Source organism: Pleurodeles waltl, chromosome 4_2, assembly GCF_031143425.1.
Source record: "Pleurodeles waltl isolate 20211129_DDA chromosome 4_2, aPleWal1.hap1.20221129, whole genome shotgun sequence".
NCBI lineage: Eukaryota > Metazoa > Chordata > Amphibia > Caudata > Salamandridae > Pleurodeles > Pleurodeles waltl.
Window position 1 is genome coordinate 766,238,115 of NC_090443.1, and position 72,089 is coordinate 766,310,203.

At 44.4% G+C, this 72,089-nt stretch overlaps 1 protein-coding gene across 1 annotated transcript; it reads right to left on the minus strand.

The window, feature by feature from the left end:
• Window positions 1-12,837: 12,837 nt before the first annotated feature.
• Window positions 12,838-41,114, minus strand: LOC138293277 (pancreatic alpha-amylase-like). Its single transcript, XM_069232414.1, has 10 exons — window positions 40,917-41,114; window positions 36,948-37,094; window positions 32,696-32,893; window positions 28,821-29,051; window positions 26,478-26,611; window positions 26,262-26,384; window positions 26,062-26,161; window positions 16,969-17,090; window positions 16,758-16,883; window positions 12,838-13,107 (listed from the first exon to the last, which is right to left on the minus strand). Exons 1-10 carry the CDS (start codon window positions 41,082-41,084, stop codon window positions 12,918-12,920), a joined length of 1,539 nt encoding a protein of 512 aa, XP_069088515.1. The 5' UTR covers window positions 41,085-41,114; the 3' UTR covers window positions 12,838-12,917.
• Window positions 41,115-72,089: the final 30,975 nt, after the last annotated feature.

Here is a 72,089-nt window from a genome sequence, read left to right on the forward strand (position 1 = left end):
GCATCATTGTATGCCTGCTCTGCAGCAGTAGTCGGCTTCCCAAATGGTGTCATTAGCCACGGCTGGATGCCATACCCCTGATCAGCTGAATGAAAAACACAGAATGGGATCATGTAGATGTAGGAGGCACTCTTGTAAAGACCTTTAATGGCAGTAGTTGTCTTGTGTTGTCTGTGACTCTTTTGTGTACTAATGTGACAACCTATACTTGTAGGCTACGACTTTTGCATTGTGTTTTTTCCTTGGCTGAGCAAGTGTTTGTTAGCTAACCGTTTGTCAGCAGTATGTTTTGGGAATTGCAATAGAGTGTGTCCTCCCTAGCATTGTGACTTGTGATACAGGTGTCCGTGTGTCTTCACTGGGGGTGACATGATAGTTCCATGCAGAGTTAAAATTGAAAGTGTTGTTAACACGTTCATATGAAAGTACCCTGGACATCCCATACATTTAGACTTATGCAATGTATTAATGTACAGGTTATTGTGACACTTACAATTTGCAAGGTGACATTTAGGCAACCACACTCATTAATGTCTTCACATTAAGCTGTACAGTAAATTCCAATGTGTGACAGGTTCAATGGTGACTTAAGAAACATGGCTAGTGATGTGAGGACCTCAGTGTGTTCCTGTGTAGATGTTGCTGTTGTGGTGTATGTGTTGTGTGTCCTAGAGGGTTGTTGTGCAGTGTGTATATAATTAGGTTTCTGTACTTACCAACAAGTAGTCCATTGCCATACCGTCCATCCTGGAAGTGTTGGTTGATGGTGCTGTGACGGAAGATGAAGGAGTCATGGACACTCCCAGGATATTTAGCCACGATGTTGCTGATCAATCCCTGGTGATCGACTATGACCTGCACGTTGATGGAATGTGTGTGCTTCCTGTTGCGGTAGAGGTGTTCTGTTGCAGCAGGTGGCACAAGGCGTACATGTGTGCAGTCGATTGCACCAAGGACATGTGGGAAGCCACTGATGGCGTAGAACCCCTGTTTAGTTTCCTGCTGCTTCTGCAGTGTGTTAGGGAAGCAGATGTGGAGGGGTGTCAGACGAATGATGGCATCCAGTACTTTTGGCAGAAATGCAGAGAATGATGGTTGTGATATTCCGCCAACCAGGGCACCAGTTGTCTGAAATGAGCCACTTGCCAGCAGGTGAAGTACGGCAAGCAGCTTTGTTTCTGTTGGGATGGTGCAGGGTGTCACTAAAGTGGGGGCCAACTGCTGTTCAATATTTCTCAGCACCTGCTGAATGGCCTGCCAGTTCAACCGGTACCTCTGTATGATGTCGTGTTCCCTGAGGCCATGCAGGGTTGTTCTTGGGCGGAATATCCTCTCTTGCCTTCTGCGCTGCCTTTGGGGTCCCTGCTGTTGTTGCTGTAGCTGCTGTTGTTGCTGCAGGGCTCTGCGTCTACGTGCACGCTGGATAAAAATCACCTCCATGTCTCCCTGTTGCTGCTCTGCTGCTCTGTTGTTTGTTCTGTGTGTTCTGATTAAATACAGGTGTGTTTGCCCCATTTTAACGCCTGCCCTGACCCAGGCGTTAAATTTTGACGCACATCGGGCTTTGCGTCATTCTTTTGCTCCGCCTCCCAGCCGAGAGTCATTTTTGCCCGGAAGCATAAATACGACGCACGGCCGTGTGCGTCGTTTTTTGGACGGGAACGCCTACCCTGCATATCATTAACGCAGGGCGGGTTGCCACCTCCAGAAAATGATGCACACTGTGGATTTTTATCGTCCGCGGGCGTCAGGGTTTAAACATGGGGCAACGTTTGCGCAGATTGTGCGTCAAATTTTTTTACGCACATTCAGTGCAGACGGAGTATAAATATTCCCCTAAGAGTCCAAAACTGGGTAACCAGAAAGCGAAAAATCCAGGGGGATTAAATGTGTAGAACTCATTTCCTACAAAGTAGTGGTGGAAGAGTGCTGTGTTTTGTCAATCAATAGTAACACGCCCAGACCTTTTTATTTCTCTCACTGGAGTGGAGGACTACTGGCCCACTTGTGTAACACTCTTCTTCTACGTACCAACCCAGATCCTAATGCTAACATCCCTAGTGTATGTTGTGCATTTGTACGTGTGTAGCCTGTGCAGTACATGCATGTGAGTTAATCAGAGTCATGGCAGACTGTGGGATCTATTTTGGATGCTATTTTCACATGCAGTTGAAGTGTATTACTAACATTCCTGAAGCTGGACTGAGGAAACCTAGACATTGAAAGGAGAGGAGATAAACTTCTTTAGAAATTTGATTAGCCTTTCGCTGGGCTACGAGCTGCTGATTAGATTTGATAAATCATTGCCATGGAGATGGTGGAGATGAAGGCTGCAACTGCAGGTTTTGTTATGAAAGGTGAAAAGGACCCCTTGACTGAGCCTCAGCCTTTTGTATTTGCCTTAGTAGTCCTACAGTTTGGCTGATGGCAGCATGATGCAGAAACCTCACACCTCTTTGTGCCCCTGTTCTGGGTGCTCCAGGTTGAAGACTATCCTGCAGTGAGAAGCATCACTGTACTGAATGGCCACATCTAGAAAGCAGCCTGAAAAGGATACTTGAAAAGAGAATGTTGGAGCCTAGGTATTAGTAGATGCAAGTATACACCTACCACTACCAATAATGTCCCAAGACAATGTTAGGTACAGTCAAGGTCTCAAAAATATCAGCCACTGGCTCAACCGCTGGTAGCTTGGCAATGAGCAGGCGGGCTTAAATTAGTAGACAGGTATGTAAAGCATTTACATACAGCAATACAGTAAGGAAATAAGACAAAACACAATATACAAATCTCACATCAATTTATAAAAATTGAAAATATTTTTATCTTTAAAATGACACTAAAATGACAAAGTCCAATATAAGGAACCAGAGATTTGAATGTTGATAGATTAAATAAAAACATTTGATTTCTAGTGCTTAGAAATCAATAGTGCGAACTGGGGAAATCTGGTTGCACATGACCGGGACAAAGTCATAGTTCGAGGCCAACTGCATTGAAGCCCTGCTCTGATACACTGAGTGGGAGGCCTCAGACAAAATGTTACCTTCGCACTTAGAAACTTTTCTGGAGCTTGTCTCTGTTGACGTCATGTGGTCGTCCCCAGAAAGCTGATTTCAATGCAGTGTCGTTGGACTGCTTTTCCGTGAAGCCGCAATCAAATCATGGATGTCTGGAGCTTTCAGCTGGAATAACCTGTTATCCAGTCCGGGTCACGGTTGAAGGTAATTGGCTTGACTCATGACAATGGGTTGGTCCGCTTATGGACTTTTTTACAAAAGTTTCTCCAAACTTCTGGAACTTCTTCCTGAAGTTCCTTTTGAGGGTTCAAAGTCTTCAAAATATTATCCAAGGGTCTAGAAGCTCTGAGATGGTCCTTGGAGGTTTAGGAAATCAGGGCCAGATGTAGGTAAGTATATTTTTGCGACTTGCAATTTGCGAGTCATAGCGACTCGCAAATTGACTCGCAAAACCAAATGCAGAAAGGTGTCTCAGATACCTTCTGCGACTCGCTATGGGGTCGCAAAGACCCACCTCATAAATATTAATGAGGTGGGTCGCAGTTTGCGACCCCATAGCGAGTCCATGCACTCACAGGGATGATGGCCTGCTGGAGACAGCAGACCTCCATGTCTGTGACTGCTTTTTAATAAAGCAGGGTTTTTTTTCTTTTTTCAGCCCGTTTTCCTTAAAGGAAAACGAGCTGCAAAACGGAAAAACTTCCGAAACCATTTGGTTTCGGTTTTTTCAGAGTAGGCAGTGGTCCATAGGACCACTGCCCGCTCTGAAAAAACATTTGTTTTGGCATTCACAAAGGGGAAGGGGTCCCACGGGGACCCCTTCCCTTTTGCGAATGAGTTACCACCCACTTCAAGTGGATGGTAACTGCGAGTTGGTTTGCGACTGTATTCGCGGTCACAAAGCAACTCGGCACGGCGATGCGGTTGCAAATAGGAAGGGAACACCCCTTCCTATTTGCGAGTCGCAGCCTCAAATTGCGAGTCGGTACCGACTCGCAATTTGAGGTTGTGCATCGCGTTTGGCCTTTTGCACATCGCAAACTGCGTTTTTCGCAGTTTGCGACGTGCAAAAGGCTACCTACATCTGGCCCACAGTTCCTACAATGCACTTGGCCAAATCCTTAACGGTCCACTGGACGCACTCTAGGTTGGGGACTTTTGTGATAGTTGGTGCAAGCAAGCTCTGTTAACCTGTTGCTTTCAAGGAGTCCACTCCTGAGTTCTTTTTGAAGTAAGGCAAAGCCCTTAGGGCCGTTGTTCCAATGTGCAACAGGAGCAGTACTTCAGAGTGCAATCCTTTGGGTTGCAGACCAGTGCTTCAGCGGGGCAGTCCTTCTTCTCTTGGTGGTTTTAGGCAGCAGATCTAAGTTGCAATGCAGCCCAGCCACATTTATTCAATCGTCTTTGGGGACAAGCAGGGAGGCACCCCTGTCTAATGAGCTGTTGGGTACCACCCAAAAGCATGACAGCGTCCTCCAAATGGGGGCAGGGCCTGGCTAACCAAACATACTAGTGTGACTCATTTCCATTAACCCTCCCCCTTAAGACCATCTGCAAATCCCTTTCCTGGGATTGTTATCACTCTGTGGGGTACAGGGTGGAGAGGGCAGGCCTGGATAGCATTGGTGTCTGTCTTGCTTCCTTTGAAGCCCAGTGTGATTTACTCAGCCCCCTTATTGGAGTGACCCCTGCAGCTGCAGAATTCCCCCGATTAGATAACCTCTGCTTAGTGCAGGCACTTATCACCTCATCAAAGCAGCCTGACTAATACTGTTAAGGCTGGCCAATCACGAAAGGCCACTAGCAGACTGGATTTTGGCTTACAGAGCAGAAAGTCCTATATGTTCTTATCTGTATTAGTTATGATAAATTCAACAGTGGCAAGTTGTTGAATATATCTCATTGCCAAGCTCTTGAGTCTTTCATGACACAATTAGCTCCTTCCTAGCAATATTTATACTTATATGAAAGATTTCTATGTTAGCCTATGGTGCTAAGCTATCTACAATGAGGAGAAATGAAATAGGCCATTGTTCCCTCACCAGGGCACATAAAACACATTTATAATGTCCCTGCTTATAGCTACATGGCACCCAGCCCCTGGGGGACCTAAGGGAGTCCTTAGGGGTGACTTACATGCAAAATAAGGTTGATTGTCATGTTGGAAGTACCTTTAATTCCAAAGTCGAATTTGCACACATTTTACGTTTTAAAGACAGCTTGCAAGGGAGGGCTGCATTTACAAATGACAGCTTGCAAAACAGCAGTGCGCACTCCAGTGCAGGAAATCTACTGGGCCTCTAAACGTCTCTGCCCTATTATATACTAGGGACTTATAGGTAGTTTGAATCCACCTTGCCCTATTATCTACTAGGGTCTTACAGGAGTCTGTCATTGCCAATTGCAATTGTACCACTTTACCATACACCTTTTATTTAGAGCACTGCCCCCCCTGACCCCCTCGGGTCTGGTTAGCAGAGCCCAGGGCACAGTCAGGGTCAGCTATCACCAGTATTAGTCAGAATGAATGGGGGTGAACATGCTAAAAGGATGGCTTTCTCACAGAGAACCATTGCAAACCTGTTCTGAAAGTGAAGATAGATAGTGGACACACCTCTCAAGTGTGAGCCACTAAGCCACTCATTGTTTCAGTTGCAAGCTCCTTATGACCAAAGAAGGTAGTGCTTAGCAACCAGACGCGAATCCTGTCTGACATCCTGCCTCCCAGATGTGAAGGGAGAGCTGTTCACCTATTGTGTAGCACCTACAGGACAGTATGCCTGCTGAGAGGAGGAGTGAGGTGCAGTGTAGCACCAGCATGGTTGGTCTGTGAAGGAGAAATATTGCACTCACCAGTGTTGGTGGGCCCTAGACTCTGTACTATGATTCCTGGAGGGAATTGCAAAACTGCTGCATGATCTGAGCTGCTGTGCCTGAATCGTGAAGTTGCAGCATGACCTAAGATGCTGTATGATCTGAGACCTCAGCTTGACCTGAACTATGGTCCCCATCCAGTCAGTGAAGCATGTGTCGGGACTTAACTCCTGCTGAAGCCAAATCTGTGCATAGCTGGACTGATGTGGAATCAGCTTGAGCTTGGCTGCAAGGAGCATCCACCGGTCAATGGTGAGAGATCTCACATCTTCATCAGAAGCAACTAAAACTGATCTGTCGTGAATTAAGTGACCACTGAGGAGACAGACTAAAATTAGCAGCTCATGCTCAGGTCAGAGGAGTGAGAGCAGATGAACAGAGGATTAGTAGGGTGGCCACCGACGAGCTCGGACTGGCAGCAGACTAAGAGACTCATTGGGTGTGAAATGGTGAACTGAACAAAAGACTGCGTACAATAACAAGGGTACGGGGGTAAACTGCACCTTAGCCTAATGATGCTAGGCATTGATTCAGAGTGGGAACTGCCTCAATCATAAGAGGGGATCAATAGCCACTGGCAGGGAGAAGAGCAAAAATACTCCAGACCCAGGACACTAAACTGCATTAGGTATGTGTATTATTTACTTCTAGTGAGTGTCAAATTAATTTTCTTCTTCGGAGTCATCGATTGGACAAGCAACTAATATGTTAATGTGTCTGTGATGGATTCCGGAGTTACAACAACACCCAGTGCTTAATTTTAATTATTTTAATGTTTAATTGTAAATAGGTTTCTGAGTCTTGTCCTGTCATTTTCCCGCAGGATAGTTGGCTTGCAGTGTTTTTTCAAGCACTTGCAAATCTTGGTTAGATGTTATGTGCACCATTCCACAACATACGAAATTGGGTCCCCTCAGGAAAACAAACACAAAGCGTATTGAGAAGAATCTTCTTTTTATATCATCTAAACTTATATAATAATCCATGCAATCGATTCAGCCACCTACATCGTCAAGTGTACATACTCTTATGGCTGAGTCTGAACCCTATGATCCTCAAAACCTAGGTTTTGAGGGTCTTTGAACCATTAATCCTGAAGTACCCCCACTTTGCTATGTACTATATGTATATAGTTGATTTTATTCATGCCCACCCACTCCGTTAATAAGGGGACATCTTTGAGTGGGTAAGTCATTTTTAGTTATTTTCCTTGATTGTATACAAAGTGCTCCCTAAAATATGGTTCCAGGCTACAAGCAGCCAGGATGAACCCAATGATGAAGCATGTCACTTTTAGAGAGAGTGAGGGTTATATTAAAACAAACATGATGCTTGTCTGAGTTTCTCAACCAGCCAGGCATTAGGTTATTGGCAGACAGATACTTTTTTTGTGTTGAGTTATTGTTTTGGGAGAGGATATCCATTTTTCTGCAAGGTCTCTCATGCCTCCCTGGAGTTTTTTCCCCCATACTACCTCTAGGGGACACCCACTGTTGTGTAAGTGAGTCTGAGCCCTCACCTTCAGTTGAATCACACTGCCACCTTACATGCTTGGCTTGATAAGGTGTGCTTAAGGTCTGCTTATTTCCAGTGCCCACTGTTCCATCAATTGATTCAATTGCATGCAGACGGTTGAATTACCTGCCTGAAGCCATGGCTCTTGTTCTGGGCTGTGGAAAACCGGACCGCAGCAGCTGTCTTCTCTAGATCACAGGGCTTATGTTGGACCTGGCTCTTGTGGCAGGTTCATCCCCTGACTGTTTGCCTCCTTCCTCCTATTTTTTCTGACCTCTCGCTGTTGATTCTAGGACTCTGAGCACTTTATCACTGCTGATCAGTGCTAAAGTGCAGGTGCTCTCCCTTCTAAAGTTGGTATGATTGGCTTATACCTAATATTTAATTTACCTGTAAGTCCCTTGTACAGTGGTATCTCTATACCCAGGGCCTGTAAATTAAATGCTACTAGTGGATCTGCAGCACTGCTTGCACCACCCACTGAAGTAGCCTTTCAAACCTGTCTCAAGCCTGCTAGCACAGTGCCTATGTGTGCAGTTTTCTGCCAAAGGGACCTGTCATCTAAATTTACTTGCCAGGCCCGAAACTCCCCTTTTACTACATGTGCGCCACCCCTAAGGTAGGCCCTAGCTAGCCCTATGGGCAGGGTGCTATGTATGTAGAGGGCAGGACATGTGCCAGGTTGCGTGGCCAGTCCTGGTAGTGACAAACAGCCTAACTTGGTGCCTCAGTGCTGTGAGTGCCGCCTTCTCATAGGATTGCTTTAGAAATGCCCTGCCTTATGTGTAGGGGGTATTGTTTGATTTATGAGTGGTAGAGTAGGCATGTTTGGTGTGACTGTAAGAAATGCTGCTTACTGGTGTAAGGTGATTTTTTATTACTATTACAGAAATGCCACTTCTAGAAAATGAGCATTTCTCTGTGCTTATGACTCTTGTGTTTTGCAGCTTGGCTCCAATCCAGCAACATTTGACATAACCAAAGATAATTCTATTAACAGAGATTCCTAAAACTAAACAATCATTTTAGATGAGAGTGGCGCCAGAATATCCTTGTCAGAATATCATCAGATATAAATAGTGTGTCCTAAGTATGTTTTTACAAAACTATAGGCCACTTGAGTTAATAATTACAAAATCTACATCCAATGTAAACGAAATTTAGGATCCATTATCTCTGGCAGCCCACTGGTTGATTCACTGTTCCAACTCGTCCTGCAGTCTCCTCTCCTTTCCTTCTGTCCAGCACTTCCTGACTCAGCCGAGTTAGTCCTCACTAGATCCCTCATCTCACTCCGCTTCATCTTCTACTTTCTGGGTCTAGTTCATCATTCCCAGTGACTCTGTGCTCTTCCCCTTCCCGGCATCCAGCTTCCTCTTCTTTTTCCATCTCCTCCTCTTGTGCACCCGTTAGCCTCTCCTCCTTCAGACCACACATATCTGTGACATCTTTTTGCTCCCTGTTACAGTGTGTTCGTAGACTTCTAAGCTCAAACATCCCCACAATATCTTCTGTATTGTATTCTGTAAAGGATATTCTGAAATAAGTTTTGGGTTATTGTGACACCCTGCTTCCTATCAAGAGCCCCTGCTTCACCCTGTGGAACACAGTTGACACTAGTAGTAATGAAGCTAATAGTAACATGAATGTCATGCACTAGAAATGCTAGGCAACAAAACAACAAAAAGATAAGGCTCGTGGATCAGATCAATTTGGCAGTAAATGGACGAAGAGCACCCGAGCTATGCCGATGACAAGCTCTAATATGTTTGGCAATGGATGCATTAGTAGCCAAATGTCCTCCTAATTTAATTCTCACAGAGCCCCAAAGATTATGAGCCAGTTGAATGTAGTTCATGGTTTGCGATTACCAAATAGAGAATTTTTGCAATTCGCTATTTGGTAATCGCAATCACCGTTGTACTGTATGTTCAACACATTTTGCGATTCCTACTGGGTTGCTGTTGGAAATGGCCTTTCTGCAGGGTCACCCCAAACTTTTTGCCTTCCTCCTTCTCTTTTTCTGACCTCATTTTTGCTGGCTTTAGGACTCTGCGCACTTTACCACTGCCAATCAGTGCTAAAGTGCAAATGCTCTCTCCTTAAAACATGGCAACATTGGCTCATACCCAACTGGCTTATTTAATTTACTTGTAAGTCCCTAGTGAAGTGCACTACATGTGCCCAGGGCCTGTAAATTAAATGCTACTAGTGGGCTGCAGCATTGGTTGTGCCACCCACATAAGTAGCCCCCTAACCATGTCTCAGGCCTGCCATTGCAGGGCCTGTGTGTGCAGTTTCACTGCCACTTCGACTTGGCATTTAAAAGTACTTGCCAAGCCTTAAACTCCACTTTTTCTACATATGTCACCCTTAAGGTAGGCCCTAGGTAGCCCATAGGGCAAGGTTCTATGTAGGTAAAAGGCAGGACATGAACATGTGTGTTCTACATGTCCTGGTAGTGTAAAACTCCTAAATTCGTTTTTGACACTGCTGTGAGGCCTGCTCCTTTCATAGGATAGCATTAGGGCTACCCTCACATACTGTTTGAGTGGTAAGATCCTGATGTGAAAGGAGTAGCCAGGTCATATTTAGGATGGCAAGAATGGTGATACAAAATCCTGCTTAATGGTGAAGTTGGATTTTATATTACTATTTTAGAAATGCTACTTTTACAAAGTGAGCATTTCTCTACACTCGAATCCTTCTGTGCCTTCCAATACACGTCTGGCTAGGTTTAGTTGACAGCTCCCTTGTGCATTCACTCAGACAACCCCAAACACAGGATGCTCAGTCACACTTGCATGTATCTGCATATTGAATGGGTCTTCCTGGGCTGGAAGGGTGGAAAGCTTGACACTTACATGTCAAAGGACAGTAGCCTGCCTTCACACAAAGGACTGCCACACCCCCTACTGGGACCCTGGCAGACAGGATGGAACTGAAAGGGGGCCTTGTGCACTTCTAAGCCACTCTTTGAAGTCTCTCACACTTCAAAGGCACATTTGGGTATTTAAGCAGGGTCTCTAACTCTACCAACTCAGACGCTTCTGAGGTAGACACTCTACTTCATCAAGACACTTCCTGGAGAAGAACCTGAACCAGAACCTGCTACCTGGCAAGAAGAACTGCCTGGCTGCCCAAAGGACTCACTTGACTGCTTTCTGAGAAGGACTGCTGCCTTGCTGTTGCCCTGTTGCCTTGCTGCTCTCTGGATGTGATGAAGAAGTGCTCTCCAAGGGCCTGGATAGAGTTTGCCTCCTGTTCCCTGAAGTCTCAGGACCAAAAATGCTTCATTCCTGCAAGAAGAACTCTGAGTGCGGCAAAAATCGACGCATCCCCTGCCAGAAACAACGCACAGCCTGCATTGTGGTGAGAAAATCACCGCACGCCGAACCAGAATGACCCATGCAAGGAGAAGATCGACACAGCACCAGCGTAGCAACCGGATTTTCAACGCACGGCCAACTGGATCAATGCAAAGCCGAGCCAGAATGACGCAGCCGACTTCCAGAGAGGAATTGACAAAGCGCCTGCTGTGCTGTAGAAATTTCCATGCAACGCCCACCGGATCGACGCAGCCCCTGTGACTTCATCCTGCCAGCACCGGGTTTCAACTAATCATCCCCGGGGCATCCAAAAACCCACAACTCGAAGAGGATCCAAGACCGAGTGCCGGAAACCGAGCAAAGCCTTCCCTGCGTGAAAAATAAATGACGCATCGCTGTTTGCAGCCTGAGAAATCGACACACACCTCCCTGTTTTCCACGCATCTCCTGCTCTGTGGGTCCATGCAGAGATTTGGAACACAAACCAGGTACTTTGTGCTTGCAAGAGACATGTGTTGCTTTTAAGAGACTAAACACACTTTATATCATTTATACAGTGATATTTTAACATATACTTATTGCATCTTAATCATTTTGACCGGGATCTTACCCAATAAATATTATATATTTTTCTAAACACTGTGTGGTGTATTGTCGTGGTGTTCTACTGTGTTATTGCATGATTTATTGCACAAATACTTTACACATTGCCTTCTAAGTTAAGCCTGACTGCTCAATGCCAAGCTACCAGAGGTTGGGCACAGAATAATTTGGATTGTGTGTGACTTACCCTGACTAGAGCGAGGGTCCTTGCTTGGACAGGGGGTAACCTGACTGCCAACCAAAGACCCAATTTCTAACAGTTGCAAATAGACCTACCTCATTAGTATTCATGAGGTAGGTCTCGACTTGTGACCCATTGAGAATGGCAAAAATCACAGGTATGGTGGGCTGCTATGGTCAGCAGACCACCATGTCTTTTAAATAAAGCATTTTTTTAATGCAGCCAGTTTTCCTTGAAGGAAAACGGGATGCATTTTAAAAACAAGAATGAAACATTTTCTTTAAATTTTTTAAGAGTAGGCAGTGGTCTGTGGGACCGCCGCCTGCTCTTAAAAAATATTTTCACCAACATTCACAAAGGGGTAGGAGTCCCTAAGGGACCCCTTCCAATTTGCGAATGGTTACCACTATCTCTGAGTTGGTGGTAAAATGTGAATGTTTTGCGATGACATTTTGGTTGCAAAACATTCACACATACCACTGCGAGTTGATACTAGGCAGGGACACCCTAAACATTGCCCTTCCAAATACTGAATCGTAAACCCTATGTCTGATTCAGAGATAGGTTACCGAATCGCATATAGGGCCTTTGTACATTTGAAAATGCTTTTTTTGGGGTCTCAAACAGCCCAATGCTGCGAATCGGACCATTTGCAACCAAAAAAAAGCTTTGTACATCTGGCCCTATTTCTCCTCTATGCTCTTTCCAAGCACAGCCTGTTTTTAAGCCAAGGTTCACCAAATGAAGATCACTATCAGATGGCTACTATCCATGTGAAGGGTCAGTTGTAAAGCAGCTATGACGAGATGAGATACACAAACACTCAGATTCTGAGACTCCACGTTGTTGCCTAAACTGGAGAATAATACGTTAAGTAGCAAAACCAACAAAGTAGTAATACTTCACATTAGCACAGTGGGAACAAAGGATGGATACTTGGCTTGTGATGAGAGGGCAAAGTGATCATAATAGCTCTTCAGTCGTACTGAGACAATCAAGACATCATCCATTTAATTGACATTTCTCATACACTTCGTCCTCAAGTGTTCTTCTCACACGTTTCTCTGGGCTTCTGGGATTGGATGAAGACATCTATGCCATCCTACCTAACTTTCGGACCACTCGCCACCATCGGTTTATATATAAACTGTAGGTGGCTGTCTTTAATGTAGTTTATCCTAGACGATAATGTCGGTAAACTGCGTTTCTACAAGCATGCCACAATCCTATAATTGCTACAAAAATTTGTATATGGATTTGACGCCCTTTTGGGACTGGTCTGTGGTATACTAAACTTAAATAAATAAAGCATGCGTTACTCTACTGAAGTGATATTTATTTAAAGATAGCCTCCAACCATTAAAATGTTCGGTCACTATCATTCACGAGTGCACCTCAAAGTTTGGCATTAACATGAATGGCAACAAATGGATCCTCAGCCGTGTTGCTGATCTGAAATCTAGCTGAACTGTCACTGCCAACGCTGATTTGAATGCCAGTGCAGCGCCCATTCTCTTTTTGCCCAGAGATGACGTCACAGTACGTGCCAGCAGGGAGGCCAGTTTTCAAAGTTACATCCATATGCCTACAAGAAAGAGGAGAGCAAATATTTTACTATATTTGATTCACACAAAGTATTTCCCAACGAAAAAAAATGCAGTAATCATATGAATTTAGCCCATTCATGAAATTATATTAATTCATTGAAATGTAATGGTGTGCAGCTAAGAAACGTGGGACTTATAAACGAAGGCTGTGCAGGCGCTAGCGCACTACAACTTCATTTAACAGAGCGCACAAGTGCCTTTCAAATAGATATTACATGAACGCTGCTGTTTACCCCTGATGAGAAATAGCCAGGAGCGCTGTGCCACTGGCTAATCCAATCTTCCACCATAAATTGCAGGTGGAGGGCACCAGAAATTGATACCTGTTCGGTGTCGCCCCATAAAAAGAGGAGTTCCCTGGGAACCTCTGCACCATTTGTGCATTTTCCTGCTCACAAGTACCCTAAGGCATGGATGTCATTAAGGGTCGGCAGAAGTCGCAACTGTGATCCTTGGCTTGCACCATGCGACCCCCTAACATTTCTTTTGTGCCCCCTGGACTCAGAGGTGTCAAAGGCAATATCATGAATAGAGGGTTTTCACTGATGTGATATGCGCTGTTTACTTTCTGTAGTTCGAGCTGGGAACTGTGACAGTCAGCTCTTAACGCTGTAAATGAAATAAATATATGAGTGTAATCATTTTCCTGAATTAAAAAATAAAATAAAAAATACACATTTTTAAACAAGATATTGCAGATTTGTATTATGTGTAATGTTCCTGTGAATTATATCTTCCTTTTTAAAATGTAGATGGTATATAAAATAGACATCTAATTGTGTTAGGAACCTGTGATATTATGCATCGTGTGATGTCATTGAGACAAAGGGTTCTTATGTGATGTCACTTCCGCTACCCCTGGCATTTTGATGCATTGTCTCCTATGCCTTAAGGCTGGACGAGTCAGAGGGCAAAAGAAAGACTTCACCCTCATCCAGCCACTTTAAGAAAGCGCTTGGCGGTGGGGAGGCCAGCAGGACGACGAGATTTAAGGAGCCTGTCACATGGCCTCCAAACAGAACCCTGTGCCAAGCAGGCTGAGTGCCCAGGTGTTCCAAAGACATAGGAGGTGCATCCCACTGGACAAAAAAAGTTTGACATGGTAGTAGGCCCATCACAAATTAAAAAAAGAGAAATGTAAAAATGTACTAGCCCACAGCAGCCCCACCAATGAACAGCCCATGATGAAAGGGGCGTACCAATAGGCCTCAAATGTTTTCCCTTGTGGTGCGTCAGGAGGAGTAGGGACACATCCAAGTGTTTCGTGGTGCGCAGGGGGCTGCCTGGTGCATCGGAGGTTTCCTGGGGTATTACATTAGTGACCCAGGGAGAGGTTTAGGCAGCTTTTTAGCGCGTGCCCCGAAAATTTGATAACCCATTGGGTTTCTGGACTCTTGGAGACTGCTAAGAATCCTGAGTCAATAGAAATTGCATGGTATTTATTGAATGTTTACCCCTTTGCCTTGTTTGCTACAGAAAGTAGGCCAAAATCTACATGGATAGCTTTTTAATAGGGACACGTGAAATATTTCCAAGATTGTGGTAACTACTGAATATGTTAGTGAAAGGCTCATATTTAATTGCCGACACAGCCTGGATGCGTAGGTTTTTATAATTGCATACCACACAATTGATACAGAGCCATGTGTGCGTATTGAGGCTTCAGGGGTTCGCATCTGTTGGCGCACAAATGGTTAAAGCTACCTAATGCTTATGAAGCCTAGTCTGCAACTAGGGGTTATCTGATTTCGGTGTCTTCTTTATAGATCGCACATCATGTAACTTATGAAGCCCTTTTGGGTGTGTTCCTATTATTTTTTCCAATAGCCATCTTGTATTTTGTAGTTTCGTGCGTACTATTCAGTTTTGCACGAATAGACTTTTTTTTCCTTTTCAATGAAAAAAACACTAACTGGATATCGATTCGTTGGAAGCCATTTGTTGCATTTCTGAGTACTGAGATTCTCAAATCGTGGGCATACCTTACAGAAGTTAATGAGTTCATGTATCAAGGATGCATCATATTAAACACTATCAAACTGTGCTTCCTCTAGTGACAGAGATTACACTGGCACCCCAGATTTGTCCTCCTTGGTTGGCTCTACAAGAAAGCGGTTTACATTTGGGACTACCAGCACACCTGTTCACTTATTACAGTTCTTTCCAAGGGCTAGATGTACACAAATATGAATAACCATTACCTAATTGCAATTAGAAAAAACTATTCCTAATGTATAAAAATCTTTGAGTTTCATTATTGATTTGTAGTGGGCCGGACATAAACCTACCTCATGAATGTTAATGAGATAGGTTGCTATTTGTGACAGACTGGGATTCGCTGCCATCACAGGGATGGTGGCCTGCTTGGTTCAGCAGAATTCCATGTCTGTTAGTGCTATCAAATAAAGCAACCTTTTTTTATTAACACAGCCTGTTTTCCTTAAAGATAAACGTGTTACATTTATAAAAAGAAATTAAACATTGAAGTTTCATTTTCTAAGTGGAGGCAAAGGCACCTTGGACCATACTGCCTGCTCTCAAAAAATATTTTTCTAACCATTTTCAAAGGGGAAGAAGTCCCTAGGGGACCCCTTCGCCTTTGAGAATGGGTTACCACCAACTTTCAATTGGTTGTAAATTGCAAATGTTTTGGACTGCATTTTTGTCGCAAAACATTCGTACACTTCATTTCAATTCAGTATTACGAAGGGACACCCTCAACACGCCCCTTCTAAATACCAAATCGCAAAACCCAAGTTGTGATTTGGTAACAAGTTACCTAATTGCCATTTGGGCTTTGTACATCACAAAAAGCATTTTTGCAGTCTCAAACAGACTGATTTGCAGAATCGGGCCATTTGTGAATGCAAAAATGCTTCGTACATCCGGCCCTAAAGTTTCTTGCATGACTAGAACCACATAATGACAAACAATAGAATATCTCAGCTCTTCACTGGCTTCTAGTGTAAAACCCAAATCCTATCATGACTCAGGCACCGTTGACAACGTAGATCCTCATTTTCCAACAGAAACATTTAACACTATCTACGTAAACGCTGCATCTTAAATTCCCAAATAGATGACTGACTGCATTGCAACACTGGAGTGCTAGAACTAATTGCAAAGCATTCTTGATGGTAGCCCTGGGCTTTGGTGCTCCCTACAAATGTCTTATTACGTAGCTGAGGACTCTTTCTAAGCCTTCTGCAGGCTTATTCATTTTTGTTGCTTTCCCATGTTGCCCACTATCATGGTGCAACTGACTTGAGAATGCTGGGACACGGGACCACTGCAGCTTTTTAAGTGTTCAATTCAAGACTATATAGAATTACCACTACATGAATGTATTCCTAAATGATTATAGGATAAAGGATTACTAATTACACCGTACTGTGTACTCTATTAATTATTGAGGGGTGGAGGCAATTTGCTGATCCTAGCTTAATATGAAAATGCATTGTTAGCAAGTCTAAATTATAGTGCTGAGACACAGGTTTAGTACTAATCCTCAGCTTGATATAGTTAAATCTGACAGCTTACCTGCTTGACCGAATTTGAAAAGAAGTGTGCCACCATTTGTAGCAAATACCGCATGCAAAGAAATGGGTTCAAACTGTGCAGTACTCACCAGTCATCATTATTGAAGACGATAAAGCCCTTGTTACCACGACCGAATGCAATCTGATTGCTTGCATTATCCCACCAGTTTGAGAACGGTTGACCATCAACAACATTACGGAAAATAACCATGTTCCTGAGGAAAAATGTAAAAAAAAATTAATCGTAAGTTGATTGTCTGGTAACTGAATCGCCGAATAGACTCTGAAATTTTGACTTACTTTATTTGGCGCCATCTGTGTTCACAGACCCAGTCCCCAGCACAGGTGGTATCAGGATTTAAGGAAACAGGTTTGGTTGAACCATCAGAGTTACGTGGAGGTCCAATCCAATCATTGACATCCTAAGCATTAAAATAATCATATGTAATACTTTTCATGATTATATGACTATTGGAGAACATGCTAATAAAGTAGATATGTCACAATGATATAAACCTCTTTATATATATATATATAATTGTACATATGTGTGTGTGTCTGTGAGCGTGCATGTGTATTCTTCTCCAGATGAAGACACAGGCATGCCAGTTACTAGTATTCCTAGTGCCTGATCACTGGACAGGCACAAATATGCTCTCACTGGCAGGGGAGTAGCTTCAGGGGGTGTTAGGGGTGTGATTTACCTCAAATAAATACATTGTTGGCTTGGTTTCTAGGACTGGGCACTCGTCCGTTCCACTATATCTGTGAGGTATTTTCTTGTCATCCTAATTTCATGAAGAGGTTTTAACCTGTTCATTTTTACATGAGGATTAAAAAAAAATATTGAGTGACCAATTAGCCAAAAAAGGAGCAAATCCTCACCCACAGAAGTACTCCTTCAAATGATGCAAATTTAGCGCTTTTTAGAATTTACAAACATTGGTAGCAGTAGGCTTTGAAAGTTAAGTCAGTCTCAGGTTTCCAGGCATATTGCTGGCAATCAAACACACAAAAGGTGATGGGATAAATGCCTGCAAATAGTCTGACCTCTGGCAATCAATTGAGGTACCATTCTAAACCACTGTTGTTTGCCTCTGTGCCACTCTAGACAGAGGACCTGATTTAGGATTTAGCAGATGGAGCAAAGGAAGACAGTGTTGCAGAGGAATTTATTGTCTTTAGTCCACCAGCCAAATTTAGAGATGCCCGCAGGCCCCAGGCCACGTCTATACATCAGCAGGGACCATTGTAATGGCAGTTCCAGTTTATGTAGGAAAAGTTGGACGGATGACTCTTTCAAACATGACAGCTGGCTGTTAAACTTTTCCAAAGTTTTTTTTATTTTTCAAATACCAACTCCCAAATCCGGAGTTAAAAACAAATAATAATAAAAAAACACAAATGCCCTCCCATACCATGGGAGATACCTTCCACGGTGTGGGGGTCATTTTTTTTTACTGCCCCCCACTTCCAGGATATACCTGTCAGTGAGGGACAGTAAATAAAAAGTCACCATTGCAGTGGAGTACCTGTCCTCCAAAGTCAAAATCAGTCCCTGAGACCCAATGCATATAATTACTGTCTCTTCTCCCCATGGGACCAGTCAACCCCGAATCTTGGTCACCTCACACATTCACCCTGCGGCCCACTACTTTTTCTGTTGGGAAATTTGAGATTCACCCCCCGCCCTCCTTCGTATCTCACTGGCTAAGCTACGTTCCTACTCACTGGCCCTAGCACTTCTACCTACCTGACAGTAGGGAACATGGTTCAAAACAAAACAGCTGTATATCAGCATGGATGCCCCTTGGAACAGCATTTCAGAACTGAACCACTGTTAGTGAAAAAATAGCTTATGCACTGAGGTGGAAAAGAACATGAAAGAGGCAAAGTACTGAGGACTTGTGAGCGTTAGTGATTGTAGGAGGCTGGCCCCATTTGTAGTGGGTACCTAAGGTACTTACACCTTATACCAGGCCCAGTTATCCCTTATTATTGAAATGTAGGCAGTGTTCTACCAGCCTAGGCTGTCTAGAGGTAGCTGTAGCAGAGCAGCCTAGGCTGAACTATGAGACATGCAAAGCTCCGGTTAAAACCACTATAGTTACACAGTACTTATACACAATGAAAGACTATACTCAGTGTTACCAAAAATAAAGGTACTTTATTTTAGTGACACAAGGCCAAAAATATCTTAGAGGCAATACTCCTTCTGGAGGTAAGTATTATACACAATATATTCACTAGAGACCAAAATTTGGTAAGTAAATAGTCATAGAATAGGGCAAACAGTAGAAAATACAATAGCATGCAATAGGCCTAGGGGCAACACAAACCATATACTAAGTAAGTGGAATGCAAATCATGAATTCGCCCCTAGGCAAGTGTAGTGTGTAAATGGGTGCTGGGAGTATAAGAAAACACCAAAGGTAAGTAAAATACCCCACCCCAGAGCCCAGGAAAGTAGGAGTAAAGTATTGCAAATTTCCTCAGGACACACAAGTGGTGATAAGAGATACTGCAAGAACCAAGCAAGACAGCAATCAACAAATGGTGGACTCCTGGACCTGAAGACCTGTGAAGAGAGGAGACCAAGTCCAGAAGTTACAGAAGATTCCAGGAAGGACAGGAGCCCCTGCCAACCTAGAAGATGGTGCAAAAGAGGATTCTCCGGTTAGAAGAAGTCTGCAGAAGAGCACCAAAGAAGATGGCTGCGGATTCCTGCATGGTGCAGGAGATGTCCCATGTCGAGATTTTGGATGCAGACTGTTTGCGTCGCTGTTTATGTCAAAATGGTGCTACCTGGACCAAGGAGGGTCCTGGGGGCCTCAACTTGGACTGAAGAGGCAGAGAGGGCTCCCAACATTGGAGAGAGCCCACAGATGACCAGGCAGCACCCATGGGAGTCCCAGGACATGGGGACAAAGAAGATGCAAATTGCGGTTGGTGCAACACAACAAAAGAAGGTCCCACGCCGCCGGAGAACAACTCCGCGAGTTGTGTGTCGCAGGATTGAGTGCTGGGGACACTGTGCACAGAGGATTCTTAGAAGAAGTGTACAGGAGCACTGGAGCCCAAGGAGCTAGAGATGACGCGGTGCACAGGGGTATTGTCGCAAGCCGGGAAGGAAAGCTCTTACCTCCACCAAACGTGGACAGCTGGACCTTAGGACAGTCTTGGTTGTGTTGGTCCACCACCTGTGTTCCAGGGAGCATGCTCGTCATCAGGAGAGGAGTCCCAGAGAACCGTTCGTCTTCGCAGAAGGTGCCTGCAGGAGCAGGGAAGTGACTTTGTCACTCCACAGGAGATTCCGTCGGTTCTTCTGGTGCAGGGTGAAGACAGGGAGTCCTCAGAGCGTGCACACCTTGGAAATTGTTGCAAATGTTGGCTGGAACTGAAGTTGCAGGTCACAGGAGCGGTCCTGGATACTTTGTTGCAGTTTAGCGGTTCCTGGAGCAGTCTGCCGTTGATCCAACGGTCAGAAGCTGAAGCAGAGGATGCCGAGGATTCCTGGGGGAGTCTTGCAAGCTGAATCTGCAGAGACACCCACAGGAGAGACCCTTAATAGCCCAGAGAGGGAGATTGGCTACCTACCCTGGTATGCACCTATCAGGAGGGGTCTCTGAAGTCACCTGCGGGCACTGGCCACTGAGAGATCTCCAGAGTGTCCACACACCTTGGAAAACAAGATGGCTAATGCCAGGGACACACTGGGGGAGCTCTTGGCACCACCCCTGGGGTGGTGATGGACAGGAGAGTGGTCACTCCCATTTCCTTTGTCCAGTTTTGCACCAGAGCAGGGACTGGGGGTATCTGAACTGGTGGAGACTGCCTTATGCAAGAAGGGCACCATCTGCGCCCTTCAAAGCATTTCCAGAGGTTCTGGGAGGCTACCTCTCCCAAGCCTCTAACACCTATTTTCAAAGGGAGAAGGTGTAACACCCTCATCCAAAACGAAAAAAAATTGTTCTGCCTTCCTGGGACTGCGCTGCTCAGACCCCAGGAGGGCAGAACCCTGTCTGTGAGTGTCAGCAGCTGTAGCTGCAGTGCAAGCCTCAGAGAGCTGGTTAGTGCTGGTTTGTGGTGGAGCTCCCAGGATGCATGGGAGTGGCCCCCCAATACCAGATTTAGAATGGGGGGACAATTCCATGATCTTAGACACCTCACATGTCCGTATTCGGAGTTACCATTGTGAAGCCACATTTAGATATTGACCTATATTTAGTGCACGCGTGTAATAGTGTCCCGCACTCCCGAAGTCTGGGGAACTGGCCCTGGACAGCGTGGGGGCACCTTTGCAAGGGTGCCCTCACACTTAGCAACTTTGCTTCTAGTCTTCAAAAAATGAAGGTTAGACATGCAGGTGTCTTATAAGTTACTTAAGTGCAGTGAAAATGGCTCTGAAATAGTGTGTGCACTATTTAACCTAGGCTGCAGTGGCAGTCCTGAAGAAAGTTTTGTCTGAACTCCTTATGGGTGGCAAAAGAAATGCTGCATCCCATAAAGATCTTCAGGAACACCAATGCCCTGGGTACCTAGGTACCATATACTAGGGACTTATAAGGAGGGTCCAGTGTGCCAATTGGAATTGGAATATGAAGTCACTAAACTATAGCGACTAATTTGGAAGCAGAGAGAGCATAAGCACTGGAGTTCTGAGTAGCAGAACTTCAGTGACACAGTTAAGCACTACTGACAACACACACATAGGCCACAAACTATGAGCACTGGGGTCTTGGCTAGCAGGATCCCAGTGAGGCAGGCAAAAAACACTGACAAATAGGGTTTTTAACTATGAGCACTGGGGTCCTGGCTAGCAGGATCCCAGTGAGACAGTAAAAACACATTGACACACTCACAAACAGGCCAAAAGTGGAGGTAACCATGCAAGAAAGAGGCTACTTTCTCATAGTGATACCTACAATTGGCCACCAGAAAGGAAGAGCCATGATGGTTGCAGGCCCAGTGTGTGAACATAGGTGGGCCACATGCCAGGTCTACAAAGGCTAGGTATAGGGAGGATAAGCTGTTTGTTCACAAAAGATAGCACATTGGTGTGTTTTTTTACATATCTGAAAGATGTCACTGTAACACTGCAGGGATGCCCAACTGGTACTGTAGTCTGTTGCATGATGGACGATGTGTGTGGTTGTAGTTTAAGGCAATAGAAAATATGTAAGTGTTCAGTAGTTTCCCAAAGGTCTGGAAAACATTTGAATGTTGTCTGATAGTTAGTATATAACTAAGTTAATGATTTGTAAATGCTGCATTTTGTACGCTGCAGTTTAGGAAATATTATAAGAAAGCCCGGTTTCTCTAAGTTCTTCAATTAGCAGGTTTTTGTAAACTGATTTCTTCACTGGCGTTCATATCGTGCTTCTGATTAATGTTTTGGAATGTTTATTGTAGAGTAGCTGCGAAAAAAGGTTTATCACACTTTCAGTCTTTAATGCCCTAATTACCTGCATCATACTCTGTAGGAAGTCTGCTTTTCTTGAATTGTCACCCTTGATTTTTTGCTTCTTTGAGGAACCCTATTTTTGATGAATGTAGAACTCCCTGTACCTGCTAACCATTGGCAAAGTGCGAGTTCTCCTCCTTTCAATATGTTGAAAGTGTTATTGGCATGTTTAACTTACCTATAAGTCCACAGGATATTGTTTAAATGTATCAAGGGCCTGTAAGTTAAATTTCACTAGTGGGCTACAGCACTCAGGGCCTCATTTTGAGTTTGGCAGGCAGGGGAGGCCGCCCGCCAAACTCTTTTGGATGGAAAACCGCTACTTTGGTTTTCTGCCTGCTAGCCCTACTAAACAGTGTCCCAGTGGAATACTCACCACAACATTGAAGCAATGTTGTGGTGCATCAGGTGCGCAGCACCCGTCGTGCTTTTCACTGCCCGTAATTCGGGCAGTGAAAAGTGTGACGGGGCTGTCTATGGGGTCCCCTGCACTGCCCATGCCTAGTACATGAGCAGTGCAGGGGCCCCAATGGAGCCCGACACCCCGTTTCTGCCAGCGTTTGCATGGCGGTCGGACCGCATGCAAAGGCTGGCGGAAATGAAGGTCGTAATCCAGAAGGCAGCATTGCTTGCAGTGCTGCCCTGGCAGATTAAGACCGCTAGCACCGCCAGGCCAACGGCTAGCAGCATCCTAGAGGTGCCGGCAGTCGGACCATGGCAGCTACGCCATGGTCATAATGCGGCAGTCGGACTGCCCCTGTCAGCGGCGATCCGATCGCCACCGCAAGTCTGGCGGTCCATGCTCCATGGACCACCAGACTCGTAATGAGGCCCTTATTGTGTCATCCACTGCAGTGTACATAATATATAAAAGTAGGATATTTAGATGTGTAATGTTAAACATCCTTATAGTGAAAAAGTCCCAAAACACATGTTCATTGTAGTAATGTTGACTGATCCAAAGGAAAAAACTGGAATGCAAAATTAAATTTAATTCTTGGAATCTTTGAAATATTTATCAAAAACCTAATTCACTATGAAGTCAAATTTATAATGAACATTAGAGAAAAGATGCCTTTGCCTTGCCTAATGCCTTTGGAGGCTAACTTGCATTAAGCCTCCAGCTGAAATCCCCTGAGTGCTTAGCCCTGAATAAGGTGTGAAAACTGCGTCCAGGGCAGGGTACAAAGGCTTGAATGTAAGGAGGTGTTTCTGTTCCACCAGCCAGATGGCCATTTGGGCAGTGCCCAGGAGCTTCATTATCTTCAAAGGGGTCTCCCTTGTCTCAGGCAGATATCAGGTGAAACCTGCACAGATCCCTTCTTTGTTGCCTCAGCCAGCCAGGTACCAGTCCCTGTGGGGAGGGAGCTACCCCAGAACTGGTATGAAGTGACTACCTAAGAGGGGTTGCTCATTTTCTTAGTCACACCTCTGGAGTGGACACACAGTCCCTGCACAAGGGGAGAAGGGTTTCTGTCTTGGATTCAGACAGACAGGGACACTGTGGGATTGTTTGAAATAGGGCAAACAGGACATGCTGCAAAGGTGGGTAGGGTAACAACTGGGAACCTTTACCCCATTTGCTAGGAAGAAGCTAGGAGTCACTCCCCCAAAGGCTGGTGCCAGGCATAAATGTGGGACCTACAATACCGTCCTCAGAACACTACTGGACCTGTGGAAGATTACAAGCAGACAAACCTGTTGTATGAGATCTGAGAAGAGCCCTGAAGGATTGGACAGATCAACCTCATGTAGCAAGGACAAAGACGTGGGCTCCAACTGGACCTGCCCTGAACCCTGCTGGTGGCTTCTGCTGGAGTGAGTCTTGAATCCCAAGTGCTGTTCCCGAGGTCCTAAAACCCTGGGCTATGTCAAAGTGTACTTCTCCTAACATCCTGAGAAACATGGGACTTGACATATTTTGGCTCCAAAGACCTTTGGACTTGGGTTTCTCCTGCTTTGAGTTTTTCCACAGCAACAAATCTGATTCAGCGAGATGTCATGCAGAAGATATCTAGACTGATGGAGCTCTTTTGAGCTAGGGCCTGCATCCTTGCCCCACTGAAAGAATCCGAGCTCCAAAAAAGTAACTGAGCCTGAACATCGAAATCTACACTGATAAAAGGGGACAAAAGTGTTGGGCAGGTAAGGAAGCTTCATTAGGCACAAAATTTGAATTTCTCCTGCTCAGAAATTTCCCACCAAATGTCATTGGCTTCACCGGGATCTTGTCTGATGACTACATGGCCTTGTGGAGCCCTTCTCGCCCACAGCCTGCTGCTTTGCCCCACTGATGATTTTGGATTTCCATTTCAGAGACTAAAGGCCAGGGTACGAAGCACTGGTCGCAAAATAATGGGTAAAATTTTAAACCAGTATTCTTTAAACCAGTGTGCTATTTTGCAAATTGACCTTTGTACAAGTAGGTTGGTTGGCAAAATACTGATTCCTAGAGGGTCACAATTTAACCTACCTCACGAATATATAATTGCAGCCCACTACAATTTGCAGCCATCACAGGGGTGGTGGCTTGCTGAGGTCAGCAGACCACAATGTCTATGATAGATTTTGAATAAAGCATTTTTTAAATGCAACAGCCTTTTCCTTAAAGGAAAACGGGATGCATTTAAAAGACGAAAATGAAGTTTAAGTAACATTTGTTGAAGAGTAGGCAGTGGTTGATGCGACTAATGCCAACTCTTAAAAAAATGTTTTTGCCAACAATCATAAAAGGGAAGCGGTCACTTAGAGACCCCTTCTTGTTTACAAATGGTTCACCCCTCTATGTTTGTAGTTAGTAAAATATTAATGTTTTGCAACTGGATTTTGATCACAAAACATTAATACATACCTTTCCAATTCTGTGTTTGGAAGAACGGTCTATATATGCCCCTTCCAATTTGGTATTTAGTTGCAATATGGGTATCATACATGATAAAAAGCCTTTTTGAAGTCATAAACAGCCTGGTTCTGCAAATCTGATGTAATGCGATCACAAAAACTTTTCATACATCTGGCCCATAGTCCAAAAGTAAAACTTTCAACCAGGTCAAACCTGGTTTCTGTAACTGACTGCGCTTAATCAAAGTGTGCCTCAAATCGCACCTAGGTCCCAGTCTACCATGACTAGTTAACTACAGGTGAATTTTAGTGCTTTTTGGCGCTGTTCGATTTCATATCTCTGGTTTCCCTTTTTAGAATTTTGATGTTTTGGTGTAATTTTATTTATTAAAATTGTCTCTTCTTTAATTAACTGGCCTAGGCTTTTTTGCTGTATTTTGACTTTATTATTGGTTTGGTACTGCATTAACACCTTACACATTGCCTTTAAGTTAAGCCTGTCTGCTCTGTGCTGTGGCTACCAGGGGATTGAGCTCCAGTTAATTTAGTGACTTTGGTGATTCACCCTGACAAGTTTTGTGATTAATGCTTGAGGTGGGTCATCAGCCCCTTTAAGCAATGTCACCAATTTCTTACAGGCTCCTTTGTATATTTGTTACAATTTTATGTGCTAAATAGGGGGAATTTTGCAACATGACATACCTTTCATATGTGTATTTCAAACTGTTCAATAGAATTGAATAATTGACAATACTTCCACATGTTCATTCAGGAAGGTGCTTAGACATTTGAAAGCATGAGTGGATTTACTTGATATCAAATTGGAAAATGAATGGGTGTGTTTGAGTAGATGACCAAAACCTGGGATTCCACTTTTTATCTAGAGTAAGCTATAATTCCACTGAGACTAGTCCTTGAGATTCGAAGCAGGATTTGCAGTATATCTCTCAATTTCTCGTCCCTTTTGAGTCTAGAAAGCTCCTCAAATACTTTTGTACACAATCACGTATTATACGTGAAAGGATGACTTTTCGGGAAACATATTTTTTCACAGCAGCTTTATGAACAAAATATTTTCACAAACATACCTTGCCGTTTACAAAGTTTCTTGTCCAACGGAAACTTGACATCACCCGAGTAAACCCATAGGGATGAGCAAGCATGAAGCCAACTCCCATTTTGTACATTCTGAGGTAAAGAAAGTAGAGAGAGAGAGCAAAAATGCAATTTAAGATGGAGCCAAAAACTGAATGCAAATGTATATTCCAGAGAAAACAACACTTTTTACCTAGAATCAAAGAAGGTGAGAATTGCCGCTCCACCAGCACCGTGCCCTCTCTGATTGTCATGATTGTCCACAAAAACCAGGGCTCTGTCTGATGGCATAAAAGCCCATCCTTCACCCCAGTTCCTATCAAACAGAAAATGAATGTTAGATACTGAACTAAATTACTGTAGTGACAAATTATTTTATAGGTTTAGGCCAATGTCGTTCCGTCCTCACCTTAAATAACTCATTTTTTCTCCATTCCATTTACGAATGACGTTCCCCAGTTTGGCTCCATACTTGAACTCAGTCACTCTGCCATTTCCAAGGTACTCATTCACAGAAATTGCCTCTCCTCCGAGATCAATTACCTTGGAAAAAAAGTCAAACATTCGTTTCTGGACTTGTGTGCATAGTTTAATTTTCCGAAGCATTTGTGCAACATAATCACATGATTTTGTTCCACAAAATATGTTAAGAGGCTACAGAAAGCAAATGCTAAGCCTCCAAAAGACGGTTCTACAAGTGTGCTTTTTAGAAATGATGCCTTAGACTGACGGTTCATTCTGATGAAGTATTTTGTCAATTCTCTGTACATCTGTGATTTGCAGACATCTAGTGTAATGTGTAGGCCAAGGAATTCCAATTTTTGCTGGAATAAGAGCTGCTCTTGCTCACTGAAAGTGGTCCGGAGCTACTAGTATTGGTGTTGTAGTAGTGACTGCATCAGACAAGATTACTGTAAAAGCCCCCAATGCAAGATTGCCAGCAGTAATCACCTCAGTCATACAAGAAGGTTGTCAATTTTGAATACCTTAACAATTTATTATTTTACAGCCATATCTGGAGAAGCCTGGTTTAGAGAGCCACATAAAAATCATAAATGTTATGATTTTATGATGTCATATTGTGATGAAAGCCCACGCTTTCATACATGATGGGAGTTTATTTTTAGCTTACGAATCTGCATAGGTGCTTATGTTTGTTTTGCTGGTGATTTCTAAGGCACCACATGCTCTACTCTGGCTACTTTAGTGTGCCACCTCTTAAAAAAAGATTAGGATCCTAGGACTCGACTATAGGGTCTGACCATGCAGGACACACACTGTCACATGACTGTGATCAAAACAATGTGTGTTCTGAAAGTAGACAGTAGAGAGCTGAATTTTTTACTTTATTTTAAGTGTTGAATTTATATAGTTTTATGGCAGCTCGACGGTCACTTCAAAGTGCTTGGTGGTGGACAAAGGTGAGACGGAGGGAAATAGCTGTGGAGTTAGTTCATCTACAAATAACAATTAATACTCCCATCAGGAAGGGGACAGACCAAATGTCTGGTAAGAAATCAGTCTTCATTGATTTCCTGAACTTCAGGAAGTTTCCTACAGTACAAAGGGAAGAAACAAAAAGTTCCAGAGGAAGAAATACATTCATTTCGTGTGTTCCAATTTCCTTTGACTCTTCCTTCTAAACTACTATCACTAACCTACCTCGCCAACACAAAAATATACAAGATCACATGTGTTTTCACTAATTCATGCTTCAGATCTGATTTAAGGACTGCATAGTTATTGCTATGTGCAGGAGGGGAAGATACTTCACCTTCAAATATATCTGAAGTAACCAGAACCTTTGGCCTCGTTGATTTCTTTTGACATTATCCACTATCAAACACTACTACAAAGACGAATAGCACTTGGTATGCCAGGAAATATATTAAACTGGATCTCTTCCTATCTCAAAGATAGACAAAGTCTTGCATCAACAACACTAGTCACTTCACCCCTCCACGCTACATCCACACTGTGGGCTATCAAGAGACTCAATCATTTTCTCATTCCTTTTCAAATTCTACTTTTCCCCATTGACTGACTTGATCACTTCTTTCACCCTAAATTGTGACAATTATACAGAATATATGTGGATTATCCAGGCTGAATGAGTGACTAGATGACGTGGATGAGTGGATGTTGATCACCCTTCATACACTCAATTTCTCCAGTACATTCTTGAGGGATGGTTACTAGAGCAACTACTAACTTACAAGAGTCTGGATCAAGGAATGAACATGGACTGCAACTTATGCCTGGCCCCATTTGTGAATAGACATCAGAGTGCCCTACCACAGGGAGGCAGAGACAGAGGAGAGTTTGTTGGTTGTTATCCAATGCATGGATGATGTTATTATTGTTTGAACCCAATAAAATGAATATACAAAAAATATTTAAAGCACTATACAAATGGAATTAGAAATATAATTTTTGTAGCATATAGCATCCTGCTTCTTTCTGGCACTACATTATTGCCCATGCACTGCTATCTTCCCATTGTGACTCAATCTCCCTTTTCGTTCCCTATGTATGCAATTTGATTTCAAAATATAATTTACTATATAGAAGAACGACAGAAAATCACTTTCATATTTTTGACATGTAAAATGTCTTATAAGCTGTAATCATAATGCTACCGTGATATAATGACTATTGTCAGATAACGAATTGATAATCACTTTTAGATGTAATATTTAGAATTATTCCCACAGTGATTTCTAAGGCACCACATCCTCAAGTTACAAGTTACCTCTTGGAAGATGAAAGGCTTTGTACCACTGGGGAACCATTTAGTATTTAGATTCTGGAGCTTGTTTAAAATGGCCTTGATATCACCCGGCCACATATGTTTGGCAGCATCGAGCCTGAAGCCTGCAACTCCAATACTGATCAGATGGTTCAGAAAATCGGCAATTTTGCCGCGAACATACTCTTTTTCAAGTGCAAGATCAAGAAGACTGACAAGACGGCAATCTCGAACCTGTAGAAAAGCACAAACATTCTGTGAACGATTTATAGCTAAGAACTTGCTGACAAATGTAGTCAACGTACTGTTACGTCTCGTTAACATGCTTTGATTTCATTACGTTTATTCAACGAGACACAGAACAATAAGAATTCTATTAATGATGCATTTAAGTCTGATCAGGTAAACTATATTTGTGATTTACAGAAAACATAACTCAGTAATCCACTAAAAACCCTGAGCTTGGATATTAAAAATTACACACTGTGTTATATTTCAGACCTTTTGCAAAAATTAAAGGAGGGCATAACATTAAAAAAAAAATACCTCAAATCTCCTTTTCAAGCGATTATTCCGGTCTTCATTACTAATTGTAGAATATATTTGAGTTTGTTATTTTTTATTAGCTCATTTTGAGGACACCACTTTTTAGTGGCTCATTTCGATATTTTTTTCTTTATATTGCAGTTAATTGCACAAAATATAAAGTTCATGGTTCTTTTTTAAATAATATTGGACCAGAATTATCTAATGTGAAATACAATGTAGTTGTTAGAAATGTTGTCTGTAGTTGGAAGAGGTATACACCCTTGTCTAAGTAGGGACCACAATCCTAGTCAGGGTAAGTCCAACCACAATCCAAATTATCCTGTGCCTGCCCTCTGGTAGCTTGGTACTAAGCAGTCAGGCGTAACTTGGAAGGCTATTTGTAAAGTATCTGCGCAATAACTCATAACACAATGAAAACACTACAAAAATACACCACACAGGTTTAGAAAAATAGAGAATATTTATCTGAATCAAATAAGGTTGGAATAATGAACATCCAATGTACACAAGCAAGGTTAAGAATTTTTAAAGATTAAGGGCCAGATGTAGGAAAATCCTGAACTGTGACTCGCAAGGGGGTCGCAAAGGCCCACCTCATTAATATTATTGAGGTGGGTCGCAATTAGCGACCCCCTTGCGACTCGCAGCACTCACAGGGATGGTGGCCTGCTGGAGACAGCAGACCACCATGTCTGTCACTGCTTTTAAATAAATTTTTTGTTTGTAATGCAGCCCGTTTTCCTTAAAGGAAAACAAGATGCATTACAAAATGAAAAAATTAAACGTTTATGTTTCATTTTTTCAGAGCAGGCAGTGGTCCTTAGGACCACTGCCTGCTCTGAAATAATGTTTTCCATGCCATTCACAAAGGGGAAGGGGTCCCATGGGACCCCTTCCCTTTTGCGAATGGGTTACCACAAGTGTGACACTGGTGGTAACTGCGATTGCTTTGCGACCGTCTTCGCGGTCACAAAGCAATGCAGCATTGCGCTGCGACTCGCAATTAGGAAGGGGAACACCCCTTCCTAATTGCAACTCGCAGTCCCGTTTTGCGAGTCGGTAACAAGGTTACCGACTCGCACAACGGGAATTGGGCATCGCGATGTGGGTTTTGCACGTCGCAAACAGCGAAATTCGCTGTTTGCGACTTGCAAAACCTTTCCTACATCTGGCCCTAAATCCCACTAAAGCACTTTGAAACACAATAGCTCCAACTGGGGCTATCATGGTGTCGTTGACAGAGTCAGTCCCATTAGTCTGACACCACAGGCCCGGTCACTAAGTCGCATGGACCCCCAGGTACAGTACCTTTGAAAACGAAGAAACAAAGCCTTGGCACAGTCATGGAAATGAGGCGTTGCTGGGCCGGTGCAGCATCAGTCCTTTATGCGTCTGGGGAGATGAGGCATTGGTTACATACTGCGAGGTAGGGGAGGCGAGGCATTGGTTCCGTCCAGTAGGCATCAGTGTTGAGGCATCAGTTCCTTATAACTTAGCGGGGTCAATAAATTCAGTCAGTCAAGACGTGATGTGTTGATTTCACAGTGTCTCGATAACACTGAGGGATGTCAGCGGCATCACAGCAACGTTGGACTTGCATTGCAGGCCACGGTCATTGCATGCAGCAAGGTTCACAGGGCTGGGGTAGGCTGCTACGTCAGTGCTGGTGTCACTGAAGTCGTTCCAAGTGCAGCTGAAGTCGGAAAGCAAGCTAAAAGCTAGTAGATGAAGTCTTTGATGTCACTGACTTCAGAATAGGAGACAAGCTCAATCCAAACCCTTGGGGAGCACTTTTTGGGAAGGCAGAGTCCTTCCAGCACAGTCAGAGGCCAGCAGGCAGCAGGGCAACAGCAGAACAGCAGTCCTTCTCAGCAAAGCAGTCCATGTGTGTCCTTTGGGCAGGTAGGCAGTTCCTCTGTCAGAGTTCAGGTGTAGATCCAAAAGTGTACGATTTGGTGGGGTCAGAGACCCAGTTTATATACCCAAAAATGCCTTTAAATGTTCGAAAAATTCAAAGAGTGGTTTTGAAGTGCACAAGTTCCCCTTTCAGCCCATTCCTGCCAGGATCCCTGTAGGGGGTTATCAGTCATTTGTGTGAGGGCAGGTCACTGGACTTTAAAATATAAGAGAGAGCCCCTCCACCCTTCCTGCCAAGGGAGACCCATTCAGTATGCAGATGAATTCAGATGTGACTTAGTGTCCGGTGCTTATGGCTGTCTGGGTAGAATGCACAAAGGGAGCTGTCAACCAGCACAGACCAGACATGGACTGGAGACAGGCTGTAAGGCAGAGACAGCAGTAAGTGCAAAGAAATTCCCACTTTCTAAAAGTGGCATTCCTAAAATAGTAATATTAAATCCAACTTCACCAATAAGCAGGATTTTCTATAACCATTCTGGCCATACTAAACATGACAGGGCTACTCCTTCCAATTCAGAATCTACCACTTCAAGGTATATGAAAGCAGTTCTAAGGCTAGTCTATGAGAGGAGCAGGCTTCACAGTAGTGGAAAATGAATTTGTGAGTATTTCACTACCAGGACATGTAAAACACATATGTACATGTCCTGTCTTTTACTTACATAGCACTCTTCCCAATGGGTTACCTAAGGCCTGCTGTGGAGGTGAATATATGTAGAAAAAGGGGAGTTTAAGGCTTGGCAAGTAGTTGTAAATGGCAAGTCGAAGTGGCAGTGAGACTGTACACGAAGGCCTTGCAATGGCAGGCCCGAGACATGGTTAAGGGGTTATTTAGGTAAGTGGCACAATCAGTGCTGCAGGCCCACTAGTAGCATTTAATTTATAGGCCCTGGGCACATGTATTGCACTTTACTAGGGACTTACAGGTAAATAAAATATGTTAATTGGGTAGGAACCAATGTTATCATGTTTAGGGGAGAGAGCATATGCACTTTTGCACTGGTCAGTAGTGGTTATGTGTGCAGAGTCCTAAAACCAACTCCAACAGGGTCAGAAAAATGGGGAAGGCAGGTGAAAAGTTGGGGGATGACCACCCCAAGGCTGTCAGGTCTAACAGTAGCTGAAAACCATTACAGAACATGATGGTACAAAATAGAAAGTTGGATTGTAGAACAAATATATGCAATATTGTAGTCATCCCTAAACCGTGACTGCTTCATTGTGCTTAATGCTGTGTAAGAAATATGTTGGTACATAAAAAATAAAACAAATACGATTATGTTACTCAATAATTTGATATATATATTTATATATATATATGTCATGCCACAATGTAATCATCTCGCAACAGTTAAAATTAATACGACTATATGTACATTCAAATTTACCATTTCTCATGAAATACTTAACTCGTAGGCATCGTTATAGTTGTGAATTTCTCCATCTGATGTTTTACATTTACCATCATTAAAATCCAAGCCGGAGTATGGGACTTCTGGAAAGTTCCTGCTTCCTGTATTAAAGTAGCTTCCACATGTACTATGGGTACCAGTTCCTCCACCTGCACCACACATGTGGTTAATGATAGCATCCACGTAGATGTGAACCTGCAAAATTATAATTAGTTTCTGAATGACTAAATAAAACACAAGAAAAACCTTTCAAGACTTTGCGAATTACCATTACTGTATAGCACGAGTTACATCAGATACAAAACACTTAGGTAACCGTAGATTGATACTTTTAGAAGTCACCACGCAAATAATGGCAGAAAATATCCAGGGTCAAGGCGTCAATACCGACTATTAAAGTGAAAAACGTGTCACTGAAACAAACAACAGAACTGACTGCTTCACATCCGTCATATGCTATTGCAGGTAATGACTTCATGGACTACTGGGTTGTAATTATAGTTCATCTTCAAACAACTGAAACATAAAAAGGACCTGCTATTTTTTACAATGCTAACAGTTCTTTTATTATTAATAAGTATATATTTATGAATATTATATGGTATATGGTATATGGTTGTTCCATATCTGTACATTTTATGCTGGGATTTCCAAGTAGTTTAAACTTAGGGGCTTTTGTAATTTCATTGCTGCTCAAGATATGACAAACAACTCATCACTAAACTTCATTTGTCATGATAATATGAAACGCACACGAAAAGCATAATGAGCAAAAGAAAACGCCCAAACATGACAACGGACATTTTTCAGTTGTGAGGGAGGGACTGGCAAAGATTGTCATATATATAGTTATAGTGCCACATTCTCAAAGCCATTACCACTTGAAAGTTCATAGGCATGGCATAACTATGTAAATTCACAATCCATTTTGTGATTCACAGATGCTGAATTTGCTTTCATAAAAAGGATTTATGAAAATATTACGCAAGTATTTCTAAGGCTTTGCATCTTTAAATCTTCTGCAAGAAGCCGGATGTCAGTGTTTCAGTGCAGGGATGTCCAGTGGAGTTCAGCAACTCAGACGTAAACGTTTAAAGGTGTGCACAAACCTTTTCGTGACTCATTCCCACTCTGAAAATAGTCAAAGATGTATTTCTGTCAAAGGAAAGAGTAAATACCTTTCCATGGGGGGAATGGGCAGCGAACACCTAAAAAGGAGTGCAGGGCAAAGGTTTTCCTCCCCAAGGATAAACATTTTCTCCCAAAAAAAAACAATCCACTAATGTAAAGGCATTTTCGCATGCAGAATTGTACACTATTCCCTATCTTGTCTTACATGTAAATGGACATCCAAAACCCATTTCCAGGACTACGATTGAACATCTTCATGAATTCAAAACGTGCAAATATTTGTTCAGAAGTAAATTAATAAGTTCAAATGTACATATAATTTTTTTTAACAATCGTCCCTCAGTGTTCTACAACACAAGCTCCTTAGTCAATTATCCATCGGTTATCTCTGCAGTTTAATGCACTTGACAACCACATCATTGAAGCTTGTGTTAATGGTACCCAAACTTTCTAACAGGGACTACTTTATATACGAATTTGCACGATGCCAAATTCATTCTCCACATGCTTCTGTATCCACTTTAGATATGTAACTGTGGATTTAAAGTCTGCAGGGTGAGGGTGGATGGAAAAAATAAATATTTTTGCTCTTGTTCGTGGAGTTTCAGTTCCTGTAATAAAATGAGTGTGTTTTAAACTTGCAGTTCATTTTTCAAGCAGTTTAGGCAATGCATAGTGACTTTTTGGGAGTCTGGATTATGGTACAACTCCCATAACCCGTTTGCACTGAATTGGACAATAGCCCTATTGGTTGCCATTGGAATTTAAAAAATAGGTGTGCCACAGTGATCTTGATGGCCTTGACAGCAGGTCCTTCCGCTTATTTCCTCACATTTTAAAGATACATTTGATAAACATGCAAAAACACATGTTGCTAATTACATGCGTTCCATTTCCTGTGGGGGGCCCAGGGGACGCAGAGGCAGTTGTTTGGTGCGGTGATGGCAAAGTGTATGCAGTGATAGTCGGTCCAGTCTGGAGTGGAGGTACTCTTGAAGGGTATCCGGTTGCTTGCGGTAAAAATGGGGTCTAGTGTGTGTCCTGCGGCATGCATGGGTGCAGTGATCAGTTGCTTGAGGCTAAGGGTGGCAAGATTGTTGAGTGGGGAAGTGGTGTTTCAGTCGTTGCGGTCTTCAAGGTGGAAATTCAAGTTGCCCAGGAGGAGGTATTCAGTGGATGCCAGGGCGTGGGTGCTGGCGATGTCTACAATGGCGTCGATGAAGGCTGAGCAGGGGCCAGGCAGTCTGTAGACTAGGGTGCTGCGGAAGGAGGAGTTGTGGGTGGCATGTATCAGGAAGTGTAGGTGTTTCATTAAGGAAGTGTAGGTGTTCCTCCGTGTTGACTGTGATGCGGAGTGAGGACTTGTGTACTATGGCCAGTCCTCCTCCCAGACGGGAGGGTCGGTCCTTCCTTAGGAAGTTGTAGCCATTTGGGATTGCGATTGCGCGGTCCGGTCCGGAGGTAGGGTTGGTCCAGGTCTCAGTTAGGAAGGTGATATCTGGATGGTTGGAGTCGATTAGGTCCCAGAGTTTGGTGGTGTGCTTGTGAAGGGAGCATATTTTCAGGAGGAGGCAGTTGATGAGATTGTGGCGGGCGTCAGTGGTTTCAGGTTTGGAGTGTTCCGGTTGTCTATTGTGGCTGAAACTGAAGTTGAAGCTCTGGCAGGAAAAAGATCTGTGGATATCCTTTGATGATGCGGTGCAGCAGGTGCTGAGACGTCCGTGTTAAGGTGGTGGAGGGTCTTGCTATCGTAATGGAGGGTGGCCAGGGAATGGCTCATTGGAGATCCAGGGCTTCTGGCGCTGGGCACGGGGGCAGGGAGGCAGGCATGCAGGGGCAGCAGCAGTAGGGGAGGAAGAGGGGGTCAGAAAGAGAGAAAAATCAGAGAAGAGACAGAAAAAGAAAAATAAGTTAAAAAATGAGGTAAAAGGCAGAAGTTAAAAGCAGGAGTAAGAAGAGACAGAGAAAGACAGAAGATACTTGTGGATGGCCACCAGGGATGAGGTGCAGGCAGAATCCTGTGGGTAGAGGATGGCCTCAAACTGAGAGTCAGGCAGACTCCCAGTTCGTTCCCTGAGGCAGAGGTAGCAGCAGCAGGAGGAGCTGGGGAGGGCAACAAATGGTGACCAGGAGGTGAAATTGTACACGTAAGGAATTTACAATAGGGAGAGGACCCTTTTATTGCCAGGGGTGAGAAATTAAAGAAGAGTCTGAGTTGCCATTAAAATCTTCTAAAATAAATGAGAAATTACCAAAGAATTGGAAGCTCTATGTTTGAATCTCCTGCTAGTTGCTCACACCCCTTTCCCACATTTTCCCCTGGAGACGGTGACTGCTTTCAAGCAGCTCAAGTCCCGAGGGAAAATATGTCCAAGTCTGCAGAGCTGCCAGAAATGTCTAAATCCTGATGCGGACATTAAGGCCTTCATTATGAACATGGCGGTCTGGGCCGCCATGCCGGTAGTGTTGGTAAATACCGTCACCGGCATGGTGGACCAGACCACCATATAATAAACGTGGCAGAACTGCAACTTTTGTAACTCCACCATTGCCAGGCTTCCAACACCAGGCAGCCTGGCGGTGGTGGAGTTACATATCCGACAGGGCAGCACTGCAAGCAGCGCTGCCCGCCGGATAATGTGTCAGGTTCCAACCAGCCTTTCCCTGGCGGTTTAGCCCGCCAGGGAAAGGCTGGTGCAATGGGTGACTCGGGCCCCCATACACCGCCCCGTCAAGCATTTCAGTGCCCGATTTACGGGCAGTGAAATGCGTGACGGGTGCTGCTGCACCTGCCACACTGCTACACTGCCGCAGGCTCCATTTGGAGCCGTCATCAATGTTCAGGCCCTGTATTCAGCTGGCCGGCTGGTGGAAACTCTGTTTCCGCCGGTCCAGCTGAATGTTCTTAGTGTGACTGGTGGGGGGTTCTGCGTGCTGTCGGTGTTTTGTTGACCGCCAGCACCAAGCTCAGCAGGTTTTCCTGCTGAGTTCATAATGAGGGCCTAAGTCCTTGACCGACCACAGTGGACATTTTGAAAAACTTGTAATGAGGGCTTTGGAAAGCATGCACTTGTCAGTGGTAACCTGTATTTATACATCAAAGTTTATTTGTACTTACTCCAACATTGTTGCACCTGGTTACCATGTCGCGGAATTCCTGTTCATTTCCTGATCGGGTGCATAGCTTGTAACTGATAGGTTGATATCTTTCCCACCAAGGTCTGTCTGGATTAGTGACAACGATATTTTCATTTGGAGGAGAGACCTGTTAATTAAATACATATTTTGAAGGTTATTTTACAAGGGATTCTGCAAGCAAAAGGCCTAATGCCTAGTGTACATAAAGAGACTTAGAGGCATATTTAAGAGCCCCTAGCACCACTGCAGCATCACTTTTAGTGACATTCCGGTGGCGCTATGCCCTGCGTCGTATTTACAAGGTGGCGTTAAGCCAGTTTTTGTGGCTTAACGGCACTTTGTAAATACAGCCCCTTCACATGCAGTACTTTGCGTGGAAGGGGCATGCAATGGGTGTTGCTGTGGGCGTGCCACAGAAACACCCATTGCATTTTGACGGTGTCTCAGATTTACAAGATTTCGTAAACCTGAGGCAGCACCAAAATCTAACACCACCCCAGGGGTGGCGTTAGCAAGGCGCTACAAGGAGGAATACTTTTATTGATCTCATTTTTTATTTTTGTATGTGTGCTGCATTCTGCAGCATGCATAAAAAGAGCAAAATGCCAGAAATGGTTGTTTATATGCGGGAAGGTGTCCCTTCCTGCATATAAACAATCATTTCAAAATGATGCTTTGGCACTTCTGTGTGTGCTGCATCCTGCAGCACACACAGAAGTGTCAAATCGACATTACTGATTGTTTATATGCAGGAAGGGACACTTTCCCACAAATAAACAATCAAACCCTTCAACACAGACATCCTTGCAGGAGAAAAACACAGGGGTGCACCGTATTCAATTAAATACGGCGCATCCTTGCATTTTGAAAATGACGGCGCGCAGCACTGCCAATTTTAGCACAGCATCATGTTCTGTCCATTTTCTTTTAAATATGGGCCTTGATGTGTTAAGCAGGAGTGTACAGAGTCATGTTTTTGTAATTTTGAGTCTTGCCTTTAACTTCGTTGTTTCACAAATGCATTATAAAACAAAGGGTCGAGAGACGAGATAAGTATGAAATTGTTTACAACATCCTATTGTTACTTCTGAATATATGTTTCTTCCTCTATTCGAAATTCAAAGTGATCAACATGTTCTTTCACAAGAGAAACAAAATGACAAATTAGAGGAAAGACAAAAGTGTCTCTGATTATCATGATCAATTATAAATAACATCGAACCATAGTGCTTAATATGCCTCACTGCGTACTAATCCTGTTGGTGCAGGCCACAAATTATTAGGTCCCCTATAAGTAAGAGGGTGACTCGTACTGGGCATGCACTCCTTACAGACGTACTGCCAGAATATTCAGTTTTAAATATTGTGAGAGTCTGGGGTCGATATGTTTGAGGACTACATTTGTCAAAATGCTGGCATACAACTAGCACTGCAATATTTACCACACCGCACACTAGTAGTGTACCTCTGGCTCTCTATGGGGAGGATCTCCTCCAGCCTTTGCTGGAGCCTAAGCTGAGGGTGCTGTCAGCAAGTGACCCCTCCTACGTGAAACGTAACAGCACTCAAGCAAGACAGAATGCTAGAAACAAATTTAGCTGTGGACCAGCTATTGGAACAGTGGACCCTTCCTTGACCACAAGAGTCCTTTAAATTACATTGTAATAGGAAAAATTATACTGTTGCAAATCTGACCTCGTGTAGCATCAACATCTGTCAGCCCTTCCCTCTCTGCCTTTCTTTTGCCCTGAAATAAACCTAGTAGCACTCTGCCTAATGCGTCTCTTAAGGATCTCCAGGCTGAGCTTCCCCCAAGATGTGATAAGTGGTGAATAACAGACTCTGCTGTGAGCCTTTACCCACTGGCAGGGCGCCCACTCCATTTATTAAATAAATAACCATGCCTCTGGAATGTTCTGAAATACTAACTCCACCAGATTATTAACTGTAAATCAACAGAGGTTGGGCCCTCTGCTGATAGTTCCAGTGGTCTGTCTAATAATTTATTTTTAGGAATGGTATAGAAAGGACCACAGATAAAACATGCAGAGCTTCTTGTAACGGGCAAACGTGAAGAGACTCCACACACACACACACACACACACAAAACATGCACACATGCATACTCACACACACACACACACACACACACATATATGTGTCCCACCATAAAACAACATGCACTCCAGGGTTGCTGTGCAGGTGAAATTACGTTAATGGGCTATTCAAACCCGATGGGTTTTGTCCATGACTTGGCCTTGGGTATGTGTACTTGTAGTCGTACCCTTTTTTTCCAATTCATTTATTTCATTATTTCTTCAATTCTTTTTCTCTGATCAATTTCCTTCAGGCCTGTTTCCTCTTTTAGACCTAAACGGGCAGGCTGCCACCCTTCAGATCAGAGACCAAGGAATTGATATCCGAAATCCCACAGGGATCATCCCTCATCCCCACCCGTTTCAACAAATACATGGCACCGCTCGCCAACAACATCCCATCACAAGACATCACCGTCATCTCCTACGCCGATGACACTCAACTCATCCTCTCCCTGATGGACAAGACAACCACCACCAGAACCAACTTTGCCAACTGCATGACCATGATAGCAGACTGGATGTAAACCATCTTCCTACAGCTCACCTATGACAAGACAGATGCACTGGCCTTCAGCAACAAGACCTCCCCATGGGACTCCAGCTGGTGGCTGTCGGAGTTAGGACCAACACCCACAGACCACGCAAGAAATCTAGGGGTTATCCTAGACAACAATCTCTACAGGATAGCTCAAGTTAACACGTGTGCAGCTCCTGTTTTCACATCCTACACATACTACAAAAGATCTTCAAATGGTTGCCTCAGAACACCAGACGGCTGTCAAGCAACCACTCATACCAGCAGGGTGGACTAGAGCAACACTCTATTTGCCGGAATTGCCAAACAACTCCTACAGAGACTCCAGACCATCCAGAATATCGCTGCAGGACTCATACTCAACCTACCATGCCACACCCACATCACACCACACTTTGAGAAGCTCCACTGGCTTCCCGTTTACAAACACAGACAATTCAAACTTCTCATGCACACATACAAAGCCCTACACAACACAGGAGCAGAATATCTGAGGAGCTGCATATACTTTCACAAACCCAGCAGACACCTACACTCTGCCTCACTCTCACTCGCTCACATTCCCCTAATCCCCAAAATCAGAACTGGAGTTGCTCATTCTCCTACATCGCACCCAAGAAATGGAACGACCTCCCTCAACACATCAGAGCCTACTCCTCATTTCTTGAGTTCTGCAAGAACCTGGAGACTTGGATTTTCCTATAAGCACCTTGGGGACCACACACATGCACACCTGCATTCTTGGATAATTAGTAGATACCCTCTTGGGTGATTAGTGCGCTGTACAAATCAACATAACATAGCTAAAAAGCCCTACTTTCTGTTTTTCTTGTAAAGTGTCCTAACAGACATGGTGATGGGGCAAAAGGAGAGGCCAGGAGGAACGTAGCTGGGGCTCAGAACCCAGTAGATCCGACCCTGGTGACACCCCTGCTTGTTGTATGACCATTCATCATCAAAAGTTAGCACAAAATTAGTTTTCTCCAAACACACATTCTTTAATACGATTCTCTGTCATATCTGACACACCTTTTGTTGAAATAGCATAAAGGTGTTCAGTTCAATATTGGTCATTATGTGTTTCTGCTTGTAAAATGTATTGGTGAAACTGTGTGTTTTTTATATTACTCAATGAAAGAAATTATGCTAAGGTCTTTAATTTCAAAATATAAGATAGACGTTATTCCTATTCATTTTGGGATATTCTGCAGACCGGTGCTTCCGGTTTTCTTTATAAAAGCCAACATCACAAAATACGACCACAATTAAAGCTTCTGGCTGTTTTTCATTTAGTAAAGACAATGTTGCCACCTACCTGAACACCACCAAACCCATTGGGCCCTAAGTACCGCTCACATTCACTTGCAATGTCGGCCCAGCGCCATTCAAACAAGTGGACGATGGAAGTTCTTCCAGATTTGGTATTGGGACTATACTGAGCCCAGCAGAGCCCGACGGCTACCAGAAGCAGGAGGAGCTTCATTTTGCTTCTGAACAGAATCAGGCACAGTCCTTTCTCTATTTATAGTCCTTTAGAAAGATAAGGCACGTTTCTCATATCACATGTTGACAGAAACCTGTTTCTATATTGGAAAACCACGCAACAGATGGAGATAACAAAGCAGCTCTCACAATTAAATACACATTCTCGTGGGTGCCTCCATATGGCACTACCTTCTTTCAGAGGACATCAAGCTTCACATGCAAAATGCTTATTTCATCTAAGTAGTGCTAACTATTGAACTGTGATCTGTATTTGTTTTCATTGATTAACAGGGTAACTGAGTTCTACAAATCGATCACCTCTGTCCTTCAGTCCAAAGCAGCATTCCAGCACACCACCACAAGCCAGTACTTAATTTGTGCTTGTTGTTTCCGGTGCTGAGCACCGGCACTTATTTGTGAGGGCCGGGGCTTATTCTTATGCCGCAAGCATTTGCTGCGAGCAAAAGACACATATGTGAAAGACGTAAGAAGGAAAAACTAAAAACCGTCATAAAGGGAGAAAGTAGAACGTTGCAGGATGAGCTGAAGGGGCAGGGGTGGCCGTAAATGGATTGAAGAGGCCATAGATGGCTTCAGGATTAGGCTGCCTCAGTATTCAGTGCTGGCAGATTTAATTACAGCAGCCTAGTGTTTAAGGGAAGGGCTGTGAGCACCGGCACCGGCACCTCTTGATTTACAAATTAAGCACTGCCACAAGTAGGAACTGAACTAAAATGCCACATGGACAAGTTACTACTGAAAAAATCTTTTGTAAAGAGACACTGCTGTTTCTTTGAAAACAAACCCTTCTCTTGCATGGTTGAACCATTTTAAGTCAAAACTCTTTAAAGTGTACTGGCCACTGTTTTAGTGAGTTTCTTCTCTCCTTACTATTGTGTTCAACTTTTGATGAAATAAGAAAATGTAGTGCAATGTACTTTAAAGCACTTTAGTCATATCTTCACTGTGAAAGTACACCTGCCGCTCTGTTAAAAGACCACTAAACAGAAGATGCAGCTTGCTGCAGAAATGACGTAGATCCTACTGTCCTCTGCCTTGCCCCTCGCTGCAGTTCTGTACTTGTGGAACGCGCCAACACAGGTGGAAGGGCCATTGGGATAAAAGGAGACTGTACTCCTGCTCCCTGTCTCACTCGGCTCTAGGAGCCGGTCTTGTCTAGCTTTCAGCTAAGCCTTAGGTGGATCCAATAGGCCGTTAAGGCGGAGAAGTAAACATTACAATATAAATATTGAAAAGAACCATGTTTATGAGTGTAGGCTTAGAAAATAAAATTTCTAAGGCTTCATTGATAGACATGGTAACACCAAGGCCAATGTGCTCCAAAGAATGCCGGTCATGGCAAGTAAAGTGTGTGTTTTAACTTTATTTTTATCAAGCTAAGTGTTAACTATGCATAGTGTTTAGGATTTATTTCCCATATATCACCTGGCGGCACATCACATCCTGGCCCCATATTCTTACACATTTAGCTAACTGTTGATTTTCATTACCTAGCTGACAGTGCACAATGGGAAGCAGCCGCCACCTTTCCTAACCTAACCCACCTAGTCTACAATGAAGTGAGAAAAGAGGTTGAGGTTATTTAAAAATCATATGTTTGGAAATGATTGTGATTTATTTGATCTAACCAAAAACAAAGTTTGTTGTTGAACTTATTTATAGAATTTTAAGAAGTAATTCAATATTTATAGGCCTTACCACCATTACCAGCTCCTCATGGGTTGGACGCTAGAGATTGACTGTTTTACAGAAGCCTTGGCTAGTCTAAACATGGCATTTTGCAGATGAGCCATGTATAGTCATGGAATGCTTTAACTATAATATTTGTGATCAACCTGTGGATACACTAGTTAACTTACATGTAGCTACCCTTAAGGAGCTTATTGCTAAATGCATTTTTGGTAAGACTGAGGACATTTATTTAAGGCATCGAGCTGGATGCATGACCATTTCATTTTGTGAGTCACACTTAGAGACTCACAAAATGAAATGTACAAATGTATCTCAGACACATTTAGCAATTCCCAATGGGTTCACAAAGACCTACCTATTCCTACCTACCTCACTATTCACGAGGTAGATCGCAATTTGAGACCCCATTGGGAATGGTCACACTCACAGTGATAGTGGCCTGCTGAGGACAGCAGATCACCATGTTTGTGACTGCTTTTTAAATAAAAGTTTTTTTCTTTGAAGTGCAGTACGTTTTCCTTAAAGGAAAACAGAATGAATTTCAAACCAAAATATGAAAAGTTTTCTTTTCATCTTTTCAGAGTAGGCAGTGGTCGGTGGGACCACTAACTGTTCTGAAAAAATATTTTCACTTGCATTCACAAAGGGGAAGGGGTCCCGTGGAGACCTCTTCCCGTTTGCGAATGGTTTACTACCAACTTGAAGTTGGTGGTAACTGCAATTGTTTTGCGACCACATAAATGGCCACAAAACAATCTTACATGGCCCTGCTACTCACTATTAAGAAAGGACACCCGTGGCATGACCCTCTCTAATAGCGATCACCGAATTGCAAAATGGGGTCTCTACATTGAGAAATGCTTTTTTTCTGGTAGCAAGCATTGTACATCTGGCCCTGAATTATTATCAGCTGTTCCAAAAATAAGTTAAAGAACAGCATTCAAGACACCTGAATCTCTCACGTTTGGAGACATTGGAGAAAGCCAAAACCTTGTAGAATAGTCCATTGCTTCATTCAAAAAGTTAAATGCAGATTATTCAGTCAATCAAACGGCTGCTATTTCTGACAAGAGTTTTTAAGTCTCATGTAAAAAACATTGTGGTTCTAAGACTCATCAAGCTTCATTCAGATCTTGTTCTACACGAGGAAAGGAATGCTCTAAATGTAGAAAGGTGTAGCATTATGCATATGTTTAGGGGTTTCTTGAGGATTTCAATGCCGCAGGAGGTGAATAGTCACGATGAGTCAAAGAGCAGTTCAGGCTTGGTGTAGTGCATGAACCTCAAAGAATAAGACACACCTATATGACACTGACATAGCAGTTAAGTGTCCAGAGATTAAGATAACGTCAGATGACATCAATAATTTGAATTCTTATGTGAGAATGGTTTTTAAATGAGAGGGTGATCTAAAGAAATCTAGATGTTTCAAAAGCAATGTTGTTGGCATTGATAAGAAATCTTACAATCCACCAAATTGTGTAACTCAAATTGATGGCAGAGAGGTTGAGGTTATAACTGGTTGGGGTCTCCAGTTACTATTTTATCAGATATATATTTTCATCAACATTGGACTGATAAACTGCTGAAACCTAATAATGTTAAAGTGTATGCTGATAAGAAAAACAGAATGTTGGGGTATTTTATCACCACAATTAGTTAATAAACTAGATGCATTTTATGTATCATGCATGTCACCATTGATGGGCAGTATGTTTTAGGGTGGTAGTAACAGAGCAAGACAGGAATTGCACTTATTCCTGGCACCAAAGTATCATTGATAATGTTGATAAATATGGATACTGAAAGATAATGCATGGAGATGCTTTGAAAAGTATGTCGGAGAAACACAGATCTGTTTTTCAGAAAGAATAGGATTAAGTTGTTTCACACACAACACTGTGTTCAAACATGACACTGTAACAATTATAAAAATCTCAGGAATGTATCCATAAGTGCTAGGAAAGATTTGCATAGGCCCTTACAACAAATGTGTTATACAGCTTGTAAGGAGCTGGTAGATGCTTCTAAATGGGTTTCTTCCATAGTTTTGATAAGATAGAATCTGGTCAGTTTTGAGGATCGGTGTGGATTTCAGAGGCTAATAAACAACTCATGTTGGATTGTCATCCTCTATCACACATACAAGAGTTATTAGCAAAGTTAGATGGAGCCAACGTGTTTTGCATGTTGGACCTCAAATTCACACATCATCAGATTAAATGGACTGAATCGGCTCTCCTCATTGCCACATTTATTAACCTCAAGGTGCATTTAGGGACTCTAAGATGCACTTTGGTTTGACATCCTTTGCTTCATTATTCCTAAAGCTTATGTACATTTTGGACCTGATTCACAAAGGAAAATATGCATGTATATATATACTCATATCTATATTCACTTCTACTCTGAGGTATAACCCTCCACTTTTTTGCCATTCACCATTTTCCTATCGAGATTTACACCTAGATGCGGACTTACATGTCTCCACCCATCAAATGAGCAGGTGGGGTCTTCTCCAACAGCGTTTATGAGTGTAGTGTTACTACTAGTAACGTTTTACCTGTTGGTGTAGATCTCCGCTACCAGGGTGGGGCTCTCCCTAAGAGAAAATAAGAGGAACTTTAATAAAAATGCATTATTGAAGAAAAAATAACCAAATACAAATGTATAGTATAAATGTAAATTACTTCAAAATATCCATTAACATGGAAATAATAAAATGAAGTAAATATTCCCAACACATTAACTCAGCAAACTAAATGTGTAATAAATGGCTTAAATGCATTAATTAAATTAAAAAATATTCTTTTTAAAACAATACATTCAAAATAATGACTCACTTTCACTAAGGTTGTTTAAATTTGGTTACAAATTATGTACTTACTTAATTTAAAAAAGTTAAACATTTTTAAAAGAGTTTACAAATAGATTTTTTAAAATAAGTGTATTAGTACATTCTAAAAATAATCAGTCCATATATATGTATGTATATATATATATATATATATATATATAAATATATATATATATATATATATATATATATACCAGTCTATATGTATGTGTGTATCATAAAAAGTCAGAGTTGGACATCCTAAGTATGCTCTATTTCTCCTTCCGATACCGAGGCACACCACATGGAGTACATGATGCAGTGGTACGTCCTGAAAACAGTGAAATCTGATACAAGAGGGGGAAACTTGAGTGAACTGTTTGCTCTTCAAGAATGTAGATGGATGGATTGCCTGAAACATATGGAAAGAGGACTGAAAGATGTATGTGAACTAAGAGGCATTGTGGCCCCCTTATCTTAGGGCACTGGGGCCCTCATTATGAGTCTGGCGGTCCAAGGACCGCCACAGTGGAGGTGGCAGATGCACCACCGTGGCTGCGGTGGTGCGAACTGCCATATCATGAGCACGGGGATGAAACCAACAGAACACAGCCAAGTCGCCGCCTGAACCGCCATTGCGGACAGGCCTCCGCAGCCGGCGGTAGGCATATCCATGCTGGCGGTGAGGCTGTTTCCCACGACCCTATTATGAGGCTGCACACCACCAGGATTTCCGGGGCGGTCACACTGCCACGAGAACGCTATCAGAAATGTTGCACTGAAAAGGGAACCCTCACCTTCAGGAACACAGGCACGCAAATTGCAAGTCTTCCCAATGCTCCTGTTGGCTATTAAACTCCAGGACCAGCGACGGCGATGAAGGCAACACCCGTAAGTACACCCACTTAGCACACACTGGAGGGAACGGAAAGCCACGCACACACACACACACAAACAAACACCGGTACCAGCACACACACACATACACACACACTCCAAATCGCATATCCATGACACATACATGTGTAAGGAAAGCCAGGACAAGGTTGTCTCCATCGACACCAATGGTGCAGATATAATAAATAACTTAAAACAAAGAACAACTATGTACAATGAGGCCCAAGGGCAAGTCCAAAAATGTCAGTTTTGCCCAAACAACACGGGGGTCCTTGGGTTTGGGCATGGAGGGGGGTTCCTTGAGTCTGGCCTTGGAGGGGGGCTCCTTGGGCCTGGCCTTGGCGGGGGGCTCCTTGGTTTAGGGGTGTGTGTGTGGCCTTTGACTTTGTGTTTGGGGGAGTGGATCTGGCTTTGGCTTTGGGAGGAGAGACTGTGTACTTGGTGGGAGTGGATGTGGATGCAGGGGAGGGGCATGGCTATCACCAGGGGAGGACTGGGAGGTGGAAGGCAGGGGTGTGGGGAGCTGTTTGGGGGGGCAGGGACTAGATAACTGGCAGGGAACAGGGAAAATTCTCTCAGGAAACATTTTTTGGGGGCACAGGGATTGGTCATGGCAGAAAGGTATGGAAGTGGAGTTATAGGGAGTGGTTGAGAGGTGTGCATGTGGAGGTGATTTGGGTGCAGGTGTGTGCATGGATTCCATGTGTGTGCTGTGTGAATGTTGGGTGGGTGAGTGTGGGTGTTTAGATGTAGTGGGAGGAGGGGAGAGGAGATGCAGGGAGATGTCAGGAGGATGTGTGAGTGTATGTTGTGGTGGTGCCTGCAGGTAGGGTGGGTGTGCTGCACGTGGGTGTGTTGACAGACATGCTGAGTGCACATGTGATGTATGGGATGCATGTATGCGGGTCTGAGTGGTGTAGTGCCTGTGAGGGGGAGGTGGTGGAGGACTCAGTGTGGGGAGTGGATGTTGTCATGTCTGTATCTGAATGTTGTGTGTGCTGGCGGTTGTGGCGTTTCTGGTGCTTATGTTTGTCCTTGCATACTGTGTCTGTTGATGTGGATGCATGTGGGTCAGAAAGTGTGCCTTGGATGGGTGAGGGGAGAGGGATGTGGGAATGGGAACAGGTAGCTGGAGGGGGGACGGAAGAAGAAGGGACACTGGCAGTCGTCAATGAGGAGGCCAGAGCCTGAAACGATCTCTGCAGGCTAGTCAGGGCACCGTGAATGCCTTCCAGAAATACATTGCTCTGCTGTATCTGTGATGTCAGTCTATGGATGGCATTCACAATGGTTGACAGTCCCACAGAGATGGACCTCAAGAGGTCAATAGCCTCCTCATTGAGAGCAACAGGGCTGACTGGGGCAGGGGCAGAGTTGTCTACGGCAAAGGAGATGCCCATCCTCCTGGGTGAGCGGGCACAGGCAACTGGGTGGGGAGCTACAGGGAGGGCGGTGCTGGAAAGGGGGGTGGCAGACAAGGATGGTGCTGTGGTGGTCCCAGATGGATCCGCCACCGCCAGGGAGCCACCATCAGAGGAGGATCCTGTCTCCCCCTTGCACTCCCCTCACCCTCCGTCCCACTGGTCCCCTCCGCTCTGCTGGATTCAGCCTCCTGGGTTCCATAGGCTGCAGCTACCCCACTCACTGGTGCCCCTTCTCCTTCGCCAGATGATGCTGATTCACACAAAGACAGAGAAGGAGAGGGAGGGTGGTGATGGAGAGAGACAGGATACAATGGGTCAATGCCAGAACAACAGTCACACAGAGTAACAACATCATCATCTGCTGCCATTCCATCACACACCATGCCCTCACCTATACATGCTACAACAGTAGGACACTATGGCGGAAACTACAGCTATGCTGATGTCAAATGCTGATGGTGGTACAATTGCACCCATATAAATGAGGTGGGGCATACTAGTCACAATTTCACAGTACTTGGCAACTCCACTTGGCCGTTTAGGGAATACTCTGCCTCACTGCACATTCAGTACAAGGCAGCAGAATGAGGACTCACTCATCTCCCCTGGAACAGTGGTGGGAAAACACAGATGACAATGCCCTGACACCTCAGGTGTACTGATGACATTGGCAGGAGCTGGGTACCAAAACTTGTTTGAGGGTGATCACACAAATTACACATTGGAAGTACTTGCCCTCATAAGTCACTGTCTGAATGGTATAGGCACACATCTGTGGTACCAATCCTACCAGGGTAGCTGATACCCATAGGGGATAAGCATCATCCTAGTTCTTACGCTACAGCTACCCACCCGTACTCAACCCAAACCCAACTAATCAACACAGTATCGAGTTGAGAGTGTGTTCCCCCTTGTGGCTGCTGTGCTGCCCTAAAGCGCCCAGCCACCTCAGGGTAGGCCACCGCCAAAATACAGGCCATTAAGGGGGTCAGGGTCCAACAGGCACCCCTCCTTCATTGGGAGGATGTCCCCAGCTGGGCCTAACGTCTCAGATCCTCCCACCTTTTTCTGCAGTGGGAGCTCTGCCGGCCATGGACCCCCAGGGTCTGCACTTGCTTGGCGTTGGCCCACCAAATTTCCTTCTTCTGATGGGTGCTGACCTGCATGGGTGACACAGACAGAAGGACAAAGTCATGTAGAGTGGCACCACACCTAGAGCAGTGGACTTCACACATCTCTCACATCTCATGCCCACACTCACGTCTTCACGCCACTTACGGTCAGACTCCTCACCCATCTCCATGCATCCACACTATCTCCCACGTCCCAAAGCCTTTCATCCCCCTATACATTACTATAAGTCAGGACAGTGACATATGACTTACCTGCTGCACTGGTGCCCCTACAACTATCCATACAGAGGTAGGACCCCGTCCACTAGCTTATGTTGCTCCTCCTATGTGAAGAATGGGGCCCTATCCACTGCAGGTCATGGCATCTAGGCTACCAGAGTCAGAACACAGTAGCACATGCAGTGGAGGTCTTGTGTGCATGAGTGTCAGGTAAGCAGTGCCACATGTAATGGCGGTCAGGGCCGCAACAGACATCACCGTCACTGCAGGCTCAGATCACCACTGGCTCCAGTTTCCCATAGGCAACCATAGAACCAATGAGGATTTGCACGGAAGTTGCGCCCTCATATCGCCATGACGTCTGACACAGGTGGTATAAGTCATTTGTATCTGTCCTGTGCATGCAGGACAGGCGGCTGCCATTATACATGTATCTAGTGAATAGTTGCAGAATGTTATGTGCGTAATGGGTGACATAATGTGAATATTGCACACCTGTTCTGTGTCCACACTGTCAATGCAGCTTCTTGTGACTTCTCGCTCTCCTATCTCCCAGATACGATGCAATGTTGAGGATGAGACATGCTCCTGTGTACCGGCCTCTAGTCAACCTTGCCACCCTGGAAGAGCAACCCGTCATTCAGACGTGTTGTCTGAACTGTCAGACCATCATGGAGCTAGTGACCCATCTCAAGCCTGATCTTTTGCCTGCCATACGTCATCCCAATGCCATCCCTCCCACAGTACAGGTGTTGTCAGTCCTCCACTTTCTTGTCACAGGCTCGTTCCAGACTACAGTGGGCTTGACCGCAGGGATGTCACAGATGATGTTCAGTAACGTCTTGAGGAATGTACTATGTGCCCTGCTAAGACACCTGACCTGCAATAGCAGGTTCCCCCAATGTGCAGATTTGGCTACTGTCAAAGCTGCCTTCTATGATTTGGCACATGTCACTCATGTGATCGAGGCCATAGATGGCACACACATTGCCTTGGCACCACCCAGGATGAATGAGCAAGTGTTCAGGAACCGAACAAACTTTTATTCTATCAATGTGCAGGTGGTGTGTCTCGCTGACCAATGTATCTCCCAAGTGACGGCCAAGTTCCCTGGTTCTGTGCATGACTCTTTCATTCTACTGAACAGCAACGTCCAACACATGATGGCACAACTACAGAGGGACCGGGCCTAGCTTATCAATATGTATCCATTTGTATGTGTGACCATGTACACTCAGCTCTCTTCACCACCTCCCCTATCTCCCTCCCGGTCTGACATGGGTCCTACCTCTGTGCACACGGGTGACTCTGGCTATCCCACCCTTCCCTGGCTACTGACACCTGTGAGACATCCAAGTACAGATGCTGAAAACATTTTCAATGTGGCCCACAGTAGGACAAGGTGTGTGACCGAGAGAACCTTTGGGCTACTGAAGGCTAGATTCCAGTGTCTACACATCTCCGGAGGTGCACTCCTCTACAAACCACTGAAGGTGTGCCAGATCGTTGTTGCTTGCTGCACCCTACACAATCTGGCCCTGAGATGTCATATCCCATTGCTGGATGCAGAGGAAGTGGCAGTTGGACCAGTGACATAGAGAGTGATGAGGAGAAAGATGATCAGGATGCAGCTGACTCCAGAGCAGAGTAGATACAACAGTACTTCCACTGAGCTACAGGTATGTGCCAGATGTATGGTATGTGAACTGTACTCCTGGCTGCCTTGTGGCATAGATCCTACTGGTGTCTGTTAGCATTGGTGGTATTGGGTGCAGCTCTGCCTCTGGGTGGATTTGGGGTACATTTCAGTGCACTACTCACCCTGCTGTAGTGTTGCTTCATTTGTGACATGTTTGTGCATTTCGCTATTTCCCTGTACTGCCATGGCATCTGCAATATGTGTGCTGAACATTGTGGTGTCAACAGTACTGCTACCTATCCTAAGAGTCCACATTGGGAGGCAGTGCAACATTACTGTTTCTGACTATTGAACATGCCTTAAGTTTTGCTGTGGCTGCTGTGATGGTAGGACCATTGTCTTGGCAGTATGGGTCTGACATGGGCATATGGTTATGGCTGACACTTGCCATCTCACCCTAGGGACTTTGTAATTGTAGTGCATGTGTGTTGTGTGGGCATATGTAACACCTATAGTGATTGTTGTCCCTGTCTTGTTCTACTTGCAGGGCATTTGTGTGGTGCACACTGGTTCCTGCATCAGCTGTTGCCTCCCCTGAACCATTTCTCCAGCCTCTGCCTGTTCCACTATCATCCTAGCTGCATATTGCTCCCCATTCTGTCACTCTCACAAACCTTTGCAGGACAATAGGTTAAGAGTTAAACGTGATGCCACAGTAAAGGTTACTTCTGACAATGAAACACGTAGACAGTAGCTGTGCTCAGATGTCTTTATCTGTGACTGACACGTGCAAGGGGTGATGAGTGGGGTCATGGTGGGTGAAAACATCAGGCTAGTTAGGGCACCTGTGGGGAGTCCAGGTCCAGTTTAGGAGGCCATAGGAGAACAGAAAGATAACAGTGGACAGTCAACAGTATGTCTCAGTGGCACACAATGGAGAATGTTCAGGGGAGTGTCACTTCCTGGCACAGGTGTTTGTCTTGGCATCAGTTCCTGCAGGATGTTTGCTTGGACATCCTCACTTGCTTGGGGGTTCCTCAGTCACAGGGGAAGGGGTGCTGGTTGTGTGCAGGTCCTCTGGTAGTGCCTCTATTCCAACAGCTGCCGCTGAAGTGGAGGGCTCAGTTGGGATGTGGCCAGTGGTAGGGGCCTGTCTGTGGGTGGAGGACTCCGGTAAGTTCCTTCAGCACCCCTGCAATGGAGGTCATGGTGGCGTTTAGGGTCTGCCATTGCTGCATGGCCTCCTGGTGGTATTCTCCCTGTAGCCTCTGGTTATCCTTCAGAGTTCGCGAAGGATCTGGGCCATTGTGTCCTGGGTTTATTTGTATGCACCCAGCACCTGGGAGAGGGCCGCCTGGGCAGTCGTTTGTTGTGGCTGCCCAGTCCCTTGTACCACAGGTCCCCTCCTACTACCTCTGGTCCCCTGTGGCTGTGCCCCTGGCACAGTGTGACCACTCAGAGTAGCAGCAGGACCTTCATTGTCTTGGGTCTATGCCCTTGACTCTGGCCCCTGTACTGTGGGCACACTTCTGATTGAGCTGTACCTAGGGCACTGGTTTGGGGAAGGGGGCTGGCTGCGGTGTAGTTTCCACATGGGAGGGGGAGTCCGGTGTGTCCAAGGTGGGGCTGCTGGGTGTGGACTGTTTAGTCATCCCAGATGGGCCAGGCATGTTGTCATTATCCAGACATCCACTGGGGCCTTAGTTCTAGGGACTGCTACCTGACCCTGGCAACTGCTGGGGGTTGGCAGTAGCAGCGGGACCTGTGGATGGAAAGTGGGAGAGTTCCATTTTAGAGATGTACTTGTTGGCCACATGGTGTGATGCATGGTGTGGCCTTACTTGCTTCCCAGTAATAGCAATGACAGCTGCAGTAATGCAAACAGTGTTTGGGGGATGCGGATTGTGTCATCGTTACCATGAACCATTGAGGGTTGTGGATGGTGGATAGCATTGCTGGCATTGCCATGTTTTGGGACACAGGCGAGGCAACCAGTTGCTGTGGCATGTGGTGTGGTTTACCATGCAGGTGTTCCCCTGTGAGGTTGGACTGTGATACTCTGATGTGTAGGGAGTGATGCACTGTGGGAGTTCTGGTGTTTGGCATTGTGCTCGGTATCCGTGCATGTGGGGTGGCTGTGTGGGGATGGTGGCAGTGGGGTGATGTGGCATGCAGAGGAGCATTGTGGGGTGCCTGAAGGGGTGCAGGAGTGTGGGATAGGGTGGATTGGGGAGTGATGGGTGGTGGGGACGCATGCTGGGTAGGAGAGTTTGGTGCCTGGGGAGTGTTGTTGACTTATCAGAGTCTATCCCTCCGATGATTCCTGTCAGGCCCTCCAGATGCATGATGTCCAAGACCTTCTCCTCCCAGGAGGTTATCTCAAGGGGAGGAGGTATGTGCCCATTGCCACTCTTGTTCAGGGCGATCTGGTGCCGGGTCGCCATGGAACGGACCTTTCCCCGTAGGTCGTTCCACCTCTTCATTATGTCCTTCCTCGTGCGTGGATGTGTGCCCACTGAGTTGACCCTGTCAACGATCCTCTGCCATAGCTCTGTTTTCCTGGCCAACAATGTTTGCTGCACCTGGGCTCCAAACAGGAGTGGCTCTACCCTGTGGATTTCATCCACCATGACCCTCAACTCATAGTCAGTGAAACGTGGGTGCTTTTGACGTGCCATGTTGTGTGGGGTGGTCTAGTGCATATACGGTGCAGTGTGGGGTGGTTGGTGGGGTGAGGGCTGAGCAGGTGTGTGTGGTTTGTGTATGTGTGTCAGGTGTGGGGTATTCGACTGTCCAATGTGGTGTTGCATACTACTGGCGGTGCTTTTTTGCACCGCAGCGATGCACACCGCCAATGGTGTTCTGTCGTGCATGGACAGCTGGGCAGAGAAGTGACACGTAATTGGGCGGACGTAATGGTGCTGCCATGGCAGGGGTGCTAGTCGGACAGTCACCCATGTGCCGTTGGTTGGCTTGGCTGTGTTGGATTTGTGGCTGTATTTGGGCAGTTTTCACTTTGTGACTCTTAATACAGCGATCACTGTACTGCCAGCACTGATGGTATGTTGGCGGAAACCACAAAACTTGTGATGAGGGCCTGGGTTTGATTCAGACTGAACAAATGCCCTTTCTGAAATTGGAAGGAAAAAAGCACTTTATACTGCATGAAAGCTCCAAGACAGGAACTGAAGGGATCCCCCTCTGGAGCACCTGGATATGCCGGGATACATTTCAAGGTACATGATCTGTGATCTAAGTAGTCAATGTTGACTTTAGCGCTTTGAAAGATTTCACAATGAGAGGCCCATAACAGGGCCACAGGCATGCTCAGACTTGAGAGGCTGGCCATGTTCCTTCCCCAATTCAATTTTTCTTTTTCTTTTTTCATTTATTTGTTCTTCTTTTTCCCCCTTTTTCATGCGTTTTACCTACTACCGACCTCTTTTCTCTCTTTTCTCCTCTTCTTTTACCATTTGCTTCCTCTCCCTCTCCACTTGTTTTTTCTCTTTTGCCCCATCCCATCTGCTTTTCTCTTCATTTACCATCCTGGGGATTTTAGCCCCTTGGCCCTGGTTGACACCAGTAGGCTCGTTTGGGGACATGGTCACACCCAAGATGGTCACAGCAGTTAGCGGTCTAGCTTTTGGGTTGGAAGAAAGGTGATAAGAGTATTGCCCTTCCTCGTGGGCTATCCAACGCTGACAACCACTGAAGTGCAGACGTGCTAGGTAGTCACCCTGCCTGGGAGAACCTCTATTGTGTAAGGTTTCCACATTCCTAGTTGAAGGTGAGATACTCAGAGTGGCTCTTCACTTGACAATCATTACAACTGATTTATATATAATTTATTGATTGGATGGATTGTTGTGGCACAGTAGTTTTATGATATAGAGGATTGGTGCGCTGATTGTTGTGGCACCTTTTGGTACTGACATTATGGTTTCACTGGAAACCCCATAAAGATAGAGGACAGAACCACGGGCAAATTCTTGGGGAGTGCATTTTACTACCATTGGGATGTGCTGTGTATACTGAAACATATGTGACATGTTAGTATTGTTCTGTCTGATAACATTACATGACCCCTTTGGCATTTAATCAGAGCCACTGAATCAAAGCAGGTATACTTGATAGATTTGTGAGTGAGGTCCCATAACCTATGCATGAATTATGACATATGGGACCATGGAGAGCCTGGACTCTTGGTTGTCTTATTATTGCTTTTGGCATAATGTCCATGGGTTGTTTCAAGCTTCATAAGCGGCCAATCGCCTTCATTAATGAATATTGAATGATGGTGATTTTTTTATTATTGTGTAGAAACAGTAATGACTACGCTTCACTAACATTGATACGTTCATTTGATGATGATGATAATGAGTTGGAATTTGAAGAGTACACAGCTACTCTGAAGAGTGTCCAGGCACAAGACTCAAAGGTAAAGTGCTCAGCTTTGAGAAAAGAGACATTATTTTCAACCTCATTTTGAAAGATTCAACCAGACGGAGGTCAAGGGGAAGTTTGTTTTAGGTGGGGGACCCAGATATAGAAAAAACAGCCCCTTTCTCTGGAATGGTGTATCCTGGGGACATTGGCTAATGCCCTTGCAGGGAGATATAAATTAATTCTGGAAGCAAGGTATCTGGGATTTACTAGGTGTAGGGCTCTGTAAGTGAGTACAAGTGCTTTGAACATGATAAGTTTGCTGTGTTTTGAACCATCTGGAGCCTGTTGATTAAATAATCAGGGAGGCCAAGGTATATTGTGTTTGCATAGTCCAGCCTAGACAAGATAAGTGCTTGAATTAATGTCTTCATGGCTGGTACGGAAAAAATGAAGAAATGCAGAGAAGGTCAAAACAAGTCTGTTCTATCTAGCAGAGATCGAGAAGCCAAGTTTAGAGGTATCATAAATAGATACACCCCAGCATGTGAAGGATACAAACAGCATGGAAGTATGTTACAATGTTCTGATTAACACTGGACATATGTGCCAGGTCCATGAAGTAAACAGCCTCTCTCTACATTCTACCCTATAGCTGTTGTGCCTGATGGCATGTTTATGGCCTGAGGATGCCCATACTGGCATGGGGATGGGTCGAAACATCAACACTGTAACAGGGATTAACCAATGGACTTAAGACAGTAATCAGAACACCTACTGAAATGGGCTTCTGCATAAAGTTTGTGACTTCCCGACTGTATATATGTATCCTTTTTGTATTTTGTGTGACTGCACCTATGAGCACTGCATCATCTGCACCACTAAAAATTGTATCTGATATAAAACACCTGTTTGGAGAATAAATACACAGTCATTGATGAGGTTGAGAGAGAGTTTTTAAAAGGATAACTCCAAGGTGATATGTGGAAATGGATCCCTGGAACCGTTGTAATGTTTCTATTTCTTCTTCCAACAGAGAGATAGTGATTTGTAGTGTAGACATACTTTGTATTATAATTTAATTAACTTAATATTAGTTGTTAAATGGTGTTTTTTTGTGTTTTTGTTGCTTAAATTGTTTCCTATGGGGGTGTGCTGCAGTGCCAGTAATTAGCTGTGTGTTGTCCTTGACTCACTCCAAGACTGGGCAGTAGTATATTTGAGCCTGGTTTAATATCTTTAGGGCTGTAGTAATTGTAGGAGGGTACTTTGTGAATTACAATTATCTTACTATTTTGTAAGTGTATGTTTTGTATTAGCATGCCTTTCCAAAATCCCTTATTAAATATTCCTAACCCCCTGCAATTTAGTAGAATTATTCTCCATTTCCCCACCACTCCCCTGGTCCAACCCACTGGAACTACTGACTTGCATATACATGTGCATAACTCTCCACTGCTGTGGCGGAAATATCCACAGAGAATAGATAAGAGATGAGTAGACAGAAATCTCAGGCAGTAGATTTGTGTAGTGCATTTTGTAGTACAAAAGTAGTTATACTGCAGTACTAGTCCATGTAATGCAAAATCCAGTTTCTGAACTGGGTTCTCAGTTTGAGAATATTGAAGGGGTGGTGACATTTCCTTATGATATATTGATTTTTGTTGATTCAATTGAGAAACATAACTAGATGTTTGAAAAATTGTCCATTCTACAAGACAAAACCGCTTCAACTAGACACGTCTAACTTTTTAATCAGATTTGAACAAATGTGCACAAGATTGCTACAAAAGCTATTTTACAAAAGATCATTTTCTCCAGTCATTGAAGAAATTAGTGAAATGTTTTTTTAAAGGATTAATTCAAACAATAAATGAGACTTTGCAAATCTCATTTCAGATTTGTTAGAAAATGTTCAATGTTGGCAGCTCCTTTCAGGTTACTGCTGAAAAAGGTAATAAAGTTGTAGAGTCTCAAGAATATATTGAACCCTTTACCAAACTGAAAGATGCAATTATAAATGCTGCCCCCTTCATAGTCTGCCAAAAGCAGCATCACCGCTGATGCTTGCAAGGGGCTTTGTTTAGTCACATTAAATCAGGCGAGGAACTCACTTTGGGGGTTATTCCAACTTTGGAGGAGGTGGTAATCCGTCCCAAAAGTGACAGAGATACCACCAGCCGTATTACTAGTTCCATAGGATATAATGGACTCATAATACAGCTGGTGGTATATCCGTCACTTTACCGTCACTTTTGGGACGGATTAACACCTCCTCCAAAGTTGGAATAACCCCCTTTATCTTTTCGATAACACAAACTGAATCAAAATATTCCACAGTGGAGATGGAACCACTAACATGAATATTGAATGCTTTAAAACTTATATTTCGGGCAAAACATTTTCCATCAGAGCACATCGTACACCACTACTATTTCACTTACAAGTTATGGGACTGACAACGTTCCACTGAGGCTGCTCATAGTATTGACTGGATTGAATGAATATAAGTTTACATTTGTCTACTTTCCTCTCAATATGGAAGTGCACAGTTTGTTCAGGTTATCCCTACAAAGTCAAGGAAAAGTAGAAAAATAAACCATTGAAGAACGTGTGGCCACAGCTAAGGATGCCGTTGTAGCTATTGACCATGGAATTTCTGAAAAGACTTAGGTGAAGGCTGTGCCGCAGGACACCATTTATTTAGTCTTAATGGTTGGCTATGAAAAAAGGACAGCATTTGAAAATTAAGTGGCAAGCCTGGCACGAAAAGAAACATTAAGACCACCTTCATATGGCAAAATACAGGTGTCTATGTATCTTTCTTTGTTAAAAAGGTGTCAATAATGTGCCAATGCAGAGAAAATTCTGAAAACGTTTCCATTGAATGTCCATATGCCAGATTACCCTGAGCTGAGTGTATCTGGCATGTATCTACTAGGTTCATATGAGAGTTGGACTCATGGGAAGGCATACACATTGGTCTTGACTGTCTACTTTCAAATGTGAGCAGAAATAAGTCCAATAAATTATTCCATGGAGGAACCTCAGAGGAATATTTTTGCAGAGTGGGGATTCCCAATTCCAGTATGCCTCATGACAAAGTCCAGTTTACATCTCAGAAGTTGAGACATTTTCTTGTTCATTTAAACATTAAAAACAAATGAATCACCTTTTATGCTCTGCACAAGAATGTGTTTGGAGAAATAATGAACGGAACATGGTTATTGATAAAATGCTGCAGCTAGTGCTGAAGTTAGGCTTGTAAGTTCACCCTCATAGCAAAGTTTCATCTGGCAGTGTCACTGTATTCTCCAGACCACCACTTGGTCCACATTCAAGTAGCATGAATGCAGAGAACCCTGAACAGGTTTGAACCATGCTTGAATGCTGACAAAAAGGTTGAAGGTTGTTTCATTTGAACAAAACTAAAAATGTTGAGAATAAATAATTGTAAATGTATTTTTCATTTCAAAGCAAAAATGGCATCATACAAGTGGATAATTTGTTTATAGTCAAAAAACGGATCTAGGAAAAGGTGGATTACAATTTTCAAAAGCATTCAAGTGTCACATCACAGCCTCTCACCTGAATCCACAAGACTTCTGCAGTCTTCCACCATGTTCAGTTGAGGTTAAATCTTAACACCAGAAGAGATGACTGATACCAGTGACTAACCCTGGGGGCAGGGAGGTTGGAGAGAGATGGCAATGGTTTTGGTGTAACTTGGAGCTTCTGTGAAACTGGTGGCGGGAAGTTGTTAATCCTTCTGATCCGGATCCCTCAAGTTCTAGTGGCAAAATGCAGTCTCTCAGTCAGGATAGGTACTCTGCAACAAGAATACAATAATTTCAGACCAGGATTTATACATTCTTTACATTGAGCCTGAGGAGCGAATCCTTAATGAAATCTACCAAACCAATAAGGAATTCAAATCCATGTGAAGGGCCGTTGAGTATAGACCCCTGTGCTGAATCACAAGCCCATATCCTTTAGTCTCAGCTCAGATGGTTCCAAACCTTGTATGTGTCTTTAATGTTGTGTTACTTCACACAACTGGTCCTTCACCTTTTGCTAAGGCTTTCTTATTCAAACTCAAATTGCTGGGGTGTCCTTGAAGAAAAAGGGGATACCAAAACTAGAATCACCTGGTTGGTTCACTAAGTTCATATCTGTGTAATGGGCTGCAATAGCAGGAGCATTAAACAGTAAACAAATAGTTGTAATCAAGATGATGGGGGCATGGAGATGTTGACTGATTGACCAGGCGCTAAGGTTCAATATTGTTGGAAGCTGTCCCAAAGATACAGAGTTCCAAGAGGAATTGCTAACCCCCAACTTCTAGACAAAGATGTCGAGGCTGCAGGGCTTAGAAACCAAAGACAATATTTGGAGCCTTCTGGAAGCTTACTGAGTGCTACTTGCCAGTTTGAAGGCTGTCTCTGGGGAAACTGGGGCAGAAAATGGGAGGCTGAAGAAAAAACACATTCAGCCCTGGAGCTGTCCTGAAGAATATTGTTTCTTGTCAATTATAGCTCTTAATTTAAATGCCAGGGCATTTCAACCACTGACTATGTTGAAAATCCCAAGGAGCCTCCTTCATCTTATAAAGGGTATGCATTAATGGAACTGGGCTCAGGTAGTCGTTGATACAGAAGGAAGATTTATCCCGAAAATCCTATTAACAATGGGTTACAACAGGGTTGTGTCCTAGTCCTCTTGCTTTTCTCCCTGTTTATTGCTGACCTACCATCAGTATTAGCAGCATCAAAGGGTCTTAGCCCACAAATGGATGTTACCCAAATACCATACAACCTATATGCACATGCCCTGGTCATAATGTATATGACTAAAAGAGGCCTACAAAATAAATTTAATTCGTTTTTGGCTTACTGTAATAGGAAAAAGTTAGTGGTAAATATGAACAAGACCAAGGTGCTCCTAATAATTATGAGTGCACCTTGAATACTATGATTTTTATGCACCACTTGATATCAATATGAGGACACACATTACAAATGTAATGGATTACATTTTTATGTCTCCTCTTCAATGCAATACAAAGTGTCCCGTTGAGACCGCACCAACAGAACCGGAGGAGGCATAGCCATCGTCCACAAAGCCACCCTCGACGTCAAGACCACCTTGGACGACTCCTTCTGCGCCGCCGTACTTCTACACTTTCAAGTCCGCACCGACCCCAACACCACGCTCAGAGGAACACTCATCTATAGACCTCCAGGATCCAGGGCACCGTTCAGCAATGCCATCGCCGACCTGGCCAGCAGCCACGCACTCGCCTCCTCGGACTACATCCTCCTCGGGGACCTGAACTTTCACCTCGAAAACAACAATGACACCAACTCCACCACCCTGACCGAAAACCTCGCCAACCTCGGCTTCACACAGCTCATCAACACACCCACCCACACAGCTGGTCACACCCTTGACCCCATCTTCTCCACAAGCAACCACGTCACCTTCAACCACACCACCAAACTATACTGGACCGACCACCACTGCATCCATTTCACCTTCAAGAAACACACAGAACACCACCTCACCGAACAACCACCCCACCAACGATGGGGCAAAATCACCGAAGATCAACTTACCAATGCCCTAGCCCAGAAACCGCCCACCAACCACACCGACCCTGACAACGCCGCACTCAACAACTGCACCGACCACCGTGCTCCACATAGAAAACCTTCCAACAAAGGCTCCAACAAAAAAGCCACCTGGTTCACCGACGACCTCCAAGCCTCCAAACGCCACTGCCGGAAACTCAATCAAATATGGCTACTCAAACGAACTCCAAACAACCACACAGCACTTAAGGATGCTACACGCAAACACCACCAACTCATCAGGCTAGCAAAAAGATCCTCCTTCAAAACCCACCTAGAAAACAACGCCCACGACTGCAAAGAACTTTTCAACATCGTAAAAGAACTCTCCAGCCCTAGCACCACCGTCAACGACATCACCCCCTCCCAAGAACTATGCAACGCCCTAGCAACCACCTTCCACCAGAAAATCACTGACATCCACGACAGCTTCAACTCCCTTCATACCTCAGACACCCCCATGCCGCCCTCTACGAGCTCCACCCGCCCCAGCCGATTGACCTCCTGGACCAGCATCAGCAACGACGAAACCTGCAAGACCATGAACTCCATCCACTCTGGATCACCATCACACCCCTGCCCTCACTACATCTTTAATAAAGCAGACACAGCCATCGCTCCACACCTACGGAGAGTCATCAACACCTCATTTGAAACTGCAAGATTCCCGGAAAGCTGGAAACACACCGAAATCAACACCCTTCTCAAGAAACTAAAAGGGGATCCAAAGTGCCTAAAAAACTTCCAGCCCATCTCCCTGCTCGCTTTCCCGGCAAAAGTCATTGAGAAAATCGTCAACACTCAGCTCACTCGGTACCTCGAAGACAACAACATCTTCGACCCCTCCCAGTCCGGCTTCAGGCGTAACCACAGCACCGAAACTGCCCTCCTCGCAGCCACAGACGACATCAGGAGCCACCTCGACAACGGAGAAACATCAGCCCTAATCCTCCTAGACCTCTCGGCCGCCTTTGACACTGTCTGTCACCACACCCTGAAAGCCCGCCTCCGCGAAGCAGGAATCCAAGGCCAGGCCCTTGAATGGACCGCATCCTTCCTCGCCAGCAGAACCCAAAGAGTCTGCCTCCCCCGTACCAATCCAAGGCCTTCAACATCATCTGCGGCGTACCCCAGGGCTCATCCCTCAGCCTGACACTATTCAACATCTACATGGCCCCCCTCGCACAGGTGGCCCGTCAGCACAACCTCAACATCATCTCCTATGCCGACGACACCCAACTCATCCTTTCCCTCACCAATGACCCCCGCACCGCCAAAACCAACCTCCATGAGGGACCGAAAGCCATCGCCAACTGGATGAGAGACAGCAGGATAAAACTGAACTCTGACAAAACAGAGGTCCTCATCCTTGGGCCCACCCCCTCCACCTGGGACAACTCATGGTGGCCGACATCTCTGGGTCCCACACCGACACCCACCGACAGCTCACAGAACCTCAGCTTCACCCTTAACTCATCCCTCTCCATGTCAAAACAGGTCAACGGCGTCTCTTCCCCCTGCTACAACACCCTCCGCATGCTCCGCAGAGTCTACAAATGGATCCCAACAGAAACAAGAAAAACAGTAACCCAGGCCCTCGTCAGCAGCAGGCTCGACTACGGCAACGTCCTCTACGCCCGCATCCCATCAAAACACCTACAACGCCTACAGCGCATCCAGAACGCCTCCGCCCGACTCATCCTCAACATCCCTCGCCACAGCCACATCACCCCCCCACCTCAGAGACCTTCACTGGCTCTCCGTCGAAAAGAGGATCACCTTCAAGCTCCTCACCCATGCACACAAGGCACTCCACAACACCGGACCAACCTACCTGAACAGCAGACTCAGCTTCTACACCCCTACCCGGCAACTCCGCTTGTACTGCCATTTGGCTTAGTTTTGTTTTGACCAATGACTTTGTGTTTCACCACTGCGCATATTAGTTGCTCAATGTTCACCAGTAGCACATGGTATGTTTTGATCTGGTTAGCCGCCTATGGGCTTTGACATGGCATTAGCCATTGCTTTCTGTATTCAGTTTAGCCGCCTATGGGCTTTGACATTGCATTAGTCATTACATTCTGTATTCTGCCTATTGGCTTTGACATGCTGTATCCAGTTTAGCCGCCTATGGGCTTTGACATTGCATTAGCCATTACATTCTGTATTCTGCCTATTGGCTTTGACATGCTGTATCCAGTCTAGCCGCCTATTGGCTTTGACATTGCATTCCTATTGGCTTTGACATGATGTATTCAGTTTAGCTGCCTATTGACTTTGACATGCTATTAGATATTCTGCCTATTGGCTTTGACATGATATTATACATTGCATTTTGTATTCAGCTTAACTGCCTATTGGCTTTGACATGATATTATACATTGCATTTTATATTCAGCTCAGCTGCCTATTGGCTTTGACATGATATTATACATTGCATTTTATATTCAGCTTAGCTGCCTATGGGCTTTGACATGATATTATACATTGCATTTTGTATTCAGCTCAGATGCCTATTGGCTTTGACATGACACTAGACATTGCATTTGATATTTAGGTTAGCTGCCTATTGCCTTTAACTTGAAGTTAGACATTGCAGTTGAGAATCCAAGCTGTATTTTTCCAAGCTGTGTTTTTGCACCAGATGAACCAAGATGTTTTTCTCACAGTAGACTAGACCTGATAAGAGAGGGTACATGGTGTTGTTTTTCTCCGCTTGAGCTTGGGAACAGGAGTAGTCTCGGAGACCTGGCCAGTCTCCAAAAGGCTTGCTCAGTTTCCCGAGTCTGAGAGGAGGGGGCACACCTTTGTAACGAATGACACAGGCTGCAGAGATTCAGATTCAAATCTGCCGGACCTCGTGCTGGAGCTTGGCGCCAGCTGCCAGCAATCCTGTGTGGGTAGATGAATCTCTTTCTCGCGGCTGACAGGGGTCATCAGCTTGCAGACCTTAGAAAGATGAAGCTGTAAATAGTTTCCCACACGGTGAAGTATTTGTTTTGCTTTGCATTCAATATCTTATAAATATAACCTGCTGTGTATATTGCAAACTGATATATTTTTTTTGATTAACGCGGGCTTGAAAGCTACTAATTCGTCAACCTAAAAATTGTGGTTGGGGAAGAATTAACAACAATAAAAGTCTTCTTTGACCTCAGAAGTGCATTTCTGGTGTGTTATGTTAGTGCTTAGAAACTAGATAATAGGAAAGCACTACACCGCTCCGCCAACCTCGCCTCCATCCCCTGCATCCAAAGCAAATCTTCCAGTGGCAGATCCTTCTCGTATCTCTCCGCCAAGACCTGGAACACCCTCCCGGCTGACCTAAGACAGACCCAGGACCTGCTCTCCTTCAGAAGACTACTCAAGACCTGGCTCTTCGAGCAGTAGCAGCATCCCTCCAACCCCCCCCCCCCCCACAGTGCCTTGAAACCCTCACGGGTACGTAGTGCGCTTTACAAATAATTGATTGATTGAGTGAATGCATAATGGCACAGCCAAAGTTATGCTTTCTCGGGGACAAGCTATATACTCTTCTGAATTGGGGACTATGTTAGCCCCATTTACCCTCCTATCTCTTAGTTAACAATCTAGTACAGCTCATTTACTTTCAAGCAGGTATATCTGACCCTCCACCTTAGGTGCTAATGGAATGGCTGTGGCCACACTATAAACACTGGCTCACCCAGTGCCTCACTGGCAACACAATGCCTACATATACATTTGGAAAAACATATTGGATATTTACTGTAAGCCCATGGATAAAGAAAGGTGTTCCATTCTAACAGAACAAGAGATTGCAAATGGACACTTACAAGTCAGGCTGAGCAAAATGCTGGATACCCTGTCACAATCCAAAAATATGGGTTACATTGAAAAAGTTGGCTCTAAGTGGGTAATTTCCGACTTTTATAGTCTGGTGATTACCATACCTTTTCCATCCTTCCAATGGTAATACCCAAGCAAACTTGCCAAATCGCGCTACATACTAGGAACTGGAAACTGCTTCTAGATTCGCACAACAAACTTTTACATGAGTCATAACTAAAATTCTCTTATGTTAAAATCCTTCCTAATTGGTTGTGGATCCCACTGCTACTACACAGAGTAGGTACACTGCCATTTTCAGAATGAAGGTGCTGTAAACAAACAGGACGTGACATGACATGTATGCTGTGAGATTATGGTCTGTACATAGATATTAGTCTGATACAAGTTTTAACATGTTTGAAAGGGAGAGCACAGCATTTTCCCTCTGGTTAGTAAGCATTAAGTGTCAGAGTCCTATGGCCAACAATACCAGGTTTAGCAAATGAAGTAAAACATCTGGGGGAATGCCACACAAAAGACAGTCATTTGCAACACTGACCATGACTATCACCTGTCAGAAGGCCCTGAAAGAGGGTGGGGCTCAGCAACACAGCAGTGTGACTGTGCTTGACAAGAGGGATTCTAGAACCAAAATGCTATTTTGTGCCCAGATCAAAATATTCTTGCTGAGCATGAACACCAGCCTGGGGAGAAATTAAACTTGAACTGGTCTTTTTATGAGCTGTACAACAACAGTAGTACTCAGAGACCGTGCTCCAAGTCAATGACTAGAAAAGCAGCTGTTCACCAAGCATCTGTGAACAATTGATTACTTGAGTTATTTTCTTGGTGCTTGGAATTAATGTAGCTGTTGAGCCCTTGCACCCCACAGAATCTATGTCCTTATTATGATAATGTGGAAGAATACATTCTATTTTCCTGGTAATCATCATCTTATTGAGTGATACTGTTGGAAACTGGGTTTCTGGTTGGCAGAGGTATGCAGTCTGTCCAAGCAGGAACCACAGTCCTAGTCAGATTAAGTCAGATACACATTGTAAATTAGCCTGTGCTCCCCCTCCGGTACCTACATTTTATGAGTGAAAGAAGTCTGAAATGACAAAACTCCAAAAAGTAGAAGTCAAGATATTAATTTTTATAAATTAAATAGTCCTTAGAAGCAAAAAGCACAAACCAAGGATATCTGGTCATGCTAGACCAGCTTAAATCCAAAAGTTTAAATCAACTGCACTGGGGTACGGGTTAGATAAAGTCCCAAGTAAGCCACGCTGAAGTTTTACCTTCCCAAAAGTTGAACCGAGAGTCCCACTCATGGGGAAGAAGTTCACCCGGTGCAAGAAGAGTGTTGCTGGCGGTGGTCCGCAGAGTCGGAATGATGTTGCAGATGGGTGGGCTGGAGCCTTGCAGTCATGCACTTTGGTACTTGCTGTGCAAAGAGACGTAATTGCTGCATCTCGTGCTGATTCTTCGTGTGAGCTGCAGGGTTCCTGTGTGAGCCCATTCGTGGTTGCACAGAGCCCAAAAGATTGATTTCAGGAGCCACAAAACCACTTTCAGCATCCCAGGACATGAGGGACATCTCTTGGGGCTCGGGAGCAGGTTGAAGATGGTTCTAGGAGTTTTAGCAGGTGAGCTGGAAGAATTTTGTGCCCCTGGGACTTCAGAAAACAGGAGGCAAGCCAGCAAGCCCTTGGAGTCACTTTGGTTCCGGCATGCAGAGATGCAGGGCCAGTAATTCTCAGTCCAGGCAAGAGGGCAGCAGGCAGCACATCACCTCAGCAAACCAGGAGTCACACAGAGTAGCAGCTCAGCAGTGCAGCAGTCCTTGTAGCAGCACAGCAGTCCTTCTTCCTGTCAGAGTACTCACAGGCCCAGAAGTGTACTGGGTGGTATCTGAGGTCCAGTACTTAAACCCAGTTGTGCCTTTGATGTGGGGGATTTCAAAGAGAGGCCTTTGGAGTGCACAGGGTCCCTACCCCTCCTGCCCAGGCTCCATACTCACTGCAGGGGGGAATGCCACCTGTGTATTCAGACACAGGCAGAAAGCATAGAAAGGTTAAAGTAAGAAATTGTCAACTTTTTAAAAGTGGCATTTTTAGAATTATAATTTAAAATTCAACTTCACCATAAGTTGGGATTTTAAATTGTGATTCCAGAAACATCAAACTTGGGGGCCCCATGTGTATTTCCTAATTGGAAATACACATATAATGTAACAAGGTAATCCTAATGTTACCCTATCGGAGAGATAGGCCTTGCAGTAGTGATAAACGAATTTTAGATCTTTTCACTACCTGAACATGTAAAACTAAAAAGTACATGTCCAACCTTTCAAATACACTGCACCCTGCCATTGGCAGCCCTGTACCACCAAGTACCCCACATCAGGGGCTAGACTAATGATTTTATTGTGGTGGTCCGCCTCACTGCACTGAAATGCAAAGTCATGCATTATAGCGCAACCGCCTCATCGTCAGGAGCACTACTGAGTGTGCCGAATTGGTGCCTCATTATGCCCCTACCACACGACCAGACTGGGTTCGTGATGAGATGTCGCACAGATTGTCATCACAGACAGGCTGCCAAGTGGCTCACTTAGGTAATAATAGTTCTTGAAACTTTAATGCCTGACAGGCACTGAGCCTGTATCTCTGCTCAATGCTCTCCTCAGGACAATGCAGGCTGAGCTCCGCTCACCTGACTCAGCTCATTATTGATTTATTTATTGATTTAAAACACTGACTAGACTTGAAAATATAATTTCATTTACAGCCCTGACTAAGGAGTGTTTCGTCTTACCACCAGAGCAGCTATTTTACTGGTCACAAATGAATGTGCCAATCAGAGGCTGCTCTGCCCCGAGGTGCTTCTGAAGACAAACAATGGAAAGCTCTAAAGCTCTGTCTCTGCAGCAGAGTGAATCCCAGTCTCAGCCCCAACTCTCCCTGGCAGCCTGTTCCACAGGCCAGGCATCATTTCAGCAGCCTGAGTGAGGCCCCAGTCAGATTACATTTTGTCTCAAGACTGCCTTTGGTTGCTCAAATTAATCTCTCTGCTGCTGAGCGTGCTCTGTGATTAACAATGCTGTCACAGTAAGCAACAAGTAGCTTGGGTGGTTGATTGTCTGCTGGGTGGTCTATTATGTGGGGAGACATTAAGATTAAACTTATATGTATCAAATATAGGCCATAGACCTTCTAAATGCTGCAATGGTATGTGTTATGCAAACAAGCAGTAAAGAGAAAGTATGTTTCTTTTTGCTGGCTGTTTAATAAGATGGCATGAAAATAGCAAAAATTATGAAAAATATTTTTCCACAATGGGGAGTGCCCCTTGCCTAAGTGGCCGCTCCCTAACATATAAACATATAACATCCCTGGTGCCTAGCAGCTTTTTGCCACCCCTGTGGGCAGATGGGCCTAAAACTATGGCCAATATGCCCCGGGTGGGGGCAAAAAACAGCCAAACAATGTCCATGATATTGGGAGTGACCCTATCCCAAGGGGCTACTCCTCTGCACAAAAAAGACATCCACGGTGCTATCAGGTGGATTCCTGCTGGGCGATTATGGTCCCATTCACATTTGTGCAGCAGGAATGCACTGCAGAGTGACACTGGGAGAAAGGGAAAACTTTCCATTCATCCGGTGCCTCTTTGCACTCTACGGCCCCTTCCAGGAGGAAAATGTACCCCCCTTCTCTCCATGCACTAGAAGCAAATGGCATACAGCACCTTCGGCCTGCTCTGATCTGCATCAGGTCGCCAGGGGAGGAGTCAGGGTTGGCAGCGGAAGTGCTTCCGCTGCCATCCCTGGTTGGGGCCTGTAGAGGGTTGGTCCTAGTGAGTGGGTGCGAGGACAGCACGGTGCTATCCTCTGCACACGCCCACCGTGGCTGAGGACAGCACTTCGCCGTCAGCAGCACGGAAAGGGTTAATGAAAAAATGCAGTGGCCAAGTCATAGTGCATTTTTTCTTTACTTTGTTGCATGGTAGTACACACTGTTGTGCAACATGTCTTGCAGAAAGTTGAAAAAGCCAATGGATCTTTCATACGTGAGACCTATTAGCTTTGTCAATGCTTGTTTAGGGATGAGATTAAGTGGTTTGCCCAGAATCATAGGATGTTAAATCAATGCTGGGACTCAAAGTGGGTTCCAAAGTTACAAAGTTGGCTGCTCTGCCCATAATGCCACACAAAGGAAAACCATCAGCACCAACCCGTTATCAAAACTCCCCTCCATGAGTAAGCCAATCCAGCCTCTGCACTCCTTCAAACAAATATCACAAAGTAAATTTATGGATCTGGTCAAAGCAAGCACGCCTTCCTACTGCCTTTCTGTCTCTTGTCCACCACACATCTTCAGGAACATTCTTTAATCTACCTCTGCTGACACCCCAGTAAGAAGAATCATCAATAATTCTTTAACTATGGGAATCTATCCTGAAGACCTTAAAAAGGCACACATACACCCATTATTAAAGAAAACAAACCTGGACCCGATTGACTCCAACAACTACAGACCAATAACAAATGGACCTTTCCTGGGCCACCTGATAAAAAGAGCAGCATTCACCCAGATGTCAAATTTCATTGAAGATAACTCTATACTTTCAGCCTACCAAACTAGATTCCGTCCATGAAGAGGTACTGATTCTGCCCTCATCCTTATCTGGGATGATATTAAAAATGCAATAGACTGCAATGGAGTTGCTTCACTATTTCTCTTGGACTTCTCAGCTGCCTTTAACACAGTTGACCATCATATCCTAATACATAGACTCTACGGAGCAGGGATAGGGGGGACCTATCTCAACTGGATCACATCCTACCTTCAAAACAGAACAAATGTTATCCATACTCCCCCTTTCTCATTCAAACCAAACCAAAAGCAGGGGTCCCTCAAGGCTCAATCATCTCACCCATGCTTTTCAATATCCACATGCTGTCATTACTGGCAATGATCAATGAATTTCAACTTGCATGCTACAACTATGGAGATGACACACAAATACTTCTTATACTGGAATGCCCAAAAGACATTGGAAACTCACAAATCTTCAGTTGCCTCAGAGCTGTTGATCGTGGATGACATGGAGCCATCTCAAACTGAATGCTTCCAAAACGGAAATACTCACATGTGGCAATTTGAAAAATTATGTCCCACTCTGCTCCTGGCCTGACAATCTAGGACCACTTCCTTAAGTATCTAAGGAAGTTAGAAACCTTGGAATTACAATGGACTCCAAGTTAACAATGAATGTCCAAGTGGCAAATTAGCAAGATCAAGCTTCATCACCATGAAAACTCTGCAACACATCTTCCCCCACCTCGTAACTGGATTCACCAATGGCATCTACCACGGATCACCTCTATCTACTACGAAAAAAACTACAACACATTCAGAACTCGGCTGCCAGACTAATCCTACAAGTAAAGCCACAAGCCCACAGCTCTCCTGCCTTGAGGGCCTTACATTGGTTACTGGTTGCAAGAAGATCCACCTTGAAGCTGCTTTGTATCACCCACAAAGCAATACAGGACCCCTCTTCATCAGGAAAAAAATCACCAAATACATTCAACGGAGAAACCTCTGCTCAAGGTTGGCACTCTGTCTCAAATTACCACCATACAAGAAAATGACAATGAGTGGTACATCTCTCTCCGTTCAAGCAGTCAAACTATGGAATTCATTACCCCCAAGAATAAGATCCAGCCTTATCTTCAGAAGACTACTCAAGTGATGCCTGTTTCCTACATAACCATCAAACTCAAACAACAATGGACTACATATCCCTGTGTAATTAAACATTTATAATTTGATTATATGTATATATCTAGATATATGTATTTCTTTGTACAAATATGTATCATAATTATTTTATCTTAAAATATATACATACTCTTTAGGCCTATTTAACAAATGCATATTTTTCTTACAGCTAAATGTATACATGTTTGTATATATATATATATACATATATATATATATATACGTGTGTGTGTATCACTCTACACTTAACATGTTTATGGGTCATTGCATAGTTTCAATATAAGTTGTTTGATTAGATGATTGTGAGTCTTGTTATTTTATCAGAATAGGTAAATATTATCTTAACTATTTATCTACAAGAAATTCACTATTGAAATATTGAGGAAAGATAAAATAATGTTATAAAAGTACACAAATAAATGAATTTCAAATACTGCAGCTCTTGAAAGTCTGTGTTTATACGATACAACTTTAAATCTCAATATATTATGGCCCTCATTCTGACCTTGGCGGGCGGCGGAGGCCGCCCGCCAAAGTCCCGCCGTCAGGTTACCGTTCCGCGGTCGAAAGACCGCGGCGGTAATTCTGACTTTCCCGCTGGGCTGGCGGGCAGTCGCCTTCAGACCGCCAGCCAGCCCAGCGGGAAAGAGGCTTCCACGATGAAGCCGGCTCGGAATCGAGCCGGCGGAGTGGAAGCTGTGCGACGGGTGCAGTTGCACCCGTCGCGTATTTCACTGTCTGCGCAGCAGACAGTGAAATACATGTAGGGGCCCTCTTACGGGGGCCCCTGCAATGCCCATGCCAGTGGCATGGGCACTGCAGGGGCCCCCAGGGGCCCCGCGACCCCCCCTACCGCCATCCGGATCTCGGCGGTCCGACCGCCGGGATCTGGATGGCGGTAGGGGGGGTCGGAATCCCCGCGGCGGTGCAGCAAGCTGCGCCGCCGCGGAGGATTCAATGGGGCGGCGGTACACTGGCAGGACCCCGCCAGTGGTGCCGGTCCGACCGCGGCTTTACCGCCGCGGTCGGAATCCCCATTGGAGCACCGCCGGCCTGTCGGCGGTGCTCCCGCGGTCCTCCGCCCTGGCGGTCAAAGACCGCCAGGGTCAGAATGACCACCTATATTTCTTACACAGATATTACTATGTAACCATGTATCTATACATTTGTTACTTTAGTCCTACTGTACAAGAGAAAAAAGTACTCTCTTCAAAGCTTTACTTTGCCTCATCAACTTGTACCTCCCTAATCCCTTTCTAGAGACCCTTCCCTCCTTCATCTCTCCTTTACTCATCCCAAACCTCATCTTACTAATATGCTCTCCCAAGTATCACTTCTGGATTCGTTCCTCTCCTGTCCCTCTATTATTCTTTTCAATCTAACAGACTCACATATCCTCCACTCAAAGTAGCTTGTACTTCCCTACACTAATACTGTACTCATATTTCCCAATATTAATTCATCTTTTTGGGTTCCAGAGCAGCATGGTACATGCCGGAAAGCACTTCAGTGCCTTGTCAGGGG

Coding starts and splice junctions, on each gene's coding strand:
- LOC138293277 (XM_069232414.1), bottom strand. CDS start 41,084: ATGAAGCTCCTCCTGCTTCTGGTAGCCGTCGGGCTCTGCTGGGCTCAG. Junction 17,091..26,061: donor GAAACTTTGTAAACGGCAAG/GTATGTTTGTGA, acceptor TTTAATGCTTAG/GATGTCAATGATTGGATTGG. Junction 13,108..16,757: donor GTCTTCAATAATGATGACTG/GTGAGTACTGCA, acceptor TCTTTCTTGTAG/GCATATGGATGTAACTTTGA.